General features: G+C 39.6%; 4 protein-coding genes across 15 annotated transcripts; 1 reads left to right on the plus strand and 3 right to left on the minus strand.

The window, feature by feature from the left end:
* Window positions 1–5240: 5240 nt before the first annotated feature.
* On the minus strand, window positions 5241–12490 carry agxta (alanine--glyoxylate and serine--pyruvate aminotransferase a). 4 transcript variants are annotated; one of them, XM_079459906.1, is made up of 11 exons: window positions 11376–12490; window positions 7582–7774; window positions 7415–7479; window positions 7232–7332; window positions 6917–6987; window positions 6753–6837; window positions 6558–6638; window positions 6355–6424; window positions 6029–6124; window positions 5803–5931; window positions 5241–5729 (listed from the first exon to the last, which is right to left on the minus strand). In XM_079459906.1, the coding sequence occupies exons 1-11, from the start codon at window positions 11532–11534 to the stop codon at window positions 5622–5624; spliced, it is 1158 nt and encodes a 385-aa protein (XP_079316032.1). In that variant the 5' UTR covers window positions 11535–12490; the 3' UTR covers window positions 5241–5621. The 4 variants fall into 4 exon arrangements, with proteins under 4 accessions (XP_079316032.1, XP_079316031.1, XP_079316030.1 ...); XM_079459905.1 differs by having other exon boundaries at window positions 6558–6656; window positions 11376–11618; XM_079459904.1 differs by having other exon boundaries at window positions 6753–6808; window positions 6906–6987; window positions 11376–11553.
* Window positions 12491–12919: 429 nt separating this feature from the next.
* LOC306896125 (allantoinase, mitochondrial) lies at window positions 12920–20542 on the minus strand. Of its 2 annotated transcripts, none has more exons than XM_079459820.1 (11): window positions 20321–20542; window positions 19598–19749; window positions 19355–19469; window positions 16924–17070; window positions 16607–16652; window positions 16427–16520; window positions 15939–16125; window positions 15690–15828; window positions 13766–13938; window positions 13648–13680; window positions 12920–13544 (listed from the first exon to the last, which is right to left on the minus strand). In XM_079459820.1, exons 1-11 carry the CDS (start codon window positions 20465–20467, stop codon window positions 13398–13400), a joined length of 1380 nt encoding a protein of 459 aa, XP_079315946.1. In that variant the 5' UTR covers window positions 20468–20542; the 3' UTR covers window positions 12920–13397. The 2 variants fall into 2 exon arrangements, with proteins under 2 accessions (XP_079315946.1, XP_079315947.1); XM_079459821.1 differs by having other exon boundaries at window positions 12926–13544; window positions 19355–19463.
* An 11798-nt stretch (window positions 20543–32340) lies between these two features.
* On the plus strand, window positions 32341–34776 carry dtymk (deoxythymidylate kinase (thymidylate kinase)). Its single transcript, XM_079459600.1, has 5 exons — window positions 32341–32639; window positions 33176–33284; window positions 33949–34039; window positions 34205–34402; window positions 34485–34776. Exons 1-5 carry the CDS (start codon window positions 32510–32512, stop codon window positions 34593–34595), a joined length of 639 nt encoding a protein of 212 aa, XP_079315726.1. The 5' UTR covers window positions 32341–32509; the 3' UTR covers window positions 34596–34776.
* On the minus strand, window positions 34623–60348 carry atg4b (autophagy related 4B, cysteine peptidase). Of its 8 annotated transcripts, XR_013786857.1 has the most exons (15): window positions 60257–60318; window positions 60100–60164; window positions 59138–59239; window positions 58982–59053; window positions 57933–58031; window positions 57755–57856; window positions 57571–57643; window positions 55081–55160; window positions 54704–54897; window positions 53606–53684; window positions 52440–52582; window positions 52151–52296; window positions 47668–47724; window positions 47495–47585; window positions 34895–35282 (listed from the first exon to the last, which is right to left on the minus strand). XR_013786857.1 is itself a non-coding variant. In XM_079459595.1 (14 exons), exons 2-14 carry the CDS (start codon window positions 60152–60154, stop codon window positions 35209–35211), a joined length of 1224 nt encoding a protein of 407 aa, XP_079315721.1. In that variant the 5' UTR covers window positions 60155–60164; window positions 60257–60318; the 3' UTR covers window positions 34641–35208. The 8 variants fall into 8 exon arrangements, 6 of the variants coding, with proteins under 6 accessions (XP_079315723.1, XP_079315720.1, XP_079315724.1 ...); XM_079459595.1 differs by lacking the exon at window positions 52440–52582 and having other exon boundaries at window positions 34641–35282; XR_013786858.1 differs by having other exon boundaries at window positions 60100–60300.
* Window positions 60349–71744: the final 11396 nt, after the last annotated feature.

Below are 71744 nucleotides of genomic sequence, written 5' to 3' on the forward strand. Positions count from 1 at the left end.
GTGAGTTGTTGCGGAGCTCGCTGAGTCAGGGCGGAGCCATAAGGGAGCCATCGGCCACATCCCCAGTGGTTTGCACAAGGTGGGTCCCCAGGACGACCCGGAGGCTTTCCTCAAGCTGTTCGAGAGATCCGCAGAGATTTCGGGCAGGCCACTTGACGTTTGGTCGGTGAGGCTTATCCCTCTATTGACGGGGGAGGCTCAGCTGGCCGCCCAGCAGTTGCTTGTTGTCTACGCGGACCTCAAGAAGGCCATTCTCCAGCGAGTCGGCCTGAGCCCCGAACAACATTGGCAGCGGTTCCGCTCACTGGAGCTTGGGGAGGGCGGCCAACCCTTTGTAATGGCTCAGCAGCTCCGGGATGCCTGCCGCAAGTGGCTGATGACTGACGGAGGCGACGCCGAGAACATCATTGACAAGGTGACACTGGAGCAGTTCGTGGCTCGACTCCCGCCGAAGACTGCCCAGTGGGTCCAGTGCCATCGGCCGGCATCGCTGACGGAGGCCGTCCAGTTGGCGGAGGACCAGATGGTGGCGTGCCCCGGTTTGGCTTACCCCGACCATCTCTCTCTCTCTCTCCCTCTATGTCTTCTCCCTCTTTCCCCAAACCTGTTCCCTTTCCCAGAACCCAGTCGGGCCTCGTTCCTAAGGCAGCTCCCCGGACTCGAGAGGCAGCCGGACCTGCAAGGACCTTCTTCCGGGGTCCCGGTCGTTACCAAGGGGCTATCTCTCCTCACCAATCTGTTGGCCTACTTCCTGCCACTAGGGCGGCGGAAAAGTCTGGGCCGACCTGTTGGCGGTGTGGGGAACCGGGACACACTATCGACCGCTGTCCGGTGATGGAGGTCGGTACGGTGATCCGGATCCCTGACACACCCAAGGTTGCCCCCGATCCGGCCGGCCTGTACCAAATACCAGTGAGTATAAAGGGGGGTACCTATCAGGCCTTGGTGGATTCAGGGTGTAACCAAACCTCAATTCATCAAGGTCTGATTCAATCCGTGGCAGGGGATACGAGCCGCATGTTTCGGGTACGGTGCGTGCACGGGGACGTGGTGAACTACCCCTTAGTGACGTTGCCAATACAATTTCGAGGACAAAAACATAGCGTGGAGGTGGCAGTTAACCCGCACCTCAGACATCCGCTAATTCTGGGGACGAATTGGCCAATGTTTTCTGTATTATTAGGGCAATTATGTGCGGATGGTTCTTTGGGGAATCGAGCGCAACGGAAGGGGGCCGCTGTGCAGGTGGGAGAAGCGGAGCCGGAACCACGGGGGTCTGACTCAGGAAACGAAGTGCCGTAGAGAGACAACAGCTCTCTCGGTGCGATGATTTTCCCCTGGAACAGTCTAACGATGAGTCACTCAAAAATGCGTTTGATCAGGTCCGTACCATCGACGGACAGCTTCTCCATCCGGCACAGCCGCTCGTCTATCCATTTTTTGCTATTTTAAAAGACCGGTTGCATCGAGTGACCCAAGACACTCAGTCAAAAAAGGATACAACCCAGTTAGTTGTACCAAGGAGCCGCTTTTCCAGACGGCTCACTGTAACCCAATGGCCGGACACTAGGGGCAAACGGCAACACTAAACCGTCTAACGGCCCGTTTTTTTTGGCCGGGCATTCATGAGAATGTGCGCAGGTGGTGCGCGTCTTGTCCTTAATGTCAATTGGTAAACCCACCGGCCACTCCAAAAGCACCGTTGTGCCCTCTTCCTCTTGTTCGGTCCCCTTCGAGAGAATTGGTATGGACCTGATCGGGCCGTTAGAACGGTCAGCACGAGGGCATCGCTTCGCATTGGTCAAAGTGGATTATGCGACACGATATCCAGAGGCAGTGGCTCTCCGCAGTATTTCCGCGAAAAGCGTAGCGGACGCCCTGTTTCGAATCATCTCCCGCGTGGGAATCCCGAAGGAGGTTCTCACGGATCAAGGCACGGCGTTCATGTGACGGACCCTCCGCGAACTATATGGGTTGTTGGGCATTAAATCGATTCTTACCAGTGTCTATCACCCACAAACAGACGGGCTGGTCGAACGATTTAATCCCACATTGAAGGCAATGATCCGTAAGTGTGTACAGGAAGACGCCAAAAATTGGGATCGGTGGCTGGAACCCCTGTTATTTGCTGTGCGTGAGGTCCCCCAAGCCTCAACAGGGTTTTCCCCCTTTGAGCTGCTCTATGGAAGTCAGCCCCGTGGAGTGTTAGACGTCCTAAGGGAAGCTTGGGAGGACGGACCGTCAGATAGCAGGAATCAAATTCAGTAGGTCCTGGACCTGAGAGCAAAACTCCATACACTGGGGCGGCTCTCAATGGAGAATTTGCTGCAGGCCTAGGACAGACAAAGCCGACAATATAACAGGGGTGCCAGATTGCGCAAATTTGCACCGGGAGATAAAGTTCTTGTATTACTCCCCACCTCGAGCTCCAAGTTACTCGCCAAGTGTCAAGGGCCCTTTGAGGTCATACAGCGAATAAGCGATCTCAATTATGAGGTGGTGCGATCAGACAGGAGCGGGGCTCATCAAATTTATCACCTCAACCTCCTCAAAAATTGGAGTGAGGCCAACCCGGTGATGCTGGCGACGGTAGTGAGTAGAGAGGAGGATCTCGGGCCAGAAGTGAGCAACAAAACCCAATCTCTTGCTCTGGCAGGTTGCAAGCGGAGTTCGCAGATGTGTTCTTGCCCCTGCCCGGCCGCACTAATCTCGTCGAGCACCATATTCAGACTAAGCCAGACGTGGTAGTTCGCAGCCGGCCGTATAGGTTACCTGAGCACAAAAAAAGGTGGTTCAGGAAGAATTAAAAGCGATGCTAGAGTTGGGGGTAATAGAAGAGTCCAGTAGTGATTAGGCGAGCCTGATAGTTTTAGTTCCTAAGACTGACGGCTCTGTTCGATTCTGCGTGGACTACAGAAAGGTGAATGCTGTGTCGAAATTCAATGCATATCCGATGCCACGGTTTGGCGAGTTGCTGGATCGGCTAGGCGCAGCTCGTTTTTATTCGACACTGGATTTAACGAAAGGATATTGGCAGATCCCCTTATCTCCATTATCCAAAGAAAAAAACGCTTTCACCACGGCGTTCGGGTTACACCAATTTGTCACACTTCCGTTCGGCTTATTCAGAGCTCCGGCCACCTTTCAGCGCCTCATGGACCGCCTGCTCCGACAGCACGCTGCATATGCCGCGGCTTACCTAGATGACATCATCATTTACAGCAATGACTGGGAGCGACACATGCAGCACTTAAGGGCGGTTCTGAGTTCGCTGAGAGGTGCCGTGCTGACAGCTAACCTGAAGAAATGTGCAATTGGGCGTGTGGAGGTAAGGTATCTGGGCTTCCACTTGGGTCACGGTCAGGTGCGTCCCCAAATTGATAAGACGGCAGCGGTTGCGACCTCACCGAGACCCAAGACCAAAAAGGAGGTGAGCCAGTTCCTGGGGCTGGCGGGATAGAAGGTTTGTACCAAATTATTCGGACCTCACCAGCCCGCTGACTGACCTCACTAAAAAGGAGGCACCGGATACCGTCCAGTGGTTTTGTCCCAGGAGACGGAGGGTGAGGAACGACCGGTGCTGTACATCAGTCGCAAGCTCTCTAGGAGAGAGACGAGGTACAGAGACTGGCTGGGAGACATCTGTGCGCTGCTTGTGTGGAACGGAACAAATCCACAAAGTCTACGAGCGAACTGGATATCAAGTTGATTCAGAGTTATACGTTGTTGAGAAGCACAGTGGCGCTATATTTTACTTTAATAAATATCATTTCTGGTCTCCCAGCCACGCCGACCCCGCCTCTTTCCCTCCACACTTATACGAACTGTATTACACCCTCCATAGCAGTCCTGTAGTAAATCTGAGTCTCCCACAGCAGCAGATACTACTCCAGAGAGTAAAGTGTCACCCATAATTGAGGCAACTCTCTGCTCAAAGGTTGTAAGTTTATCGACCCCTTTACAACTGCCTGTTCTGTCCACACTTTGTCGGTGCGCAGCAGTTCTCCGTTTAACGTCCACCTTTATTCAGACCATTTCTTTTTAAGGTCATTTACAGTGCGACTTTCAGATCCCACCGCATTGACGGCTTCAGCCAAACTCTCCCACTCATATTTTTTCCTTTTGTTATTAATTCCGGAGGACAAAGTTCCAAATAAAATATTTCTTCTAGTTTCTACCTCCGATAGTAGCACCTCCAATTCACTTTCCGTAAAGATTCGTTTCTTGCCGCTTGCTTTAGCCATTTTCTTACTGTTATCTTTTGCCAAAGTGGACTCATTGCCATATTTAAATTGATTTAATTAGGGGAGGAGACTAGGTGGGGCGTTGTGCTCGTGCATGTGCGCTCAATTTTACGTTAATTGGGATGTACAAAGAGAATATGCGTGGGATTTTGTGCGTACGCACATTTACAGCTTTGTCCGTAGGCAATGTTTTAGTATGAATTCAACGCATGTCTTTGTACATGAGGTCCCTGGTGAGGATGAATGATCCAACCACACAAAGAAAGAAATTAGATCCAAAATGGACAGGACCTTATGAGGTAATTTCTGTGGATATGCACGGTATCCGTTACAGAGTAGTGAACCAGAGTAGAGTGATGCAGGGCTCAAAGTGGTGCATTATGATCAGTTGAAACCCTTTAGGTCAAGTTGGAATGCACCGGTCCGCTCCTCTACAGCTGCCGGTCAGGATGTTGCGGAAGATGGTCAAAGAGCACACCCAACATACACTGCTTTATCAGGTGCTCTTCCCTTGATTTCAAAAGGGCTTGAGTCTGGTGAGAACAGAGACCAGGTCATACCTTCTGTTCCTCATATCATTACTGTGTTTTGCATTGTATTAATGTTTTGGAATTGACAATGAGTTGTTTTTTTCTCAATATGATTTATGTTTTTATGTACAGGAAATGAGGACATTTCTTTTTCTGAGGGGTGAAAAATATGGGATTTATTTGTGAAGATTTATTGTGGGTTTTGAGGTGATGAGTGGAACTGGTGTGGCGCATGTGCAAGTAGTGTCGTGGGGGGGAGTTCACGTGGATGTCGCCACGAGGAGATGAGCTCGGCTAATAAAGTAATCAAAAGTTATATTTCGGATGTTGACTGCCTGCATTTTTTTGTTTGAACCCTTCCGAGGATTGTGCCTGTTCCTGTTATCCATTCCCCTCTTACAGTAGTAAACGTGTAATAAAATTATACACGTTCATTTATATTAAACCTTACAAAAGTACTCAAAACAAATACTCAGTGGAACTCTCTGTTCTTTATTTAAGTTTTACTTTCAGGTGTTAATTAATACATTAACTAACAAACATGTACTAACCTGGGCAGTATTAACACATGAATCCTCATGACTCCAGTATTAGCTAAGGTTAGCCCTTTATTCATTCTTGATTAGTACATTTCTTCATTCCTCATTAGTTCATGTGGCAGTTAGTATCAATTCAGATATTATTACACTATTCATGTACCCTTATTGTAAAGTGTTAGTCTCACATGGATAACGTGTCCTAGGAAAGTCGGTCATAAGACTATTTAATTACATATTTCGACAAATTTCATGTTAAACAGCACTGAAGTTGAGAAAATGGTTTAGAAATGTGTTGGCCAGTCATTCTGTCATACTCTGCTCTTGTGGCAGTGTTTAAGGGCATCAGCCAAAGCCTCTAACACCTTGTCCACATTGGCCTTGCTGCTGTTACATCCCATCAGTCCCACACGCAAAACCTGTGAAACAACATGAGAAATTAAAGAATTACCAACCCCTTCATTCCATGCTCTTCAGGCATTTGTTTCTTACCACGCCGGCAGATACCCCCAGACCCCCAGAGATTTCAATGTTATAGGTCTTCATAATGTACCCTGTGATTTCACGCCAGTCATATCCTGGTGGAGCTACTATTGTGGTCACTGTAGGAAGTCTTAGTTTCTAATGGACATAATAGATTTTCAGGGCAGGCAATAATAGTGACAGTCATGCAATATGCTATTTTCAGGGATGTTTGTGATCTTTCTCTTGTCCTAACCTTGTCCTGCACAAACAGTTTCAGGCCCATCTCCTCTAGCCCTTTGTGGAAGTATTCTGCAACTTCTTTGTGTTGTTTCCATAAGTTATCAAGACCCTATGAAACAGAAGATACAACAAAATAAAAGCGGCATCTATTTCTGCTTTTATTTGAGGTCATTTGTTCTTCAGGAAATTAGGCATTTATGGTACGATTATGGTTGAAGCCCAACTGACATTTGCCTAGGAATGAAAAACATAAAATGTTTAATATGTAATGTATAATATGTAAATAAATTTTATACATATGTAATATGTATTTAATATGGAATATGTAAATGCTCTTACATTTTCTGCGAGAATTGCCAGACTCTCCCGTAGACTATAAAAAGCAGAGACAGGCCCGGTGTGATGATAGCTGCGGAAACAATTGTGTGTTATTATTTACCTTAATATTAATTTTAAATTAATTATTCATATTAATATTAAGCCTTTAATATTTGATTTTCTTTTCACATCTGCAGTTGGTAAATGTGATAAAAGGTCCTTACGCACGTACAGTCTTGTCATCACAACCCCAATAATTTGCCAGCCAGCTCATGTCCAGAAAGTACGAGATGGGTTTTGTTTTCCTGTTAAATATTTTCTGGCTGTTTTGCAAAATAGTCAATCTATACAACATGGATACCACATGGCTAGATATAGAAAATCTAGCATTATTGATGTTTGTAGCTGTTTTGTCTTACCAGGCTCTCTCGCTAAAAGAGATTGGCGCCGTTCCTGGGGGGGCGTTTAAGACCTTCTGAGAGCCGGTATACATAATGTCAATTCCTTAAAATATATTTGTACATTTTAAATCACAGATTACCTGCCATTGAAAGTGATCAAAGAGCACATACCATGCTGTTACCTTGTTTATCCATGTAGATTGGAGCACCTCCCAATGCAGCTACAGAGTCAACCAGAAACAAACAGTTGTACCTGAGTGACAGATCATAATAAAAAAAACATACAATTTGTTAACATTGTACATGTTTTATACTTAATAAATTATAAGAATGGTCAAAATGCTTTATGGATGTTAAGGATGTTAGGTGGTAACACCAGTAAAACACTAGACAATAGAATCTGAGTGAGTTCAAAGTACACTCAAAATATTGTTTCATAATCTGGTATTCATTGAAATCAATGCTCTGGGCAATCTGGACGAAAAGCGATTTCTCACTTGTGGCAAAGGTCACCTATGCCATCTATTGGGTGGACCACTCCTGTGGATGATTCCCCATGGGTGAGAAAAAACACCATTGGTCTATATTTGTCTAACGCCTGTAAAAACAGCACATAATCCTTTTACCAATTGTATGTGTAAATGGGTATGCATTGTCTAATGCTGTCGTGATAAAAGTACCTGCTCAATTTCCTCATTTTTAAAGTAGCCACCAGCAGAGGTTACAATTGTGCTCACCTTGGCACCTGTTGAGGAGTATATGAGATGTGAATTGATATTCAGAATGATCTTTGTACATGTAACTATAGTTTCAGGCTTTTTTCTTGTTATAAAAGCCGAACCAGTACCTATCCTCTCAGCTATTTCTGCAGCCCTTTCCCCCCATATGCCATTGACTGCAATGAGCACACTGTCTCCAGGCTCCAGTGAGTTAAAGATGGCACACTCCATAGCAGCATGACCTGGTCCACTCACAGCCAGAGTCACTCTGTTTCGTGTCTGAAATGCATACTGAATGCCACTCTTGATATGATTCATTATCTGAAAAAACAGAAGAAAACTTAATTGATCAATTCATTAGTAGTTTACTCTGAACAGTACAGTCATTTGGTCAAAATAAACACAGACAGAGCAGGGGTGTTCATTTTCAGGTTTTTTAGGAGTCAACCCTGATTCGGGACTCCCACTCTTAGAGTCGATGGAATCAACACTTCTACTCCATTTACTGTCATTCAAAAAAGGCTCTGGAATACGAATAAAAAATAAATGAATGTAACTTAGCATGTTTGGGAACTTTGGGCTGGCAACCAATCTCCAAAGTCACTAACAGAAACACATGCATTTGTGCAACGAACACTATCACATAGAATTTTTTGTGAGGTCAGACCAGTTACTCCTTTCTGGTCGAAAACCGATGTGGTTTTCCAAGCGCATGTAGCCCAAGGACATGACGGCCCAGGTCTAACCGTAGCTATAGACTTATGGTAAAGCTAAGACATTTCGTTTCCTTCAATATTTCTATAATTACACCCCGTTACATTGTATTGAATTGAGGCTCCGTAAATGTGCGCTAAACAAGGCTAAAACATTAGGCTAAAACAAGGCGTAGTTTAACAATTAAAAAAAAGTGTTATTTTATTAATGAAACTCAATGCCTTTCTGTGTTGGGCATTTAACAATAAAATTTCCATTTGTGTCTATTAATGCGCACAGAATTACATTTATGCTTTCATTCAAAGCAACTTATAAAATTCTTAACAGTTGTTTAGAGAATAAAAACTTAAAGAGGGACAGACGAAATATAAGGGAGTTTTTAATAAGAATTTGAGAATTTGGTGTGATCCAATTGAAGGTGAAGAATGAACGGAAATCTTGCATGCCCTTTTGTTAGAGTACCAGTAAGCGTCGCTCATGCTCTGAATACAGTGCAGTGTTTTGGATCAGATGTGTAAATGTGTACAGTCAGAGAGAGTGTTGGTATGTCTTTTACCTTAAATGTGATTGGTTTTTAAATGTGATTATTGCTTTGCACCAACCACAAAGACAATTTAACCAATTTGAGTTGATCACATTAAAAAATACGGAGTCGACGAGAGTCGTTTCCTGTCTTTAGGGACATTGCGAGTCGAGGAATCGACTCTTCTGGAGTCAACTCCCCATCCCTAAAACAGAGTGACCAGGACGCTGATGTGAACCATAGGAATCTTGTATCATGATGAAGGTTTTTTTTATGATAGTAACCAGGGCTTGTAATCTTTACGCTTCTTAGAATTCTCTTAGAAAGCTCCTTATTTAGTATATACAGTAAAAAAAGTGATTAAAGCTCAAGATCCTTATAATTACTTTTATTTCAATTCCCCCAAATAGAATGTAAGAATATTCTCTAATACATTCACTTTGAATGATAGAATTCCTAAAAGCAGTTTATATTCAACACACATATGACAATAAAGACTTTTTAGGAGAATACATTATGATATAGACATTGGAATGAAAGATAAACACGTTTCCGCCATTTCTTAATTACCCATTTTAAACCAGTGCTGACATTTGTTATTATTTGCATTAGTAGAATAGTTTCCCTGTAAATACAATGTTATTTTTCAGTATAAAACTTGAGAAAGTATGTGTGTATTCAGGGCCGCTGCTAGCCATTTTGGTGCCCTAAGCATAATTCCATTGATGCGCGTGGTGGGAGCGGCGGCGCTGTGTGTATTAAATCACACATACCATTGAGAACCATACAGAATAACAAAAACACGCAACAGTACTGATGATCCATAGAGCAAAACTCGAATGTGCGCAGCATGTACGGACTGCGTCACTTTTTTTCTAGAAGTTTGTTAAATGTATAAATTTGATTATGAAAAATTATGAGTACAGTAGATGTTGTTTCATTAATAAATGCATTTCGCAAATTCATACTTTTAAAAAGTGCCACCCGCAATTACGTCTGTGCACAGGGAGGTACCGAAGTTATGCGTGTATAATGTGTATAATGATACAGTTTCATTGGCCAACCCCTCTGTCCAGCACATGTCACTGTCTCCTCAGCGCCATCACAGGCCCCTAATGGCAACTCCTAAGCACTTGAGAGACCCCCGAGCTGTATTAAATAATTGGGAGAGTAAGAGTGATTCTTAGCTTTACGTGATTTGATAACTTGCTTTTAAACTTAAGTTTGGAAGTAAGAGTACATTTCATGAATTCTCAGCACTTAAGACTCTCTAAAGCCACAATTATTAAAGATGCTTTAGAAAAAAGCTCACTATTATGATTGCCTCATACTTATTATTATGTTGGCTTGACAAATATTTCAAGTAAATGTAATTCGTTGAGTAAAATGTACTTTAACCAAATATTTCAATTTTGGGAGACTTTTACTTTAACTCCACTACATTTCAAAGTCAAATGTCTTACTTTTTACTCTACTACATTTTCAAAATCAGTCGTTCCTTTTTATTTATGAGTCAGTAAAAACGTAACTGGTCACCAATCAATGTTATCATACGATTCAACATCACATCAGATTCAGTGCAACTGTCTGCAACAGCATAACATTTTGACTGCCAATGTCTTATATAATATATAAGTTAAATCATGTCACAACACCCATGGCCTTACGCGATTTTTCTGAAATTGTTGAAAAGAAGAACGAGTCTTTCATTTTTGAGTGCCTTCTCTAACTGAAAAGAATGACAGAGGAGGAATACACCTGTCTCATTTATCAGGAATGAAGATGGGCTAGATACTTACATAACCAACAGTCTGCTTTCAAGAATTAAAGAGAAATGTCTAATTACTAAATTATTAAATAAAAACTTGGATTACTGTTACAAATAAATGTTAAACCGAAACTGCTCTCAAGTCCTGTTATTTAACTTTGTTCTACATCAGTGTCTGTCTGACTAATTAATGTCATTTTATTAATAGATTGGTGTGCCGAGAGTGACATTAGAGTCTTCACATAGACTGAGTTAAGCAAGAGTCCTGTGACAAAAATGATAATAGGACATTATTGCCATAAAAACAAATCATAGTACTTGGATACTTGAGTACATTTGAAGGCATATACTTTTGTACTTTTACTCAAGTGAAAGTTTAAAGGCAGCACTTCTACTTTTACTTGAGTAATATTTTACCTTGGGTATCTCTGCTTTTACTCAAGTACATGCTTTGTGTACTTCGTCCACCACTGCTTGAGTTGCTATATCTTTTCTAATTGATCTAGGTTCTAGTTTTCGAAAACCGGACTCTCAAACCACCTAAATTCCCATAGACATTGCGACAAACTTTGACGGCTCATAACTCAGAGTGAGGATTTTGTAGACACTTGAGAGTTACCATGTTTGAGGCTCTTTAGGCTCTGTAAGAACTTACCTCACGATGGGGTGTAAGTTGCACCCCAACATCCCCCATTGACATATAGTGGAAGAGGAAATATGCCCATATAAGGCATCATTACCCATATAAGGCTTTACTCACATTTTCTTCAGAAGATGTACCTATCTAGTTTTACTTAATGATTGCATTTATTCCAACCAAAACATTCTAATACATTCACTGTAAACCCATTTATCTAACTATTAAAACCGTTATTTACTACATTGTTTCAGCTATTCTTAAAGTATCAACTACATACCTCAATGGTTTCTGGATGAAGATGGCCTAACATTGGCTGCGCTCCAGCTGCTGAGATCCGCGCAGGTACATTGGATGGTCCTGGTCCGAGCATGAGTCGTTGGGTGATAGGGCAGGGCTGTAACAGACATGCTGGCGGAGGAACGGATAGAGAGCACATAATGCTGCCAGTACACTGAGAGACTGAAGCAATGGTTAACTCATATAAACTGTGGGGAAACCTTTCACCTGTTGGTCAATGATCAAACTCTGAATCTTGATACAACTAGCTTAAGCTGTGTGTCTAGAGAATTACTGTTTATTGAATAAGTTTAATAAGTTGTATCTTCAAAGAATTTAGTTTTTGCACGGAAATAGTATTATTTCAAGTCTCCTATAAATGTAGGTAATGATAGCTCAATATATTTTTTTATATTTATAAAATGTTGTTGAAGTCCATCTGCATTCGATAAATGTATCACTTAAAACACATCTTTGAGCATTAAAATAGCATGTGACCCTTGATGACAAAACCAGTTTAGCAAAAACCAGTCAGCAGTTAAAAATCTAGGCATTGTATTAACCTTATTTTCAAATGTATTTTCTTACCTCGAAACTTCTATGCTTTACGTTTTGTTAGCCGAACGGTTGAAACCAATGACACTACACCAGCAATGTATTACACAGTTGGAAGATGAAATGAAGAATTGGCCTGATATATCATTATTTGTTCAATTATTTCCTATTTTCTTTTAGAGTTGGCTGGTGTTTGTACATTAAATAGACATCTGCTTTTGTTTTAAAAGCAGAAGAGAATTCCTGTTGAGAGAATATTCACTCTGCCTAGGTTCTTTCAACAAACAACGGAAGAATCGACAAGGCTGATTGCTCTTGTATCACAGGACATTGCTATCAAAACTCAATATTCATTCTGTGTAGAATGAACTGTCAGCCTCCACCTGAGCTTCAGCAGTCATTGCAACTTGTAAAAAACAATTAAAAACATACCTGTTCCACATGTATCTGACTACCAATAGCTGTCTATGTTTTTGTGTCTATTAAAAAAATGTCTCATGTAGTTTCCTCCTAGTAGCATAAATAAACCATCTTTTTTTTGAGAAAAAGCTTTCTCAAACTTTGTTTAAAAAATTGTTTAAGTCATTCTTGAGGTCACATTTTTGGTACGTCATATAACTGAAGAAACGCCCAGCTGCATCCTGAATTTTATATTGTAGTTGCAAAAATACCGACTCTTTCTAACTGATTTAAGTAAAATTTTTTATTTTAGTCATTTCATTACCCGTGATAGTTATGCAATCTATTTAATAAGTAAGGCAAATTAAGTTTCTTCTTTTTCTGGTCAGTACTTCTTACACTCTTAAAATAAGGTGTAAACGAGTTGTCAAAATAATCTGATATAGTCACAAAAACGGAATTGGGCATCAAGAACTGCAGTGTAAACAGGGGCCTAAAACTCACGGACCAGAACTGACCGTTTCTTAATGATGAATTTGCACAGGGTTACATGGACATATAAACATTAAAAACTTGATTTTCACAACAGGGGGACTTTAATACCTCTTACATTTATTAATTAATAGACATTTAATATCACATATACATTTTATTAACATTAAGCAATAGTGATATAACCAAGTTTTATTGATACTTTCTGAGAGTACATATGATTAGAGATGTATAATTGTCATCCAATACACTGTACTGTATGTTAACATTATTAATTATTGTTTTATATTATTATTATTTATTATTGCATTACATAATGCTTAGCAGATCTGGAATGTAATAAAGACAATATAAATGGCCCTAAACCTTTTCACACATTTTTATAAATGCAATCAAAGAAATACTGGCCATTGGCTCTTCATTAACAATGAAAACATGTTTTATTGCTACAATTATCAGATAAGTTTTTGCACATGAATTGCTTAATTAATTTATTGATAAGGGATATAATGCTAAAATTGCACATTACAGGCATATCAGTACTAAACTGATATTAGTAGTAATATGCTTTATTTGCTCACAGAAAGGCGTGCGACTTGTGTTGGATAAGCAGATGCTTCCCCAAAGGCTGGGAACTAAAAGAGCCATGACTGTAAACCACCCTCCCCCGCACTATAGTGCTCTTCACCTCCCCATGAAGAGTAAGACCAATGTATGGAGTCAGCTAGAAAAATGGAAACGTAAAAAATCACTTTTATTTTTACTCACCAACACTAACACCAATGAGTACATACTAAGCCAAATAACTTTTGTTTTGTTTGACTTACTTGGTTTTTGTGATAAATTTGTTCTTCTTTAACCTGGGATATTAAGTGAAACATGTTTACTTGCATGTATAGCGTGTAAAAAACTGTTGATGTATTAGGTGGATAAAATCCATCTTACTGTAAACTCTTTTTCTGGATCCCAAATTACAAAATCTGCATCATGACCCGGAATTAGACTCCCTTTTTGGTTGTCAAGGGAACAGAGCTTTGCTGGCTCTTTACACAGGAGTCTTACTGCGTCAGAAAGTGAAAAACCTCTTTTTGCAGCTGATGTCCAGAACAAAGATAAACCTGTTGAAAAACAGTGGGATAACTCGAAATTGTTGTAATGGTGAACCTTTGATTGCAAAATGTACTGATAACACTTGGGAATAGTTTAACAAGTTGTCCAGACCGGCAGGAAGCAAAACAGGACCACACACCATTTCCTCAATCAGCACCTGGCTGTGCGCAAACTACCTGAGCGCTAACACATGACATTTCAAGTATAACTAAACTTAATTATCAGGATTAACAGTGTTGGGCAATCTACTTGGAAAAATGTAGTGAGCTAAACTAAATGTTACTCTACATTAAATGAAGCTTCATTACACTAAAGCTACCACCCTGGGAAATGAAGCTAAGTTACAGCAATATGGAAAATGTAGCTTACTACATCTAATTTTCACTTTCCAAATGCTATCTCAGTATTCAATAAAGCTCTCAGTCAAATAGATTTGAGGGTGTTGAGCAACTGTCGCATAAATTACGTAGGCCTATGCACGGTATCACAGGGAAATAGACAAGCAGATTGTTTACAATGTGGCGTCACTTGTATTGGGCATAAAATGGTTAGAAAGTCGCTGGTATGCAATACACCACCAAATACTACAAGAAGATCACGATCGGGACATGTGCAGAGGCTGCACAGTATGGGCAATTGTAATGCCTAGCCAGCAGAGGGAGTCATCACACGAGTACTGATCTGAACAATCACAAATAAAAACACAAGATAGCGCTTTGATGACCGCAGATTTCAATACTTTCATCCAATTGTTTTATTCCATATGTTCAAGTTTCAATCAGTATATTCATTCAATATTCCATATATTCAACCAATACTCTAATTTCCTGAACGGCATGCAATATTACCGGAATATACGAGAATATGTATATACGAGAATATGTATACTGTGATTGGTTGTAATCCTCACTGATATAGCAAATTAAAATGTAATGCTGTAATGGACATTCGTTAGTTTTTTAGATTGCGACTGTCGTGGTTAGTTTGAAAATCTTGAATACCTTTTATCGTGCATTTGGATGCTAAAATCAGATGTCAATCACCATCTGTAGCAAATAAACTTTTGGGGTGGCACCCATTGTGGTAAATTGGATCCGTGTATGGTGTCACTTGCCGATCCAGGATCAGTGATCCTTAGCAGTATGTCTGATTTGCGTTTGAGGTTTAGAAATACTTGGGAAAATGTAGCTTTTGTGGACGCTCCACATCAAAAAAGAGCTTCGTTACTGAAAAGATATTTGATTAAGAAAACAGCGACACTATCACCACGCTACTTAGAAATGTAGTGCTACTGCCCAACACTGATGATTAATGTAATTAATTAATGTAGTTTGTTGTAGGAACTCGAAATGGCCTTAAACATTTTCGTAAACTAAACAAATAATATAAATGTTTGTGCTTGGCATGCCATTGATTTCCTTTCAGTGTGAAAATAGTGGCACTGAAGGGAAGGGGGTTCAAGCTGACCAATCACAGTGTTAGCCCTATGACCATGTGTATCTTTTGTTATGACCTAGTCCAATTCATGCAGAAATCAAATATGCACATCAACTGTATTGCTACGATATGTTAGATCACAGTCGGGACTCTGACTTGATCCCTGGGGAGCATGTTTCTTTAGAGTAAATCATTATTCCGATTGGTAAACAGTTAGTAGATCACAGTGTATCTCCTACAGGACTTTGGTCACCATAAGACACAAATACATTCTTACAATCAATGAGAGTACAAATATATTGATATTCCAAAGACAGCCTACCAAATTGCAGAGAAGAGATGCCTCCCCATGCCTGTGTGAAATCCCCACTGTCCAAACACTTTAGGTCAGGCGTGCAGGGTGAGTGATCGGACACAACCATGTCTATGTCACCAGATTTTAAGGCAGACCATAAGAGCTCCTGGCAGAACCATTAAAAAAATTATTTACAGGGTATACGTAACTATTCTAAATTTTGCTGTCAATCTGGCTGAAATTGTTTCGTTGGCTAAAAGGCATTTTTGCTGATACCTGGTTGCTTGCATTCCGTATTGGGGGGCAGCACTTGAAATGAGTGGCCCCTGCTGGGATGTTCTCAGCAGACAGGTTGAGGTAGTGATGTGTGGTCTCCACAGTTAGGGGAGCTCCTGCCTGTCTAGCTGCCCTAATGAGCTCCAGAGGTTGTGCTGATGACAGATGCACAATGTGGCATCGTACTCTAATGGAGAATTAAAAACAGTGTTTCAGTTGGCGTAACCTTTGGAATCTTATGATTGGCCACAACACCACAGAAGCCTTATTATAAATAAGTAGATGCCCCATTTGGTTATGTCAGATGTCATCAAGTCTTAGGATGTTGTTCTTAGAATACTGTCATTTGGAGCATTTTATCAATACTCATAATTTTGTTCTATGATGTTTATGACAATCCAGATATACAAATTAGAAGGGGCTATTACTCCTTGTTTCACGATTATTTTGGCCGTGAGGTCATTTTAGCAACAGTTTTAGTAACATACTGATAATGAAGGCAGAGTTCAGTGACTGTGTGGATGGCCTCAAGTTCCATAATGTCAGGTCTGGACCTCAGAAAGGTGGAGTATTTACATGGATCTGATTTATAGATGAATAGATATAATTGTTAATGATTAAAGTAGTGTGAAAGACATTTAATTGGCTTTAAATGAACATGATCAGACCTCCTTTATCAGGGACTAGATGTTGGACGTCTCGCTCTGCATGAAACTAAGATGAGAATAATTTTTGTAGATATAATACATACACTATTGAGGCAACAGCATCATTCAATTATTTCCCATTAGCGACTGACACACTTAATCTACTACATTCACATACTGTAATTCCGAACAATATATTTAGAGCACTTTCTTTGATCATATTTTGCATTAAAGCCTATATACCTTTGTTTATACAGTGCCTGGACACAGATTTACTACCCATCTTTTTGTAGCGATAGTTATTGAAATGACTGCAGGTAAAGCATGTAATTGCTCACCAGGAGAACGCTGTCTGTGCCCTGGAGCTGCTTCATAGCTGCATGCAGATCAGCATCACTTACATGAGGAAATTCTTCTACTCCACTGTGAATCAGGAAGCACTTAAACCCAGCCACGCCAGCCTGAACCATAGGCCTCAGCTCCAGCTTAGAAGTAGAAACAGGGAGATGGGTAAGCAATATTTATAGCTTATTAATATTCTGTAGAGTATTTGTACATTTAAACATTTTAAATGTGTTAATGTGTTCTATATGCAAATATATTATATATTTGATATAATATAGAAATAAAAGAGCACAAACTAATTTGAAGTAAAATAACACTGTGAGGGACACTGGGGAGCACAGTAACCTCGAGAGAGGAGCCTGTGCTATGGAGGCCCCATCCTATCGACAGAGAGGGGAGAACTCATGGGAGAATGGTGTATGAACCCAAAAGGGGTGTACGGATTGGTGGAGTGTAGCGTGGGGAGGTCACAGGTTCTCCAGCGGGAACCAAGAGTGAGGAATACGTCAGACGGGACGACCCAATGGGGGAGTCACTACATGTAGAGTATCAGCTCAAGTGACAGGGGTTCACCTCAAGGGGGAAACTCGCCTCTACCGAGCGTTGGTATAAGAACCACTCCGCCCAGCTCGTAATCAGAAGGGATGCATAGTGATGGATGGAATGCCTGTACTTCACCCAGTGGGGAAAGTAAGGAGGCAAAAGAGCACACTGACTCGCCTGGAGAAGGCTCACTGACTCACCGCGATGCGCCTCGACCATCCCCAGCGGGACTCCAGCCTGAGACACGTCTGTCCAAGGGGTCATATGCATCAACCCAAGCAGAACACTGCCGCCGAGGCCCATTAGGGGCCAGGACATTGGGCGCGACTCCAGTCAACAACACACTCTCCACTCAACAGTGCGTCATGCAGTGAAGACTCAGCCAGATGAAGTCCCCCCTGGGTTGTCAATGGCCTCCTCAATGCTCCTACCACGGGGGTGTCACCAAACAGTCCACCCTGCGCGAGGGGTGCATCAAGAAAGCATACTTTTTCTGCGTCACGCACCTGCGCTAGTCTGAGCCATAGGTGTCTCTCTTGGACCACTGGAGTGGACATCAGCCAACCCAGCACATGTCATCACCTATTTGGCCGAAGCGCAAAGTCAGTGGTGGCGCGCAGCTGAATCATGTCTTTACTCGAGCAGGGGCAGCTTAAACCACAGCAGTGCAAACGAGTGTCACAAAACCTACACGCTTTGGAAGGGTTGATCGGTTCCTCCGGGTGGCGGCTATCTGCGGGCACAGGTGCACACTGCATGCTCGACCTAAGGTAAATCAAAATATCCCTAGCTGCCAATGAAGGAAAGTCAAGGCAATGGCACTCGTCTGACGTGAACGCACCGAAAACACTCACCAGCCGAGACCACGTTTGGAGAGTGTATTGGGCTATGAACGGTCCGCGGCTTTGGCAGTGGATTAACGTCCATAGAGTCCCCACATCAACACCACTGCTCGCCGCTGCAGACGGCTTGGAAGCTGCCACTGCAGACAGCCCAGCAACCGTCACTGCAACCGGCTCGAAAGCCATCGATGCAGATGTCTCGGAAGCTGCCGCGGAGCGGGAAGTAGGCGATGTTGTGGCTGCATCCCGGAGGACACAGCCAGCAGTGACCGCAACAGCTCGTAAGAGTCAATCTTTTATTTTACTTGTTCTTTTAGACACCTATGTCTTCCACCAAAACGCCTGAGGGGAATCGTATACAGGAGGCGGTTCCGCTGATCCAGTGGCTAAGAACAGAGCGATAAATTGCTTAGCACAAAGATGATGCTTTGCAGGTTCCGAAGAATAAAAGGTGAATGAATGGGCAACATTTGCCAATTTCATTGGCCTTTTAAAAAGTACATCAGAGTTGATCAAGATCAAACCCCATCTGTCGGTTATACACAACGTCGAGGGACCGACAGAAAGGGAACCTCGGTTCCCTGATGGAGGGAACGAGAAGTAGTGTCAAGACTGACAGAAAGGGGTTTGATTTGAGAACCTATAATCTCTGATTATACTTTTGAAAAGGCCAATGAACTTGGCGAATGGGACCGGACACCTGTCCCCGCCCCGTACGTACGTGTATAAAAGGGAAGATGGCCATTCAGGCCATAAGGTTTAATCTTTTAAAACATAAAGCTTAAAACCTTCTGACTTAAATTTACTTCAAAGTTTCAAGTCTGGCTTTTAAGTCAGCATAAAGCTTAATCACTAACTTTTACCTCATCTAGTTTTAACTTGCTAGCTTGTGTAGTTTACTTGTTATTTTGTTTCCTTGTTATCAGACAATCTGCAGGACTCTATATTTTGCGGACAACTTCCAGAGGTTAAGTTTAGGCCCAAAAAGTGTGCATGCGAAGTAATATCTAGTGAAGCCGTCTACAGTTTGTTGTATTACCTGGTTGCCAGGGATGACCCCTCCCCAGAATGCTGTGTCTACAAAACATTTCCCAGTAGCAGCATAAAGCTTTTCTTGAAAATTTTCAACAGTTGTAGTTGGTGGAATGCTGTTTCTTAGTACAGTGGAATATAATAAATATGTCAGTTTTATATGATTCCAACCTAAATGTTTTCATATTAAAGAAAGTTTCTTAATATCACAGACAAGATATCAGCTATAACATATATTAAGTTTTCTTACAGAGGCATATCTACAATAGTGGTCACCCCCCCGGCAGCTGCTGCTTGTGTGGCGGTCCAGTAGCCTTCCCAGCTGGTGCGACCAGGCTCATTAACATGAACATGACAGTCCACTAAACCTGGCATAACCACACTGTTCCCCATATCCAGAACCTGTTATACAGATACATTTCTGTAAGTGCATGAATAACTTTTGGAATATAATTTGAAAAAAAATCAGTAAAGGATAAATCTGAAAGGATAACATGACTCAAATTATTGCATATCCCAAGGTATAACCAAAAAACAACTTTATCTCTGCTCAAAAATCGTTAGTATCATATTTACAATAATTTGTAATAAGGACTAGATTAACACCTGACTGTAGCTTTTTGATAGAATTTATTAAGAAGATTCCGAATTTTGCTTAAATAGAGGGAAGATCCGAGCTACTGTAGTTGTCACACTTTTAGTCGTTTTCCATAAACATATATCTAAGTGAATTGTCTGTTGAACATTTCCAACGTTATTGTCCCAAAAGGCAATACAGTCTTTAAATATAAATAATGGCGGGCATGTTATCAAGCCATATAAGGTAAATTGTGACAATAAAAAGTTTTAACATTACATTTTTTTATAGTCTAGTTGTATTAATCAAAAGAATATTGACTATGCATTCTCCCCACAGTCTGCAGTGCCTGTTGTCTCGAGCAGGAGAAGTCTCATTATCACAGTTTTCTCTCACCTCTCCAGCTGTGTGCATTGAAGCTGCTGAATCAGGAAGTATGCTATGAATCTTTCCTTCTTTAATAATGATAAATGCTGGTTGAATTTCCTTTCCATACAAAACCCTCTGGCTCCGCAGAGCACTGACAACTGATCCAGGCTCCATTTCTGCACCTGCAGTATCTTATGCTGTCTATACCAGCTTGTGTTTATTACTGACTATATTAGCAAATCTAACTCTGGGCTCAAGGTACCTTCCACCACTGACCTTTATGCAACAGTTTCAGAAAGGAGATAAAAGTTTTTTGACCTCTAATTTCTTACACGTTAAACATACTAGACTGAAAATAAAAGAAATATCTGGCCTACAGTACAATCCTATGCCCTCATAGTTACACAATTAAAAACTTGGGTCACTTTTTCTTCCTGGTGAAATGAGCTGCCAGCCTTCAACCAACTAGGTGTGACCAAATAGCCTTATTATTTTTAACTTTTATGCCGTTCACGTCCAGCTTCACTTCTATTTTGTTAACACAAACTGTTTGAGGGAACCATTGCCTTAAACCAGAGATGGGCAATCTTTTTACCTCGAGGCTTACAATAAGTATTTGAATCCTTGTTAAGGATAGTAACAAGGATATTATTTGCACATTAAAATGTAATTTATTTAAACTTTTATCTTTTATTTATTTATTACAAACTGAAATTTGATAACTACTGTAGTGTATGTACATGCAATTCCATCTACCTATTTTATAAACACTTTCATATTGAAAAAAAGGCAACACATTTGTCATAAGACACGTTATTATAATAATTTACAGTATAAATAATTTTTATTCTTGATGTTTTTTCAAATATTCCTCTAATTCAGGGGTTTGCAATTAATCCCAAGGGGCCACATGAGAAATGGGACTGTAGTGGAGGGCTGAACCAAAAGGCTAAACTTAATTCTGCTCAATATTGAATATATACATTTATGACTTTTAAAATGCAGTAAATATCTAATCTAACTTTAGTTATTCTAGGTGTTATCAAAAGTCCTGAGTTTTGAGATCTTAGAGAGCGTGATAGGTTGTAGTGTGATAGAGGCTCTGTTATGTAGGTGGGGCTAAATCGTTTAAGGCTTGCCTTTATACGTGATTAAAAATAACTTTTAACTTAATGGGTAGCCAGGGAAGGGTTGATAACATTGGGTTATGTGACCGTATTTTCTGGACCTGGTTAGAACTCTGGCAGCTGCATTCTGGACTAACTGTAGTTTGTTTATTGATGTTGCAGGACAACCACTAAGTAGTGCATTACAGTAGTGAAGTCTTGAGGTCACAAATGCATGAATAAGCTTCTCTGCGTCAGCAACACAGAATATTTTAGTAATTTGCCAATATTTCTTAGGTGGAGGAAAGCTGTTTTTGTGACATATGAGATGTGATTTCGAAATGACAGGTTGCTGTCTAATATAACGTCTAGATCTTTTATTTGCATTTGTTGGAGTAACAGATCATCATTCAATTTGCAGGTTATAATCCGAAATATTTGGTTGTACGATGTTAAGAATGTATTGCCTCACGAAGTTGATTGCAGAGGTGTGGGGAAATGTGAGTGTTTTTGCTGACAAATATGCGCATTCCATAGAATAGGTTCAAAGGGATAACGTGCAATATTCAAATTTGTTGCACGCCCATCGTGAGAATCATGCCTGTCTGTCAGCAACAAGGGGACTTAAAGTGTTTTCACACACGAATAGTTTAATGATGCATGTTGACATAACGTGTGAGCCTGTTGTGATAACGCCCAAGGGTAATTTTCGTCCATGCAAACAGTAAAACCCCCTCAAACCAGAAGCCCTCAATGGCATAAGGCCAATATTTAACGAGTATCTCAAAAAAAGGCATAGTTGTGCCATGCCCAAATTTACCAGTGCACACGCCTTTGTTTCCAGTTAAAAAGATAAGAGAAAAGAACACAAAGGAGATGTCTCCATAGTCCAACTGGCAAAACTATTTGTTCATTTATTTGTTCACTGACCACGGTAGACAGCTGTCCGCAAAGCGTTTCTGCAATTACAGACATCTCACGTCCAAAAGCAAAGAAGCAATTTATATCATTTTAGGGACCATTTCTCTGCTCAGACAGCAGAGCTCATTGCACTCACACGCGCATGCAAATTAGCAAATGGTAAAAATTTAGACATTCACACAGACAGTAGATATGCATTTGGTGTAACTCATGATTTTGGCACACTGTGGAAACACAGAAACTTTTTAAAAGCTGATGGTAAAAACATTCTTAATCACACACAGGTTGCTGATATGCTCTCTGCTATTCTTCTCCCATCAGTCATTGTTGTTTGACTGTGCTACACACACTTTTGTATCTGAAACAATTTTTGAGGTTAACCGACGAGCTGACCTTGCATCAAAGCAAGCAACATCAGAGCCACTGACAGATTTTCTCCAGTCTCACTATCAAAACTCTTTCTCTTGCAGAGATGCAAACATTTTGCAGAACCAGCTGAGAGGGCACTCGGGAAGAAGTGCTCATGTAAATACACAGACAATGTTTAGGGGGGCCCAAATGGCCTCACCTGTTTGCCAAAACACTGACTTAACAGCTTTCTGGTATTGTGATAGTGATTCTTCTAGTATTTGAAGTGAGACAAGAAGTTTATCCTATTTCCACTTTCGCTCTGGTCCCAAATTTATGAAAAAAATATTTAAAGGTGCCACCAAATCCATAACACCAAGACAAATGGAATTAAAACTGAGAAGTAATTCCTCAATAAGCCGAGCCTGACGAGCAGCAGATGCCTGACTATCAACATTTGACTGAGATGAAAATGAAAACAAAACAGTCTTATGATCAGAGAAGCAATTTTCACATACATCAAGATCACTGAGAGAAAACCCATTGAGTTAATACCAGATCAAGTGTATGGCCATACTGATGAGTGGGTATATTAACCTGAGAGGTTAAATCGAAGGCAATTAAAAGGTTTTTAAATTATTTTATATTTACATTTAGGCATTTGGCAGACGCTTTTATCCAAAGCGACTTACATAGCATTAGGTACCTGCAATCCCCTGGGATCGAACCCACAACCTTGCGTTGTTAACGCAATGCTCTTATCAGTTTGCAAGATCATTTAGAATAAGCTACTGATCTGGCGTTGATCAAGGCCAACCGAACCCGCGGTACGTGATCCGAAGAAGCTGCTTGTTCTGCCCGAGGAAGGGAGTGTAGACGGTTCTTGCACACTCCCCCACGCAAAAACCGAGGAGAGCGAAAGCCAGGGAGCGGCGTCAACGACGAAGGGAAAACCGCAACCATCCATCCACACACTGGCTCCAGCGAGCGCCGGCAGACACGGAAAACTCCAACCAAACCCTCGTCAGGAGACGCCAAATGCACCCCAGGCTCCAGATGTAAGCCTATGAAGTTTTTTAGATGGTTATTAAAGGAGTCAGATCTGGCAAGCTCTTTGCAAAACTATCTTTAGTAGCCAAGGTAATTGTTCTACCCTGTCGGTAATGAGTTAAACTGCTGATTCCGGCAGTGTGCATTGTACATGTTACAAGATAGTGATCGGTGACATCGTCATTTTGAGGTATAATATCTATATAGGTTAGATCGGCTCCGTGAGATATAATCAAGTCTAGGGTATGATTAAATCGATGAGTGGGTCCTTTGATGCAGTGTCGGCTCCAGACAATTATGATTGGGAGCCAATGGGGGTCCTGGTCATTTCAAGGGGGGTCTCATGAAAACCAACAAAAAATAGAGTGGACACGGCTAATAACTTTATATTAATGCTTGTACAAATAAAACAACACAGCAAATTGTTCGGGCGTTTTTTTTACATATACATGGCTGAAATGTGCCTGCCTAATAGTTTTTCTATAGCCTAATGAAATAGTATTAGATTATTATAATTTTTTTCATTAGGCTATTTTTGGTGACCCCTCAGCACTTGGTGCCCTACGCACAGCGCATGATGCGTGGGGGGTTGGGAGCGGCGGCGCTGGCCACACCTATGATAGATAACATATTTACAATCCAAAATAACGGGGTGAGATCCCCCTAGAGACCCCCCTTGGCGCTGCTGGTGCTTTGATGTATTGTGTACTCCAAAAGAGTGTAGTAGTTCTGTAAACGCCACTGCTAATTCATTGTTAGCGCTATACATTTACAAACCTCCTCGCGGGCCGGATGAAATTGCTGTGTCTTGCTGATTTAAGATCTGGTTAGACTTGCCTTCATCAAAATAGACTGTAGTAATAATATTAAAATCTCTAAGTTACATTGAACCGTAACACAGATGGCGGAGGTCATTGGCTGTCTTCAATGGGCCAAGACACACCGCCAAATTCATTTATCTTTCTAGCTGACTGTATGTAAAGAAAATCCATAGAAGGGAAGGAAGGTTTCTAATGAAACTTTAATAAAATAAACAAACAATAAACACGGAAGTAAAAGACCGGCAGCCACCTCACGGTAGACTGCCGGCCATAAAACAAACACAAACTTAACACATGTCCGGACCCGGTCCTCTTTCGTCAACAGTCCTGCCGCTTGTCCTCTTAAGCTCCCAATCTGCTCCGTGAGATATGCGGGACCGGTGCGCGCACAGCTGATTCCAACTATCACTCACGCCACCAGCCCCGCCTTCCTCTCCACATACCCCCATCGCCCCTTACAGGCCGGGGGGCACCAACCCCGGGGGGAATAGGTACAGTCTCGGCGTCGGCAGCACCTGGGGGTATGCACCGACGAGACGAGAGAACGGAGGCGAGAGCACCAGGAGCAACAGGGACGAGAAAAGGAAAGAGCCGGGAACCGGCGAACATTTAACGAAACTTTAATTAAATAAACAAACTATGTCAGTAACTTTATGTAGTCATGTTTATTAAATGCATTAATTCACATTATTACAAAAGGATCAAAACCGTCACATATATTGTAATGTTGTCAAGATCTGGGGTGGTGAGACAAGGACAGAGGACCCAGGCGCCGACAGCAGGAAAGAGGTTAACAAGACTTTGATAATAAAAACAACAAAACCCATGAGGGGCTAAGAAAACAAACAGGGGAATATAATAACAAGACAGGAATAACTACACTCAAACAAGACTAAAATTTATTTTTAACAAGAACTACAAATAACTACACAAGACTAGACTGACAAGGCTCAAGAACTCACCAAACAAATCACAATGAACCAGCACAAGATAGAAGACATGAGGGCATTCAATAAGAGATCAAATCAAGAGGGGAACAGGTGTTGGGTATGAAATTAATGACAAGCAATAACCAGGAGACGAGAGTGCGGGAACAAAGATGAGACCAGAGAGAGCGTATGGCAAGCTAAATCAACAATAATTGCCTCTCTCCACATTAAACATGAGGTTCCGTCATGATCATGACAAATGTAACGCGTTAATAACATATCATAAATATTTTGATATATTATATGACTTCTATAATGCTGCATCGAAACGATTTGCATTGTGATGTGCTTTAGGAACTCTTAGACAGGTGGAGTCCATAGGTTCCCATTATATGAAGCAAAGAGGGCGGCGGATTTACCAAACAATCTTCTTTTTGGTTCTGCACAAGAAAAAATGCCACCTACATGGGTGAGTAAATAAACAGCAAATTTGAGATTTTGGGTGAACTCTCACTTTAACCTACTCTTAAGGCACCAAATATTTAGTAGTAAAAAAAGCACTCTATTGAACAAAATCGGACCATGGCCATTTTTCCAAAAGTACAATAAGAAATAAGAGTGAATAAATGCATAAAACTTGACCTGACGTACTCCTCCAAAATTTTGGTCATCCATCCCTTCTGCATTTTCAGGTAAGAAATTGATTTCCCCTTCCTTGGCTTCTTTATGTCTTTGTTGGGAGGATTGGCAATTGTAGTGTCCCTTCCCCGTTTACCAGCATTGACAGTTACTTCAAGTTGACCCAACTGGTGCATTTCTGTAATTCCCCATCTGGAATTTTAAGCTATTTTTCCAGCAAAGGCCAGCAAAAGGGGTTACCTTTGAGATGTTAACTGATGATTTGAAAAATGCTGATTGCTTTCTGGTGTTTGGTTGCAAGTGTCATTGAAAGTGGGCACCAAGATTATCAGCTGCAACAAATAATGCAGTACCTTGCACAGTTTTGCCATGTTTTTCCAGGTAAACGCCATTTTGCTCCAACATCTGATGTATTGCATAGTAGCAAGCTGAATTGAGTTGAGGGTTGACCTATATTTTGCAGGTATTTCAGCTTTGATGTACCAAGTGGATTGGCAATTTCGAAGTCGTCTATGTAAAGTCCCAGAAAAATTGTGAAATTGTCTCTTGTAAGCAAATAGTTTTCATTAAAGTACTGTCCATCTACATACAGTACTCTGCTAAGAGTGTTGCGGAGGCACTATTTCGCATAATCTCCTGCATGGTGCTCCCCGGGAGATCCCACAGACCAAGGCACGGTGTTCATGTCACGTACGATAAGCAAACTCTATGAATTGTTGGGCATTAAATCAATTCGTACCAGCGTCTTCCACCCCAAACAGACGGACTGGTCAAACGGTTTAATCGCACGTTAAAAACCATGATTCGTAAGTTTGTGTACGAGGATGCCAAAAATTGGGATAAATGGTTGGAGCCTCAACAGGGTTTTCCCCCTTTTCGAGCTTATCTTTGGACACCAGCCCCGAGGGGTTTAAGACGTAGAAATTCAATATGTCCTGGACCTGAGAACAAAACTCCACACACTGGGGCAGCTATCTATGGAGAATTTGTTACAGGCTCAGGACAAGCAAAGCCGGCTGTATAACAGGGGAAATGTGTGTTATGTTTGTTTCACTATTTTCTCTTTTTTTCTATTGTTTTATTGTTTGTACATATTTATCATAAATGGACACGCTTTTATCCAAAGCACATTTAACATTTTGTTAACACACTATACAGTAGGCTACTGCTAGCCTTTACCAGGCCATTTTACTAGGAGGATTAAAGCTCAAGCAAGCAAGGGAGAGAATATTGTAATTGACATTAAAAAACAATATGCCTCCTCGTTTCCTTGTTCCTTTGTCCTCCATCCTATTACCTGGAAACCGATCGAGCTCAGAACGAGTCATGAACGAGGATACACAGGTGTTTCCAGTGCGGAAGTGTTTTATTGACTAAACCTGACATATACGTATAAATTCTCCTCCCCTGCACATCTTTAGATCATTTTCAAACACGCATAAATGTGAAAATGTAGCATTATATTATTGTAAATGTATGTAGACAGTAGTTAATATTCATATAGTTACAATTTATGTATCTCTGGTCTAAAGCCACGCGCCACCCCGGTGCCATTCTTCCCCGAGGTGCATTAAGAGCTCACCAAGTCTTGGAATGCCCCCTTCTCGGCGCGTTCCAGGCTGGAGGGCTCTGTAGCTGTGACTTCCCTGGATGGTGGGGCATCTAAAGGCTACGTTGACGTCCCCCAGGTGGAACGTGCAGTTGTGGGACACCTGTGCCCACAGACAGCTGCCACCTGGAGGGGCCGACCTAGACTTCCGTCCAGGGCATGTAAGCTCTCTTCGACACTCGGGTCAAAGGCGTACAATGCCGCTGGTGAGCCGCTTTCGCTCTCCATGCCATGGCAGTCCTCCAGGCTAAGGTCCTGAAGGAGCTGGACGGCGTGTTGCACACTGCCACTGACCTCGTGGCTACGTGCCCTGGGTAGGTCGATGTCCACTATGGTGGTCCAAGAGAGGCATCTGTGGCTCAATCTTGCGCAGATGAGCGACAACCAGAAGGCCCGGTTCCAGGACCTCACAGAGGACGGCCCACCTGAGGCACAGACCCCTGCGGAAGAGGGCATCTGTACCCCGTCAGCAAGCCGCCAAGAGGTCCTCTAAGCGGCCTTGATGGGACGAACCCGGCGGAAACTACATTATGCCCAGGGGATTCCAGTTCCCCACTGGTAAAAGCTGCAGCCTCTGCACAAGCTCGACAGTGCTTGCATAACAAGGCAAAAAAATATTTAAGATTGTCATTAATAATCTAATAGCCGCTGAGATTTTGTAGAGTCGGCACGTTCTTTGTCCTGCTCTATCCTGCTCTGGTAACCTTAGAACAATGAGACAAGACTGGCTGAGAGTAGAGTACTGTTCTGCACTCTTTGATGCAAAAAATGCATCAGTTGTTATTGGAAGGGTTACTGGTTCCGGTTGATCTAACTAGTGCAGCCTAAACCTTCTCAATATTTATATTAAGAGTATTGGATCATTGAAAGAACGGCCATAAACCCCCCCGCCCATTCCCTTTTGGTCTGGTTTCTAGCTGCCACCATCAAAGGGCAAACCCTTTTGCTTGTCTGTGGGGTATTTACGACTCCTGGGCTTCAAAGCAAGCAAAAGGGGATATGATAAGACTTCCTTTGCATCTGTAGTTCGTCCAGAGGAACTCATCTGACTGTTCCTTGATCTTAATAAGTTTTATGAGAGGACACCAATCAGCTTCCACATGCAAAGCAAACTCTGGAAGACAAAGAATCGTAACTTTCCCTCCAAAGGTGCCATCATTTGATTGGGTCGGTCACAGCTATAGGGCGTGACATCCTCACAACTTAAATAAGAGATCACTTGTTTCTCTTCTCGCTACCTTGTTTTGCTTCTTTCACTTTGGACCTGCCTTGACCAGAAACCAGTTCTGGGCGTGTCTTCGGAGACCCTCTTCACCGGGGGGGGGGGGAAGAAGGAACAATGGACTGCGGCCTACCACGGGGCCACAAGGACAGAACTTTTCCTGCGAGACCGCACTTTGAAACCAATTGCAACCTTTCCATCTCTACAAATGCTACGGGTACAAATCCAGCACAGAGCTCGCAAGTATTCCATCCTACTCATAGAATAGCTGCGTTACGTTTGTGCCTCTTTGTTAAAAACGTTTTATTGGTGTTCAGACGTTGCGGCCATGCTGCTCTCCCAATATATTTCTCACATTTCTCTCTCTCTATATGTTTTCTCTTTCTATGATTTGTGTTTCATGTTGTGTATTGCTTTGTATTTGCGATCGTTATGTGTATCATTTAGAATAGTTTAATAAACAACCATATTATTATGTGTGATGGGTTTCTGTGATCAATGCTCACGATGCAAAGTCCCTTAAACCGTGTTAGATTTATGCTACCTTTGCTCCAGTCTCTGTTTAACGTAGTTACGTAATTTATGGCCATGGGATAACGTAAAGTGTATTAATCATTGATGCATTCGCTGGACGAATGAATACCAATATAGTTATACTGTACATTACTAATCAGAGACTGTAAAATATGTATATTTAATAATGGTTATTATACGTATTTTACTTTGAGCTAAACAAATTTCTTGACTTTAAGTGATGTTTAAATAACTCAGTTCATTAATTTGATCTTGACAGATCTGGTGGAGAATTTTACTTGGTGAGCTAAGCTCATCACTATTTTAACATGCAGCTAAAACCGCTCCATTAGTCTAGATTTAAGCTGACTGTGTGTCTCCCTCCTGGACAGTGCGGTGAAGACTGTCCAAAGTTTAGGTGCTAGATAGGAAAAGGATCTGCCACCTGCACTTGATTTTGAAATTCTAGGTATTACCAACTGACCGGACGCCTGAGAGCGTAATGCATTTGAATAACTCTAATACAATAGAAGTAGTGAGGAGCTAAACCATGTAGGGCTTTAAAGGCAATAAGCAAGATTTTAAAGATTATGCAATGCTTTATAGGTAACCAGTGTAAGGTTGACAGAACCGGGCTAATATGCTCATACTTTTACGTGTAAGAACTCTAGCTGCACGCAGTCCAGGGTGAAATAGTCAGTGACCTCTGGTGGCAGGGAGTTTTTTTACTTTTTAATGTTTGGTGTTAACTTCTTGAGTATCAGGGAAGGTGTGTTAAGTTGTTTGTTTTCTAGATTTTTTTTCTTGATTTTGAACAAACAATGCACTGTCAAAGTAATACAGTTAAAAAATAGGGTTAAAAGAAAGGTTTATATTTTCAAAATTGGTAGTGTGCGATTTTCCAGCCTGAAATTGCAAACCTTCTTCCAGGGTCAGTGATGAAATATGTTATATATCAATAAGACTACAATCATTTTGATGTTCTGGTACAATGGCGTTGGGTAACAAAACGTAAGAATAAAATTAATTAGTAATATGTAATTGATATAGAAGGTTTTATCGGACGTATGCACTTGGGCGAGGTTAAAGACTGCTCTGTGTTTGTTGATCGGTCTGGCTAGTGGCTAATAATATAACTATTTATATTTTATTTCATTCATATTCATATTTTAATGTATAATAATATACAATGCAATTAAACAAATGTAATACAGTTAAGTAATTTAGAAAAAAAATATTGTTGAAAGAGTTGTGTAACTTTGTCACAGTAAAGTTTAGTCAAGTATCAGTTGTTCTATATATAATAAAGAAACAGTCTAGACATAATTTTCTAGATAATTTATGTGTTATTTCTTGCTTGTTATTAGATATGATCTAAATGTACTCTATTCTTTCTGGATGTGTTCGTAGTAATGTTTGTTTATGTTGCTTTAAATTTCTTATGGTGCTGGCTATAAATTAATACACCGATATATCAGTAAATGTATGCTTTTGTTTCTCACCTTTTCATCCCCAGCTTTCTTCAGATGTAAATCCGCAATACATAATCTTCATTGTTCATGGTATTTTTATTTATTCATGAATTATTTTTTTTACAGATAAACTACCTTCAATTCCTTGGAGGATTAAATCCTGATGCTGCTGTTTTAAAGGGATGAAAAACAAACTGACCTTCCAAGACCTCAGAATTTGCCAACTAATAAGCAAGTTTTATCCTAACTGCCATTACTCATTTAAGGGTGATTAAGGAAGGTTTGTTTTACTGTGTTAACATACAAGAGTATTGCTTTTTTTATCAGAGATTGTGTCATTCTGTTTTTTTTAGGGGCAACACAAAACATTTTTGGAGTTAACGACAACTGTTGTAGAGGACATATAATGATTTATAATGAATATAATGAACAGACATTTAAAATGGTAAACCCTTTTATCTTAAACAATGTTTTTTACTAAATACATAAAAATTGTACTAACTTTGTTGAGACTGCAATGAATCACTTTTTCACATAATAGTTATTAACTCCAGCTACAGTGTTAAAGACCATATCCTCTTGTACTTTTTTTGTCTGTTTTCAGATGATGCTGAAGTGAAAATGGGGGACTTGAATTCCTCTGTATTTTGTGTTTTATACATTCCTTCTGTATAGCCTATTTATATTTCTCATTCAATATTTAATAAAGTTATTATATTATTATATAGCCTACAACATCACATTTGACCAATCTTGAATTATTTTAACGTTTTATTCTTATTATTAACACTTTCTATGTGTTTGTATTTAGTTTGTATTATATTTAGTTCCTATTAAAGTATGTATTTAACTTTACTTTTTAAAATATTCAATGTGCAATGTGTACAGTCATCATTAATTGACAATGCTTTGAAGTGACGCCAAAGAGACAGAGGATATGCAATTTAATTTATTTTGATTTCTCAGTTAAGGAAACTAGTATGCAAAAATAAGTCAGAATTTAGTTATTTCTCTAGTTTCTTCGAAAAGCTTTTTTCGAATACACATTGCTTAGTACATTTTCCAACCTTCTTTTTGCCAAGATAACAGCTCTGAGTCTTCACCTATAATGCCTATTGAGTTTAAACCACAGAGTCTCTGATCTCCTGTTTAATTTTTAATTATGAGCAATATGTATTACTAAAAAAATTTTATTCCATGATGCGATTCCCCTCCCCGTTTTAAAATTCCTGTTCTCTAATGAAAGGTTAGATTTTTTATGTTTTTACATAAATTATCTAAAGGCTTAATGATACATATTTATGTTTACAACCTTCTTTAATCATTTGCCTAGGGTATTAATAATTTTGAGCTCAACTGTATATGTCGACTGGAAAATGCCCATTCACTTCTACCCCATAGTTATAGTGAAGGAGTTAACGAAGGAGCGGTTTCAGACACAGCGTGAGTGACGTGTCCACCACTGATTTTAGTGAATCGCGCTTAGTCCCTTCCCGAACGCCGTAGAAGAGGAAGTGTTTTGGGTGGTTGAAGGGAAAAACCGCGTAAATAAACACGATTTGTTTTAATTCGCGCTTCCAAGAAATATGACTTGCAGAAGAGGGGCTTTAATTGTGTTGGAAGGTGTAGACAGAGCTGGGAAAACCACACAATGTTTGAAACTCGTGCAGGCATTACAGCAGAGTGGACGAGAAGCAGAAATGATGCGATTTCCTGGTAAAAATAAATGTTATCTCATTGTTGACCAATGAATTTCAATTCCAATTATTTTCGAGTCTTTAGCGATTTCTGTGGTTTTGGATGGATGGTTTTGAAGTACTCTTATAAGAGTTTCTGGGGGAATGGAACTGGAAGTTTGCATTAATGCTGCAAATTAATGTTTCTAAAAGATGAACTAACGTTAGCCGTGTAGAACAATCTCAATCACAATATAATCACAAAAGTTTGGGGACAGACTTTTATCAAACCATTGAATACAACTTGGAGCAGTACGAACTGTTAATGCAGGTTTCTCTATTCAAAAGTAAGCTAACGTTACAGTCATTAGCTCTGAAGTCATTCCGTATTTCAGGTTTCACATACGTCAAGAACATTAGTGCTATCGGACATACGGTAACGTATAACTTTAAATTCTTGTGTAGGATTGAGCTAATCTCTCGGTCGCTGTGAGTCCACGTGTATTGTCAGGCTGCATATGACATCAAGTTTGGCAGTGTTGGTTGATTTGTAATAACAAAATGTTTTCTATACAGACAGAACCACAGTAATTGGTCAGCTCATCAGTTCATACTTGATGAAGAAAAGTAATCTGGAGGATCATACTGTTCATCTGCTCTTTTCAGCAAACCGCTGGGAAATGGTGTAGGTTATTGTTTCTGAGTATTTTTTATAAGCATGGCGACTTGCTGGTTTTTGATCCGCCGGATCAGAAATTTCCGGTGAACTGACAGTCAGCTATAGCATGTCATTCTAAACTCGCTGCTTAAAAAAGTGTTCAAAGTTATGAATTGAAATGTGCTGTTAAGGAACACTGAGACATGTAGCAGTGCCCAACTGTTCTCCCCTCATGGCGCTGAAATGTAAACATCTTTTCATCTCATTTCAGTTTAAACAACTAAATTAATGCAGAGCATTATTGTTTATCTGACTAGATTCCTAATATTGAAGATATCCCCATGCAGATGAGTGACTGTTCTCTTCCAGATGGCTTATATTAGTAAGGAATTTAAGAACGCCCTGTGTATATGGTCAATTGGACTTGATGTCACTTTATTTCAGTCATGTTTATACTTAAGAATGTATCAGTGAATCTCTTTTCCCAAATCACTTCTGTGTCCATACATAGTAATACAGTTGTATAATATTTATCCTGTTTATTTTCAATATGTAGGTCAATAATAAAGCTTTGTATTAGTAATCATTGACCATGTTGCACAGGTTAACATAGCTTTGCACTGCCTTTAGCCTTTAGAAATTTTGGATTTAAATTGTCTGATAATCTGATAGCTCCCTTTTCTCATTTCAGACCTTTGATGAAACAGAAGTTGGAACAGGGAATTAATCTAGTGGTGGACCGTTATGCATTTTCAGGAGTGGCTTTCACAAGTGCCAAGCCTGTGAGTGTTAGACATTTTATTAAAAACTTTATACACACAGAAGAACCATTTCAGAATTGTATAAATTATGTTGAGATACTTAAAACAAAAAGAACAGTAAATTGATTCAATGGACATACGTCAACAAGAGCAGATGTAGAGCCATCAGTTGTTTTATGTGTTTAGGGCTTCTCTTTGGAGTGGTGCAGGAATCCAGATGTGGGACTACCAAAGCCAGACCTGGTATTGTTTCTTCAGCTAAATCCCGGCGTGGCAGAAAACCGTGGAGAATTTGGAACTGAACGTTATGAAACAAGCTTTTTTCAAAACACAGTTCATCAAAGGTTTGAAGAGCTCAGGGAAGATAAATCAGTCAACTGGAAGGTAAGTTTTTTTATTACCATATAGTTCCGGTAATTTATCATCATTTACACAATATAACTAGTATTCTTTTTTACTTCTATAGGTAATTGATGCAGGAAGGTCCATTGAAGAGGTGCACAAAGATATTAAGCTTTTGAGTGAGAACATCATCAATTTCTCAGAGAATCAGCCGATTGGGATGCTGTGGAGTTAACTTGCTGTTTCAGAGACGTGTTTTGATAAATAAATGAAATTGTTTCTCATAGCCTTTTATTGTTTTTAATGAATTAAATAAATACTCATAAAATAACCTTGCGTACAGAGATTCTGATCATGAAAAAGTCCTGTACAATTACAAGCTGTCCTAGCATGTGTATAAATGCTCAACCTTCCTTAATTTCCATTTACAAGTTGATACAGGGCCAAACTTATGTGACTGTCAATGCTGAATAAAAACTAAGCAGTTATTCCGACCAATTCCCATAAAATGAGTTATGGCAAACCTGTGCTTAGGTTAAGGGAGTGAAAAGGCACCATATCACTTCAAAAGAAATCTATAGAGTTAAGACTTAATATAGATACACATAAATGCAAATACATATAGATGATCCTGTGATCCCTTCACTATGGCTCATTAGTGTTGACACAGAGGAGTCAGTATAGCCATTTAAGAAAGCTGTGTGTTTGACGCAGGTTAGTATGTCACCAAATGCCAAACTGGCCTTGGTCGTTAATGACATTCTGTCCTTTCTCTCACTCTCACTGCCCTCTTTCCTCTGCAGGGCTCTGTCGCAGGATTCTGAATGTCTGGCAAATATATGATTTCTTCACAGAGACAGTATTTCAAATTCTTCATCTTCAGAATCAAAGCAGCGCTCCAAACGGCCTGAATCGGAGAAATCTGTTAAGGAAAACATTTGTGTAAAACAAAAAAATTTCACATTTTTAATTTTTTTATTAATTTAAGGTTTGCAATTTATTTAGCAAACATTCATGATAAAATACAGTTCTGGAAATTGTAGCTGTATAAATTCGGTCAATTTGATATGTTTTGACTAATGACTAAATGGTTAGGTGCTGGCTGGTTTGGTCAAATACCAAATGACATATTTTCTATTAATTTACAACATTTGTTTGATCATGTATTTTTAGGGGCCAAGCACGGAAGGATGCTCATTAATTCTTTACCAATGGGAGTCTATGGCAGACTCCATATATGGCACCCCTAGTGGTGGTTCTCAATAGTCACGTGAACAACCAGCAGTTAAAAATTTGACTTTTCAAACAGCTGTAACTTTTAAACCCCTTGATCTACAGAAAATCTACTTCGTGCATCGTTACACTAATCACACTTTGTGTAACATTAAGACTCCGCCCATTACAGTAGTGGCCATCTTAAAAAATACAGTGTTGCGTTTTTTCGATACTCATTCTACAAAGTTTGATCAACTTTAGGGCCGCAACGACGTCAATGTCATCGATAACGTAGACTACAGAAATATGTCGGCGTGCGTCATATTATTAACGTTTATCTGAAGTTTATCAGCTCAAATGTTACCCGAATCTGCTGCTTCAAACAAATCATCCACCTGCACCTATAATTTGTCTGATCTTGATATCTGCACCCGATCATCAAATTACTCATTCAAATTCTTTGATTTAAGGGTGATGTAAGTGGATCATTCGTTGTTAAATAAGCTCTGTGACGTTAGAGCTCATTTGCGTGCGCTAGGCTGCTTTTAAAAAAACACTTTTATTTACAAAAAAAGTTTGGATTTGCCTACATTTTAAAATAAAATAAACACAGGCTTTATTATTGGTGCCTGTCTACCTGATGAAAATGCATTTAAAACACATTCATATTTTAGAGAATTTAGTTAATATTAGCATAATTAATGACTGATCTTATCCACCCACAATTTATCAGAATGTACTTTTTGTTATTACTTTACCTGCCCGGCCCGCGGATTAAACCGCAATCCGTGCATCACTACCATATGTGAATATTTTGAGCAGAATAAAAATAATGTTAAAGCAATACATGAGTCATACAGCTGCTGTGTGTCACATGAGCAGTGCCGCATCATCATGGAAATGTTAAAGTGATACCTTCTTAACAGTTACCTTGGAAAAGCTAGTCAAACACTGTAACTAGTCAATGGACGGAGTGCAATCACAGCATGGACATACGGATGGAGAGGGACTCAAAATGCAATCAGGAATCAACAGAGGGGGACAGTGTTGGGTAAGTTACTTCAGAAAAGTAATTAATTACATCATCAATGTTGTATTTAAAATACTTTTCTAATCACTCTGTCTGAAAAGTAGTTTAATTACTCGATAAGTAATTTAACTAATTACTTTTTATTAATTTAACATGGAATGTTAATGTTAATTTTTACACAGCTCATTTGAAGGCCTGATTCTGATTAGCCAGTCACGACATTATTTTCAGATACAGATTTTCCTCCCGGAAGGTCAGCATTCGATAAAAATTAGCTAATAAAATATTTCAAATTCACATTTTATGTCAATGTTTTTGTCACGTGGCATGTAGATGTGTACTAAGCGGGATAATGTACAAGCAGCCGGCTGTTATCGTGAAATTAGCCCCTTCAGTGTGATACAAGACCCTCCGCTTCAGGTCCTGATCACACTGTCGGGGCATATTTCTGCCATAACAACTGCCTGTACATTATCCCTTACTCAAACATGGAATAGTTTAGCCTTTAAGCTTTTTAAAACATTTTATCTTTATTAAAACAGACATAATATCTCTGAAAAATATCTGAATAAAAAATGTATAATTATTCAGAGGCATTCTGTTCATTAACTAAAGGTTATCTTAAGTTAAACTTTTTTGTCATTCATGCATGTAACTGAATAATAATATATTTTTTATTAAGAGATTTTGCAGTTACATGTATGAATGACAAAAAAGTTTAACTTAGACACATAAAATTACAAAATTTAAAGTGACGGAACAAAAGATGCATTCTGTCTAAAAGCAAATGCTCACCCAGACCTGCCTGAAACACCTCGTGTAACCACACCCCCACAAATCTACGTCAGTTCATGGTACGATTTGACTAAGACTACCCAAACGTATATGCAAGTAAGGTGGGCATACCTGTCCGTACAATAGCTTTGGAACCTGATGTTTCAAATATAGTAAGGCGTTAAATTTCCATCACACACTTGCAGTATTGGACCAATCACCAATTTTTAACCCTTAATCGTGTGTAAACATTGCTTTACATCTAAAGCCGTGTCATATGACCAGTTTAACACTACGCTTTACATTAATATTATTGTACCAGTGCAAGATGGTCTATGTGAACTTTTGCAGATTTTGACCCTGTGTGTGAAAACCTGAAAACACTTATTCTGTCACGATGGGATGATTTATCTTAAATCGCAAGATCTTTTGAGCTGTATGACATGTCGGCACTAAAGTTGGTAGGTTATTAAATTATTGTTTCAAAACAGCACAATATAGCGTTCATAAGATGTAATATAAAATTGCTTAAAAATTAAACAAAGAATTATATGTCTTGAAGGTCACTATTTCTCCTTGTCCGTGCCGATTCTATTGATGTCTCATTTGTCATTTTACAAAATTCAGTTCATAACCTATTGTAAAGCGGGGTGGGGGGAACCTTGATACTGGAGGGCCACTGTCCTGCAGTGTTTATCTCCAACCTAATCAAACACATCTACACCAGCTCATTAAAGTTTTCAGCATTGCTTGAAACTTCATGACAGGCGTGTGTTTGAGCTGGTTGGACCTAAACTCTGCAGGATCAAGGTTCCCCACCCCTGTTATAAACCGTTTTTCCGCTGCTCCTTAGACAAATTTGGTAAATGTTTTTGCGAGCTCAGCTCGTATGATCTTTGGACAGAGACTCACATAAATGGCTGAATAGTTTTATTTTTGGGCATTTTTTTAAAATACCTCTTCAAAGTTGACTGTGCCTGTGACATTGTCTCTCTCATATTTCATCATATTCTGTTTTTCATGTAGTTTCTGTTTCTGCCATTTTCTCTCTCGTTACTCTGCACCAGCAGAAGTTGCCCCTATTGCTACTTGCAGCTATATTTACTATTAAACTCTCTCACGCACACTATGAAACTCTATATCACACTTATTCTTATTCTCTCGCGCACACACTTCCAAACTCATTCACGCATGCACTATCAAACTCTCTCTTGCGCACGACCAAACTCATTAATGCATGCCCTATAAGGTTAGCTCGATACCAACATTTTGGCTTCAGTATGGTACCAGAATCTAACACTGGTACCATAGGTGATCAATAACTAGCCCCAAAATTAATTATTAGTACAAATATTAAGACGACATTAATGGCTTTACATTGTACTTTACATTGTAAGAATGTGTCATTCTTCAGTGTTGTCACATGAAAAGATATAATAAAATATTTAAAAAACAATGTGAGGGGTGTACTCACTTCTGATATATATATATATATATATATATATATATATATATATATATATATATATATATATATATATATATACATATACATATATATAGTGCCCTCCACTATTATAGGCACCCTTGGTAAATATGAGCAAAGGCGGCTGTAAAAATTAATCTGCAAACCAAAGAATATAGTTCTGATGTGCAAGAAGTTCTGTTGGGCTACACAAAATACTAAATGGCTTTTAAGGAAATTGTTAAATCAATAAATAAGTCTAATTTCCATCATTAGGGCAACGATCAAGGAGTTTTAAACTGCATTGAGACAATATAGAAACACATCCTGTTTCAAGCTCAGTAAGGAGAAGTATTTGAGTGGCCAAAGACTCTTCAAAAAGCACAGATGGAAAATTGCATTAATCATTAATCAATAATTTTGGGGTCAGAAAGCATTTAATAAAAATAAAGGAAAGCTGCACCTCCATCACCACAAGTTGTTTGGGCAAGAAATAAAACTTCTGCTCTCTTGTAAAAACAAACTCCACCATATTAATATGCCATACTGGAAATTCAATCAGGATTGGGTTCTATGGCCATATGGCATTTTGGCAGCAATAACACAAGATAGGTTTGATGCACACAGGGATAAAACATGCCCCATGTCCACAGTTAAACATGTCGCCAGATCTTTATTGTTGTGGACCTACATTTATACCAAAGGTCCTGGACATCTTGTTCAGATACATGGCATCATGTTTTATATCAAATAACAACAAATACAAATATCTAAACCTGACTTGCTCTGCTACAAATATAATGGGTCGCGGTTAGATCTTCCATCAGCACACTGGTTAAAAAAACCCATCTTAATCAACAAAACATTAATGCAAAACCAAGATCATGCCATAGCCATCCAATTTCCCTGATCTGAACACTATAGAAAATGAATGGGATGAACTAAAGATAAGCAAGCACCAACATTTGAAGGATCTTAAGATTTTCTGTATGAAGGAATGGCCATATATTATCAAACCTTGTCAGACATAAAATAAGTTTTTCATGCAAATGGAGGTTGCAAACAGTTTTGATTACCAGGGTGCCAATAATTGTGACCAGGGTGTATTGAGAATACAGATTAGTGATATTCTCCCCACTTCAAATTGGTTTACTTTAAAGCAATGTTGGAATATTGTAGATTTTTTAATAAAAGATCAAAAGGAGAAACAGTGCAGATTTATTATTACAGCCTTCTTTGCTCATATTTTCCAAGGGTGCAAATAATAGTAAACACCGTGTCTTGTGTAAACACTGCACAAGGAGGGCAAGACACAAAAGGACACAATGTGTCAATGGTCATATTTTGGACAACTGTCAAGACAGCAGTCTTCCCCATGAATGTGTAGCCTACAGCACTAGACTGAGAGACCATTTAAAGGCTTTGCAGATGTTTTGATTTAATTAGCTGATTAGAGTGTGGCACCATGTGTCTTCAATATTTAACCTTTTCACAATATTCAAATTTTCAGAGATACTGAATTTGGGATTTTCCTTAGTTGTCAGTTATAATCATCAAAATTAAAAGACATAAACATTTGAAATTTCAGTCTGTGTGTAATGAATGGATTTTATATACAAGTTTCACTTTGTGATTGGAATTAGTGAAATAAATCAACTTTTTGATGATATTCTAATTATATGACCAGCAGCTGTATATATACAGTGGGGCAAAAAAACGTATTTAGTCAGCCACCAATTGTGCAAGTTCTCCCACTTAAGATGAGAGAGGCAGAAAAATAAAAAATTTTAAGAATTTATTAGCAAATTATGGTGGAAAATAAGTATTTGGTCACCTACAAAAAAAGCAAGATTTCTCGCTCTCACAGACCTGTAACTACTTCTTTAAGAGGCTCCTCTGTCCTCCTCTCGTTACCTGTATTAATGGCACCTGTTTGAACTCGTTATCAGTATAAAAGACACCTGTCCACAACCTCAAACAGTCAGACTCCAAACTCCACTATGGCCAAGACCAAAGAGCTGTCAACGGACACCAGAAACTAAATTGTAGACCTGCACCAGGCTGGGAAGACTGAATCTGCAATAGCAGCTTGGTGTGAAGAAATCAACTGTGGGAGCAATTATTAGAAGACATACAAGACCACTGATAATCTCCCTTGATCTGGGGCTCCATGCAAGATCTCATCCCGTGGGGTCAAAATGATCGCAAGAACGGCGAGCAAAAATCCCAGAACCACACGGGGGACCTAGTGAATGACCTGCAGAGAGCTGGGACGAAAGTAACAAAGGCTATCATTAGGGATATTCATATTAATCGTTTAACCGTTGACCGATAGTAAAACCCTATTACCGATTAATATATTTAGTTAGGGCTGGGCAGAATATTCTGTTCCGCGATTTTTCAATTCCGTGTATTCCGCGGATTGTAAATAAGTAGGCGTGTTTAACTCGGCGCTCTGCAAATTGGGTGCTATTCTGAAAAAAATTAATGAATTAATCCACCCGTAACAAATGAACCTATCAAACATCCTTTTGACCTTCTTTCAGTCTGTAGTTTAGTGATCCGCTCTAGTCCGGCCACAGTGCTCGTGCAGGGATCTGCTCCAGCATAGAAAAAAAAGCTCATTCTCAACACGTATTGCAGAAGTCAGGTTGTTTTGTAAAGCTGTTAATAGCTTTAATAAAATTTGACTTCAGGCAAGCCAAGGTGAAACTAGCATTGAAATGCGCGATGCTCGCCGCGTGAGCGCTTTGATGTTATGCGCTAACATCCAGTTTTGGGAGACGCGTGAGGAGTAAACATAGAGAATAAACAAACCTAAAGACAGAGAGCAACACACGAATATTGCTCATCTAATAGAGAGTGAAAACGATAAACATCTACAGTACAGACCCCATGAACACCAGTTTGTAACACAAGTCAAATACTCTCATTGTTTGTGCATATTAAAACTTCTTTATTATACATGCTGTCTATCTTCCTACTGTATACATGATATAGATATGATATAAATAATACATCTGATTGTCAGAACTTAATTTGATATCTTCAGTACATTTTCATAACTTGCCTACATTTTAACTATGGTGAGCATTTAAATAAACTGTAAAAAACAAATTAGTTAAATCAAATCAATCTAAGAAAAATTCGGTGTAAAATATAGCATTATAATGCAAGATTTCATGAATATGTTGTTACCGTAAAATAATTGACTCATTCCGTGAAATAGATTTTTGACCATTCTGCCCACCTCTACTTTCAGTTAAACGGTTTAATATCTTTTAAAAAAAAGATTTTTTAAGAAAAAAATAGACAATGCAGATAATAAATAATAGATTTTCATGTTTTTTGCATTATAAAGAAAAGTGTGCTAATACTTGTTAATTTCTGTCAACACGTGAAAGACGTTGGCGCGTGAAGCCACACGTGCCAACAGACATTTCGCTGAGAAAGCAAAATGAAACGAACAAAAAAAAGGAATGTGTGGGAGCATTTCGACAGAAATGTGTGCATCTTTGGCAATGGCCACTACAGAAGATGAACAAGCGGTATCAGATGATGCGGCTGCGCAAGCGTGGGCATTACAGTTAACATGTGGATATGCTCCTTTTTTTTAAATAAGGACTAAATGTTTTTTGACGGAGGTAGGCCAGCTCTTTTATTTTAACAAACGAAGTTTAGTTTAGCCCTTTAGCAATCCTGTTAAATTTTGCAAAAACGCTTAAAAAAGACATACCCAAAGTAAAGTGCATACTGTTCTTGAAACATTTTGAGTATATGCATGGTTTTGGTATCTTTTGAAAGGTGAGACTCTGAAGTTTGTTTCTAAAAAGTCAGAATCACTGCAAATCTTACTGTTATTGAGTAATAGAATTTTAAAAACACTGAAAGAGGGGAAAAATATTCTGCCTACTTTTTATTTTTAAACAGTTGCCTGCATATGACTATAGTTGGGAGCTATTAGCTGGAAAACACATTGGGATCACAGCATGAAGCCTTACCAAGCTAATTAGATTACAATACCTTAGAAAATGTGTGTTTCTCACATGTTTATCCTAGTTTATGTGTAGGTGGCCTTCTAGAATGACCACTTGGAGACTCCAAATGGCCCTTTGCCATTAACAGCATTTTATGTGTCATTCTTGAATGCTTTAATGTACATTCATAATTCTGGGCTCTAATGAAAGGTTACACTTAGAGCTACTCTATTCCTTAGCAATTATTGACAGTGAATTTGGATGACACATAGTAACTGAAACTATACTTTGTGCAAATAAAGAGACTATAGACTAAGTGCTAGTGTAATAAAATAAGTTTTAATATTAGAACAAACAAACTCTAAATAAATGTATAAAACCCAAACTATTTACAAATGTTATAATTACATTACAGGTTATTGGCAACATGCCACTCGTTATAACAAACCCTTTACCTTTTGCGATATGCTTGTATATCAGGAAGGCATTTACAATGGCAATGTCTAAGAAGTGATTAAAAAAAGGTCTTATACCACTTCTGGGTTTTGTGGATCACTTTTTATTATAATAGCTGATTAGGGCTCTCTTCTTCTGAAATGTCTTCCTCCGACAAATCACTCTCACGCCTGGTACATTGTTCAACAACTTCTTCAAGAGAGAAGTGTGTTTTACTCACTCTTTTCGCCATTTTTTCCAAATGTAAAACTCTTTTACACGCTTTCCTAGCAGCTTTTGCGCACGGTCACGAATCCCTATTAGAATTTACGCACAGCCGCACACGTGTTTGCGCACGGACCTATCTACTTACGGTTGAATGTTTCCCGTGAAGCTGCGTATTAATCTTTTCGGAATTCTATTGGCTATCAGATACGCCCATCATTAGCAAACTTTGACGCGACAGGATCGATCTATTGTCAATCAAGTACAGGACGGTCCCATTCTTGATCCTGGGCGCTCCTTGGCTATTGCTGCCTGTTGTCACCTCTTAGATGCACCTATTCGCTCAAATGAGATGTCAATCAAAAGGGCAGAGTTCAGTGGCCATGTTGACATAAAAAATCTGCAATGTTTACAAGTGAAGAGACGCTACACCACAAAATGCGTCAGAGATTTGATAGCTCTGTCGGCTTCTTGGCATTATACTACCATGTTCCTTGGATGTTTATTGACATATATGTGTTGGATTTACTGGACCCTTTAGAGTATACCTATACCGTTTTTGTAGGAATGTTATGGATCAGTGGACTGCCGGGAGGCTTTATAGGAGAGTTTCTTCAGTTTTGTTGCTGCTTATTTGGTTGTTGGTTGTCTGACAACGACTCTGATTGCATTGGCTGTGTTGATTGTATATTAAAATGGTTTACATCGTTCGAATCACAAGAATCTCAGCTTTTTAAAGATATGTGATATGTTTAGGTTTTGTTTTTCTAAGTTGTTGTATTTCCCGATCTTATCAACCAAAACACGCAGTGTACCACCGACGGCACAGCCGATTGATAACAGGTTAGAAAGAATTCACGTTGTTTCCGTTGTCCTCTGAATTTGTTAACTGTTTAATTTGTGATTTTTTTTTTCAGTTTAGGCTTATTTAGAGTTTTTTTATTTTCGAAATTTTTAAATTATATTCTTCATTTATATTGTGAATAATATTATGTTTTTGGTTATCAAGGTTCTCTTGTGATCGTTGTTGATCCATTTTGTACGCTACTGTTTGCACTTTCATAATAAACCCATACAAATATTTTTTACTGGGTCACAGACAATCGGCAACTGTATTTTTCTTCAACGTCCGATTTATATAAAAATCTCAGTTAACGATTAATGTTCGGTTAACGAGCGTCGGTTGTCCGTTAAGAAAATTATCCGAAAATGAACATCCCTAGCTACCATCAGTAACACACTACACCGCCAGGGACTCAAATCCTGCAGTGCCAGACGTGTCCCCCTGCTTAAGCCAGTACATGTCCGGGCCCGTCTGAAGTTATCTAGAGAGCATTTGGATGATCCAGAAGAGGATTGGGATAATGTCATGTGGTCAGATGAAAGCAAAATATAACTTTCTGGTAAAAACTTAGCATTCTTTCTCCTCCAAACACGACAAGTTGAGTTGCATTCAAAGAACATCATACCTACTATGAAGCATGGGGGTGGAAGAATCATGCTTTGGGGCTGTTTTTCTGCAAAGGTATCAGGATGACTGATCCGTGTAAAGGAAAGAATGAATGGGGCCATGTATCTTGAGATTGAGTAAAAACCTCCTTCCATAAGCAAGGGTCATTGAAGATGAATCGTGGCTGGGTCATTCAGCATGACAATGATCCCAAACACCGCCCAGGCAACGAAGGAGTGGCTTCGTAAGAAGCATTTCAAGGTCCTTGAGTGGCCTAGACAGTCTCCAGATCTCAACCCCGTTGAAAATCTGTGTTTCCCAACGACAGCCCCAAAACATCACTGCTCTAGAGGAGATATGCATGGAGGAATGAGCCAAACTACCACCAACAGTGTGTAAAAACCTTGTAGAGACTTACAGAAGATGTTTGACATCTGTCATTGCCAACAAAGGGTATATAACAAAGTATTGAGATGAACTTCTCAAATCTCAAGGTTGGACTACTGCAATGCTCTCCTTGCTGGTCTTCCTGCAAAGGCTATCAAACCACTTCAGCTGGTTCAAACCGCAGCAGCACCAACTGTCTTCCAACAGCCCAAAAGGGCTCATGTGAGACCCCTTTTTATCTCTCCACTGGCTACCGGTTGAAGCCCGGATTAGATTCAAGTCACTGATGTTTGCATACAGGACTATCACTGGATCTGCGCCAGCATACTTTCACACCCTACTACATTCCAACACCCCAAAGAGAACCCTGCGTTCAGCAAACAAACGGCGCCTTGTAATGCCTTCTCATGACGGCACTAAATCCCTTTCCCACTCATTCTCCTTCACAACTACTTCCTTGTGGAACATTCTTCCTAATGCGGTCCGGTCAACCACAGCTCAAAAAGAATACTTGACAGACAAATGAAAAAAAAAGTACACTAACCCTCTTCTCTCAACTTAGCTTATTGCTCCCCGAACTCTTTATAAATCTCTTTGGATAAAAGCGTCTGCTAAATGACTAAATGTAACTTTTGTTATTAATACTTATTAATTGAATACTTATTTTCCACCATAATTTGCAAATAAATGCTTTAAAAATCAAGTGTGATTTTCTGGATTTCTTTTTTGTTTTTTTTTCTCATAGTTGAAGTGTACCTATGGTGAAAATGACAGGCCTCTATCATCTTTTTAAGTGGGAGAACTTGCACAATTGGTGGCTGACTAAATAGCTTTTTTATAAATATATAAAAATAAATGTATAGCATTATCATTTTTTTGTATGCAAAAATAGACATTTGATATTTTATAGTGTTACATTAACAATACACTCAAGCAAAATGAAAGGGCTTGTGTTCATTTGTTGCCATGATTTTAGTGTGTATTAATGACACATTTCATCATTTTCACAATGTAAATATAACTTTAAAAAAGAAAAACACTTGCTCTTGTTAAGTTTTATTTAAAGTGCTGCAAATCTGTCATAAAATTAACCTATGCAACTCGTATATTAAAAGGGTACAATGTATAATATATTACAATATATACAAACCGAACTGGCAAGGTTGGTATTAAATGTATAAAAATCTTGCGTTGCAGTCCTGTGTTCGAGTGCTGATTCCTTAGTACATGCAGGTAGTCTAATGTTATCGGTATCTAGTTATAATGCAAGGCACTTTCCCAAAGCGAGTTGAGTAAGTTAGTGATTGCACCTATTTCAAAACGCACAACAAAAAGAATAGCATTCTCAGCTGCCATAGTTGCAACTCTTGCGTCATCAGACTACCATTTACATTTTTCCTGCTATGATAGTTAGTCAATGGTGCCCTAGAACTATTTGCTTTCCTAAAATAATCAAACTATCAAATTTTGTGTTCAACAGAACAATAAAATGATACAGTAATTGTTCCTACTATGGTAGTCAATGATGTCCCAGAAATATCAATTGAAAAAAATCTAATATTTGTGTTCATCAGAATAAAGATATTCAAACAAATTTGGAACAACTTGAGGGTGAGTAAATGAAGATTAATTTTTTGGGGTGTGTTGAGAATTCCTTTAAAGTCCAAGTAAAGTGACATTATAATATGTGTTCTGAGTTTGTTACACAACAGAAACGTCATGGTTACGGATGTAATGGCAGAGAGCCTGACGCGACGGGACCGGGGAGAGGCACCCCTAGCACCCCCCTCGGGAATAAGGTGTGTGTATCCTCAACTTGACGACTTTAACGCTGTAAAGTGCACTGCAAATAGAAACCAGCTCTTCAAACAGAGCTTGAACACAAATAAGCACAGGACCATTTAAAAGCAGCTTCGTATCAGCTGAGGTAAGTCGAAATAGTCTTGACTACTGGATCCACTATCCGCCTGCGTGTATTATTTCCCGTGTAAATACTCAGCTGAACAAAATATAAAACACTGGCCTGGTGGTTCTTGGATATTTTACTGCAAAATTATTACAAACTGTACGTTTAACAAAATTTAAATAAAGACTAGAAAAATGCCCATCCCTACCGTATACAATATACATATGAATGTGCGTACAATGGATACCACATATAATATATTATGATTACCTGGAGTGAGATTTAGAACATCAGAAGTGATGAGATGAGATGGCTGACTGTCCACTAATTCAAACATAGGAAGACCTCTACAGTTTGAAACCTGCATAGGCAAAAAAAGAACAGTAAATAGGGGTACAACTAAAAACAAAGGCTAATTAAAAACAAGCAAAAAAAGTAATGACCTTACGAATCTGTGCACACCATTCATCAAAATCATCCTCGGTTTGACAGAAGAAGCCCTAAGGGACAAAGTGTAGTATAAATGATACTGCAAAATTAACTTCACACTTGAAAGTCTTAATGCCCCACTGAAATCAAAATCAAAGTTTTTCTAAAAATGAGTTAGCCTTAAGGAATATAATATAATGCTCCTGATATGTTCCTAAGCGTTGACAAAGTTTGCATTTGGAAGATATAACCATAGCGCCCTTGTAGATAACAGTCAGCTTTTGGGGTGCAAAGTTTAGAGATACGTGAACTGAACTGGTTGTCAGTCAGCCTCAGCCTGCATTGCTTGTATGGAAATATTTTAAGGTGTCCTTAACTGGCCGTTGTTATTATTGTATACTGTTATCTGAGGTCTACGTATGAAGTTTGCGTGTTATTTACATTCGAAAACATCACAATCACTAAGTAATAGACAATTTTCTACCCGGGTTTTGAGGCCAGCATGACAAACGCTCTGTAAACTTAGTTGGAGCCTTCTGTGAATTTGGTTAGACAGGTAACGTTAGGTTATCCATTATCATATAGTGACAAATATGTTTTACTAACATAAGATTGCTGCGCCATTCATGTCGGATCCAATATTAACTGCATAGCACTGCTTTTTAATTTTAGTCTCTCCACAAATCCAGAGCTGGAACATCTTTAAAAATCAAATCCAAAGGACTGTGTTCTTCCACAACCAGGCACTGCACAATATTTAGCTATCTTTTTAACGGCATGTTTATTGCTTGCTCGCTCTATCTGGTTCCACACCCCTTGTGTTGTCATGTGCGAACCAATGGGCGGGGCAAGAGAAGTAGTCTTTGATATTCTTCTGTGGAGGCTGTGTTCAACCAAAAAATACGTCCATTCCAGGACCTGGCATTCACTGGGCCTGGTGCCAATAACGGTTGTCAACAACGGTGTTTTCAGTTCTGATACTTAAAGGATGTTCGCTTTAATACGACAACCTCTTATATACACAAAAGCTTGGGTTAAAATGTATGTCTTAATTAATTTCCCCTTTAATTGCATTAGTCTTTGAAGCATTTTCAAAGTGCTAATCAAAAATAAATCTGTTGCATTACCAGTGCTTGCATTTTCAATATGGTTGTATAGGTGTATAGATGTGAATATTTCAAATTGAAACATTTCACACACAATTATACTGTTTAAAAGTTCAATAGTCAAAATTCACAAAACAAAACCAGACAATTTTCATAAATTTGGTTTAAAAATTCACTTCCACAAATTCAGTGGATCAAATTTGGCTTGAAATTCAAAGTTTCACATTCGTTAATCCCAGGAGAATCCATAGAGCGCTGAATCCACTGATTACTGCTTCAACAGCATGTAGTCCAACTCGGTCAGGAATTAAGGTTATTTTTCATTCAGCATCATGTTCACATCAATCGTATGCATAATCAGCATTTACAGGACATTTATTGTGATCCCAACTAGCAGCTTACTGACAGCTGTAAGATGGTTTTCTAAAAGCAAAGATAAACACTTTTGTTGTATTCTGAATGCGTTTCCCAATAACGTGCCTCACATGAACATTGCTAGTATGACTACACGCCAAAGTTGCTCACTCACTCGCTCGCTTGCTCACTTAACCTAATTGTGTCTTGTAAAATTTGCTGTAACAAATATTTGTTGTTTACCTATTGCACTATTGCTTTTGTATGACATATCGCTTATTGCTCCCTGAATCCTTTGTAAGTCGCTTTGGATAAAAGCGTCTGCTAAATGACTAAATGTAAATGTACCTAACCATAAGATCTATTTACGGGTCTTTTCGGGTCAATTTGGTAAAAGCACATTCATTTTAAATTAGGCTACAAGAAACCCGATGCCATATCAGACTCGACCCGTAAATTGTATTTATTAGTAAGGGGGGAAAATAAACAACATTTCTCAAGAGTAATTTTTGAAGGGGACACAAATAATATAGGCAAAATTGTACTTATACAGATATTTGAACACAGAGGAAAGCCTTGCTACTATCATTATTGTAGCATGGAGACTGTCATTATGCGTCATTATGGTTCTTTTCAAATTTTCTCTCTGGTTCAATGAAAAACGCTAAATATAGTGCTAAAGTCACTAAATTGTCACCGGTGTGTGTGCGACTGTGTAACATGGGACCTGAATGCCAAGGAGGTTTAAAGATAAGGAACGTACCAAGCACAAGGTTCTCTCACCTCTGAAAACCGGTTGATTTTTCTGTAATTTATTTACATAACATGTCCAGAGTTTGGCGGACTGTGCGTCAGTAATTATGGTCTGTTAGGAAACATGGTGCTCTGTGTGTACTTTAGTTAAATGGCTTAAAGCCGATTTAGTATAATCATTTATAATCTATATGCTCACATCATAAGTCAAATTGTTACATTTAAAACCCGCCAGCTGCTGTCGTCTTCAAAAATGGCGTTTCCATCGGAAACAATGGAAAGAACACGCTGTATGCAGCCTGAAACGCCTCTGTGGAAACAGCCCCATATAGAGCTTTCTGCTGCTCACAAACAGACTATACATTTTTTTTTTTGTATCTCAAAACGGTTTATTACCATTATTTGCCGCTCTGATTCCACTCGCAACGCGCAAAACAATGCAGGCTGACTGAAAGGCACCTGAAAGCCACCTAAGGGCCCTTACACAGAGAGCAGCCTAGGGGCCCTTGACCACCTTAATCCGCCCCTGGGTGTCTATGTTGTTGCAGTATTTCCATTTTTTTATATTTATTCATTCATATACTAGTCTGTATTTATTTTGTTTGCATTCTGATGAAAAGCTGTAGGCCTATTTCCATTGATATCCATTGATATTTCTCTTTTAAGTGGTGTAATTATTTGTTTGTCGAAGATACATTTATATACTACATTTACAAAATATAAAAAAAAAACGTTTTTAAGAAATGACAATTATTTATATTGTAGATTATTTATTTTACATTCTGATAAAAATATAGTAATGGCTTGTTCTTAAATCTGTTTGCACTAGGTACTATTTCAGTTTGCGGTTTATTTTTATTTGTCTATTCATCTTAAAATGTATATTTATTGCTATTTTTCCTTTTTAGTTTTATACCAAAATAAAATGTTTTATTTGAATTTTGAAAGTTTATTGTGTTGGTGTTACGTAACTAATTTAATGCTTTAAATCGTATCATATCATTGTACATGTCATTCAAAAGTCTTCATGCAAACAGCTTCACTATTTTATTTTAAAAACTTAATGCAGAGTATGGTTCAGTGATTCAATGTTACATTTAAAAATGTTCTCATCTCAAAACTCAAACCATTATTTGATGACTTAAGATTTTATGTTTGTATTTGCCGGGCTATTTATTCACAGAAATTACCTTTTGCATGAATATGATACATGAACACTTTATGTTCATACGTACTTAACCCACACCATCTTAACCTAGGGGGTAATAGTACATATCATATGCACGTAAAAGTAATGAATTCGTACTGTATAAATAGCACACAAAATACAAACATAAACTCGTACTATTGAGAGGCAGCACTAGGAGACCAGGTAGGATATTTCAATAATTAAATTAATCTTATATATGTGTGACTAGTCCATTGATTCCAGGCCACCTGGAATTGTCCCCCTTCTCCATGTACGTCCAGGGATGATTGGTGAGCTAAGCACCAGTAAAAACATCAATAAATGTTTTCTTGGTAATGCATTAGAAGAGATCTATGAGAAAAAATAAATGAACTTTATTGAGCAAAGGAGTGGACTTTGCGGCCAGCATAAAAAACGTATCTGCATTTCTTGCTTTGGTCTTCGTCAGAACCGATTGAACAACTGCTGGTAAAACGATCAGGCAGCAGGTAGCAGGTTCATGTCATGTTTTGTTATGTTACCCCCACGTGGGTCTTTGTTTTATTATTAAAATATCTGTTAACCCCTTACCCTCTGTCTGCGACTGGGTCCTCTGTCTGTGTCTCACCCATCGCGATCATGACAATAAGGTAATTGAATAAGGGAGAGGGATCATTTTTGTATTTTAATTTACTTGTCAATATAATAAAATGTAACTTAAAATACATTTTATCAAAACAAGCAAGACAAAATAAAAAAAGCACATTTTGACCATTCAGTTGTTGCGTTATAAATTTAGGTGCGTTTTTAAACAACGCGAGCTGTGCAGACACGATTCTTCTTTATACAAAACAGGCTTTGCAGACGTGTCTTTTTTTTATACAGTTATAATGTCAGGCAAACTCTGCACCCTCTTTATACAACGCAAGCTTCACAGTTATAAAGTCAGGCCAGCCTGTACAGTGTGAGTTTATATGCCCCTTAGCCTTGTTCATATTTGTTTACTACTTGATTTTGAGCACAGTGCAGCAAGTCACATGACGAAAGTGAAACATTTGTTGAAATCACGATGCCGTTTCTTCTATTTATTTACCCTCTGCATTAGGCTCTACTTACAGCAGCAATGGAGGGGTCAAGCTCACATATATGCATTCGGCAGGGAGGGTGCTGGCAGTGGTAGGACTCATCCAGGAACTGACCATGTTCATCTGGTTCCACAGCAGGCTGAGAGGTGTGAGGGTCTAGGTAAATGAGCTCTTCACCTGCAACATAGTATAAGACATGCATGAGCAAGTTTTGAGCTGAATAACAACATTACTGTCTTTTAAAAAGCTGTGACCATTTGAGTGCAATACTTAAAGGGATACTTCAGTCAAGAAACAACATTTCCCTATGTTTTACTCACCCTCAAGGCATCCTAACTGAATATGACTTTCTCTTGAAGTTTTGAGTTATCATACAATGTATAGTTTTCTTCCAAGCAGTAGAATGGGAGTGAATGGGGGCAAATTACGGTAACGAAAGCTCCCGCACAGAAGAGACGGTATCCTATTGGAACAAAATGAAAAAGGCTGCATTAGTTACTGGAACTTACGACACCTCCGCTTAATTTGCCGAAAAAACAAGCCTCTGGTTCCCACGCAGCAGAGGGATAACGGAACAGATCTTTGTTAAGACCCCAGAGTCGTGTCGAGCAGTTCTTTGATTGATGGATGCACTCTTTGGAGGTCCAAACAATTGCCCCACATTCTACCGCTTGGTTGAAAAACTATTCTTTGTATTATAACTCGGACTGCATTATTCTTCAAGAAGAAAGTCATATTCAGTTAGGATGCCTTGACGGTGAGTAAAACATGGGAAAATGTTGTTTCTTGTCTGAAGTATCCCTTTAACTATAACTACAAAACATAGTTACAACCAAAGCTATAAACAATGTGAATCCCTTAATGGAGCTTAAAATAATGACTGAACTTAAAGGTAAAGCTGCCTTGAAACTGTATTATCTGTATCGTTTATCTGTAAGTGTTCTACATAAATACAGCTTTCTATTAGGGATGTAATGATTCACCGTAAGCCGGTTGAAAATCGTAATCGCAATTATAACGTGACGATTCAAGTGTGTTGAGATGTCAAATGAATCACGATACATGTTATGAACAGCAGGGGCCGCTGTATTTACTGTAAGCTTGGAAAATTTTGATGTTGCAATGTGGTAAAAAATTTACGTGGAAGTTATTTATATTACATTTCAAAAAATATTTAATTATCAATTATCAATAATTTAATATTATATTAAATGATTTATACTAAAGAGACTTTTGTATAATATATTTTTATTTGATTTGGAATTTGTTTTAAAATTGCAATTTAGTTTTGTAGTTTGACAAAATAAATACTAAGAAATTAAATTATAGAAATTAATATAAGGGGCACTTCTAATTTGCCTCAACTAATAAAAATTGTATCGTATCGTGAGATCAGTATCGTGAATTGTACTGCATCGTGAGCTGAATGAATTGTTACATCCCTACTTTCTGTAAAGACAAGGATAGGTTGATTAACTTTGCTCACCTACAAAGCCAATGAAGTAGTGTGCACTGTTTGGTTTCCCACCTATTACCCCCAAAGACTGAGACATCATGAAGCATTGCTGTTGATAGGAAAAGGTCAAACACTTGACATCATTAAAGGGATAGGTCACTACTAAAATTTAACAAGTCTTTCATTAACCATGTCTACTGTATATATATTAGGGCTGTGAACGTTAACGCATGCAAATTCAATAAAAAAATCAGATTAACGCATTAAAAAATTTTACGCAATTAACACAGCATCCGTTTATTTTGTCATCCTTTGTCTAGCGTTACATTATATATTCAAGCTCATCTTCATGTAAAGGCCTTTTAATCAGCCCAGCTCAATTTAAAACAGTTGCTTTGTAGAAACAGTTCATTGTAGATATAGCGCGGTCGCGTCTAGTGTATACAGTCACAGCCTAAAGGATGCGCCGTGTAAGAATCTTTAAGACAGCGCACCAGTATTAACTTCTCTTTCGTGCTTGAATGAACAAAAACACAAAAGATTATTATTATTAACCCTAAAGTTTTATATACTATTTCCTTAAGCACAAATTTCAACATGTTAAATAAAATCCTAAATGAATGCAAAGAGTTGTGAGTTGGGATAGGGCGTCAGATCTGCATAGAGCGGCAGCTCTTAAAGGAGCTGCGTTCTTAAACCTGCAGCTGTGACTCAAAGAACAAAAGAAATCAATGTGTTTTGTAGCTTTAATTCTGCATCCAATTTAGAATTTAACATTAAAGACTGAATAGTGTTTGAGAACATAATTCGATTTCTTTATATTTTCTACCTGTTAAACATGATAGTTCTCAATTATACTGTACTTCAATGTTGACCGGCAATAATTAATGTAAAATAAAGAAAAAATAATCTAAATTTAATGGAGACATCAGTTGCAGTACTAATATCAGAATGTTGGGTTTCATTCATAAAATGATGTTTTTAATGAAATCTGTTGTTTCTACATTGGAGATTAAATGTGAAATTATTATAATCTTAACATACATTTAAAACATTAATATTATGTGCGATTAATCAGATTTTTTTTCAATCGATTGACAGCACTACTATATTTACAATAGATTATACCTTTAGTGGTTCAAAATAAGCTTCATTGATATCACTTAGGCCCAGTCTTAAAGGAATCAGCAGAACTAATGGTTTCCAAAGAGCTGTATCATCCAGAGCACATGCCCCCTGTAGATCTCCATTCATCTCTTGAGGTTCATGAGAAGCTGCACATGCTCCCCTCTCAAAGTCCAGCCATGGCATACACAACCTTTCTACAGACAGCAATTAAGAAATTATGAACAAAATATTAACTGTTAGTCATTTACTGGCACAGCAAGATCTCGATATCTGACTTCAAAAAACATGCATAAAAGGTGTATATACATGGAAACATATATTCAGTAACTAAACTTAAAACCTGTATAGTCTTAGGAGACATTAAAAAGACAACTTACTGATTTCCTCTATAACCACAGTATTGTCCATAGCTACATGAACTGCCAGTCGGCTCCAGGAGTCAAATACTGCCAGTTTCCTAGATGAAAACAGTTATATTTATTTTACTTATTTGCAGAAAGCACAACAGTTTAAAAGTCAGTTTCACACTGCACGCTTAAGCAGTGCATAGGCAGAACGGGAGCAGTGCATAGGGAGAGCATTGGCAGCACTTGCCCATTGTTCTTTCACACCAGCAGTGTATGCAACACGTACCGCACTGCCTGGGTACCACAGTACAACAATGCAATTATTGCATTACGTTATTTTAAAGTGATTGTTTAGATTAGATTCAACTTTATTGTCATTACACATATACAAGTACAGTTTAACGAAATGTAGTTTAGGTCTAGCCAGAAGTGCAATTAGCAAGTGCAGGATATACAGTTACAATAAATACAGGATACAATATTGAGAAAATACAATACAGTGGGCATGGACTACAAAAATATTTTGCAGTAGGTATGTTCTATGAAAATATGACAGTAGGTATATACTATGAACAATACATACAGATGGCTATATACTATGAACATTAATGTACAGGTGGATATGAACAGATAATAATTTAGGCTGAAATAGTGCAAGTGACTTAAGTGTGCATAAATTATTGACATTGGCTATTAAAGTTGCAATGCAATAGGTGAGTTAATGCAGTTGTTGAAGTTACAGTGCAGTGGATGAGTTAATGCAGTTATTAAAGTTACAGTGCAGTAGATTAGTTAATGAAGTTACAGTACAATAGATGAGAAGATGCAGTTAATAGAGTTACAGCCAAATATAGTTCAGCCAAAAATGAATATTCCGTTATCTTTTACTCACCCTCATGTAAATTCATACCCGTATGATTACTTCGTTTTGATTAACACAAAGAAATATAATTGGAAGGTGCCCCATTAAGGTTTGTTTTCTTAAAATCTTCGAAATATCTAATTTAGTGTTCAACAGAACACTTTTCTACTATTGTAGCGGATTATGTCTCAGAACTGAAAATTGCGAACATTCTTCCAAAAATCTTTTGTTGTGTTAGACAGAACAAAGACATTTATACAGGTTTGAAACAACCTGAGGGTGAGTGAAGTCCCATTCACATTGCCCCCGAATATTCAGTGCAAATGCTTGTCGTGATAACGTTCTAGAACAAAAAGAATAGATTCTTATGAAGCCTTTCATATTGACCACGAATATCGTTGCGAAAAAGCAAAGGTTTTTTTTCCTTCTAGTGCAATAAATCTTTCCCCATTTGCAAAACGATGAAACTGACCGTCCAATAAGAATCAGGCATTTTACATCACGCGCCTATAGCCCTTAAAGGCAGCGCGGTGGCGCTAAAGGCTCAGAAAGCTGTTGTGAGAGAATGGATGTCTAGTTGGCACTGTTGTTGTTGTCAAAACAGACAGAACCTTTTGAAAAAAAAATCATAGCAACTGCAAAAACCGGGACAAAAAATAAATTCTGTGGCATAATTTGAGGTTGCATTATAAACAGTACATCTATATATATTTTATTGGTCAATAACTAAAGTTAATCTCAATACTTTGTTATATAGCCTTTGTTGGCAATGACAGAGGTCAAACATTTTCTGTAAGTCTCCACATTTTCTTTCGAATTCTCTCTCTCATAGTTGAAGTGTACCTATGATGAAAATTACAGGCCTCTCTCATCTTTTCAAGTGGGAGAACTTGCACAATTGGTGGCTGACTAAATACTTTTTTGCCCCACAGTAAGCTGCATGCAAATGCCATTTTGGTAACTAACTAACTTCTGTAGCTCAGTGGTAAAAGCATTGCGTTAACAACGCAAGGTTGTGGGTTCAATCCCAGAAGATTGCAGATACATATGTAAAATGTATAGGATAATGCTATGTAAGTCGCTTTGGATAAAACCGTCTGCCAAATGCCTAAATGTAAATGTCTTCTCGAGAATAGGGTAAACCCAATAATATCTTTATCTCTTCCTTTGCTCATTCACTCAAAAAACAATAAACTCAACTTTGCTGCTGCAGAAATCTATTGTTCTTGTTCTGCTGTTGTAAGTATGTAAAGCAAACAGTACTAGTAGCCTGTATTGCTTTACAGTGCTTTAAGCTTTTCTTCTCAGCAGCCGAAGCCTGAATACGTGAATAGCGGCGTGATGTGTTTAGGTGTGAAATGCTTCAGTGCCATTTACCATGCGGGCATCAAATCGAAGAGAGCGAATATTCGTTTCGTCGTTGATATGAAAGTTGGTTCATACTACTAACTTGTTTCTGGCCCTTCAGTGAGCTAAAAAATTGCTTTTTTGTAATGAACTGTGTTCCCTCTAAACCCACCACGCGAGCTCACACTGTGTATGCGTGCGGTATGAATGCTTTCAACTGTTAATATAGGAGGCAAAAATTAAGCATTGCTTATGCCTGTGGTGTGAATCAGGCATTATACTTAAATGACAAAAGTCTTCTGGAAACTTACTTGAGTACCTGTGCAACTGTATTAGGACCATACCATTGGCCAATAGACTTGCCCTCACCTACACCCATCTGAGCTAAAGAAAACAAGAAAAGAGTAACCCATTTAATGCATCCAAAGTAATTTATTCTTCAATCACTCCGCCATTGCTATACTTTTGAAATATTTGTATTGACTTGAGTAGTACCTATTTGGTGGATGGAATAATAGCTGTCCTTCTTGTCGATAAAAGCATTGAGAATACTGATATATTCCGGCCTCTGCCGCTGACCTGGACTCCATCTCCAGTCTAATAAAACAATTAATATATCAGACAACAGTAGAAGTACATAACAATGCCAATAAATCCACCTATTTCCATGTACCTCTGCCTAAGTGCCTGCAAATTAAGGCCTCCCCAAGAATCATCTGTCCACATCGAAGCATGCAGCCCCAGCCAGTATCTGAAGTAGGCCCAGTGCCACCTGTAACATGACATCTTTTAACAAACCCATATGCAAAAATTATATTTTGCGACTACCCTTAGATTATGACTGATGACTAAGGGTCTTTGAACACTCAGTCGGAAATCTTTGCATCTTAATCCAACCTGTTCCACAATCATCTGTCACACTCTCTCTTTATATTCTGTCTTTGTACTCTGCACTTTGTTTGTCATACAGTGCTTTGTGCTGTGACACAAAGTGGATCTACTCAGACACCATCCTGGATCTAAATTGTCAAAACGCCTCTCAAAATGCTTGATACTGAAGTGAAAAATACAGAGAATTGAACACGGTCCACGTTTTTTAAGACGGACGAATATTGTGTTGATGGGATTGTAAAGGGACGTTCACATTATAATGATAACTATATTTGCATTTACACCAGCGCACGATAACAATAACATTGTTTATTTTAAGCCTGCACACTGCAGTGTTCTCCATCACTAAAATTAATGTAGATGACCTGCTGATGCTTTCGTTTTCATTGCTGCATGTCTTTTCTTCAAAATAGGCTATGACTGCAAAGGCTGGATGCTCTCTCTGACGGCTGAAAGTGCGCTCATATCCGGCACGTAAAGCATATATGTTGCCAGCTTGCTGACTCATAAGCGTTACATAGATATAATATCCAGTCTTTAATTCTGACATAACAGCCGCATTGTGATCACCAATAGTCAAACATTATTTGCCAGAAACCGTCTGACAGTATGTTTTATCATTCATAGGCTGGAAAAAACTGTTCTGGAAGTGATCCCAACGATATTGTTCTCTGTATCTTTATTGTTATAGTTACGGTGTGAACCCCGCTATTTTCCTGAATTAATTGTTATAGTTATCTTTATAATGTGAACAGCCCTTAAATGAGATACTTTTTTAGCGTACGAAAATGTCTGACTCAGTGTGCAAACATCTTAAGGCTTAACTCTCACCGATCGGCTGGAAGTTTTTTCTGTAGGTTAACCACAAACGTGAGGTGACATCAGCCAGAATTTCATCCTTCTCTGGGATACACAGAAATTCAATTTAGAACCTAAATCTAAACACAACACAACTGATTTTCAAATAAATGTTTCCCACTTAGTTACCTGTTAGTGCGCTGAACTGCTTTCCTAAAATCCAGACAGGCTCTATGGTCTCTGGGAAATCTTCTATCTCACCAAAGCGCAAAGAGTCATATGTGAGAGTAGCTGTTGGAGGGACAGGAGACATAACTGCACAAGAGTCATTCTATATTTAGGGGTACATTTCAGGTCAGGAAAAAAGTCTGAAAATTAGTATTCTTTTTTACAAATAAACTATGTGGTTGAAAAATATATGTCTTCTAATGTCCCTCAAAAAAGGAAATTACATCAAGTAAGTAAAACCTTACATTGACCAAAGCAGACAGCACAAAAAAAAGCAAATTCTCGTATAGACTATGCCATTTTAGCAAGATAAAAGATGGATATTTGTTGTATTTTTGTAGTAAATGAATTTGAAATGTCCTCTGATATAAAAGTTATCATTGCCTGAAGTGTAAAGTTAATGAAAAATAAGTCAAATTGATGATAGAATACATGGACATGTACCACTAATTATAGAATGACTCACAGACACTAAAGAAACTTTCACAACAAGAAACAAATGTTCAACTAAATATATAAATACATCCTTAAAAACACTTGCTGATCTGAAAGTATCACGTTAGATATGGCACAGAGTAGTCTCTGACCAGTAACATATTGGAAAAGATTATTAGTGGAATGAAGAACATACTCTTTAAAAATTATAAGAACGACCTGCATCAGGCTTCGTCAACATTAACAACGAACGGGCTACCAGTTTTTAATCCTAGCGACAGCATTTCTGTACATTCTGTACCAAAATACGCTGCTCTAAAAAGCGTTAATGTAGCTGAATAAAACGGCCAAAATCGAAAACATTTTTAGGTTGACCTTTTCATTTTGGCGAAGTAAGATTTAGGAATTAAAACTGTGTCCATCTCTCATCTAACAGCAGACTGCTCTACTTTACTGTCCAGTTGCCAGAAGTTGGGATATTTGTGTACCATATTTAATGATAAAATCCCAAATTGTAGAGGCCGCTTCTCCAGTAACGGGCATGTAGTTGGATCTCGAAAGAAGAATATAGCTTTTAAGCAATTTCATGACATCTGAACAAATGTTCGATCTTATAAAGGACTTGTTTTCTCGCGGTTTTCTTACCTGCATCCATCCCGACAGTGATTCAGCCCGTCTTGTTTGTTGAACGTTCCTTAAACGGTACTGACCAATAGAGAATGACTTCCGCCTTATTCAGCCTGCGTCATACCTGTGATGACAAATCAAATCATCCGAGTGGTTGGGTAGCTATTTTAACCAATGAAACGTCCCAAGGGCGAGACATATATTTCCTCTCTGGGGAGCTGTTGTAAACAATCTTTTTAGTTATAAGGTTATGATTGTCTTTTTAAGAGTCTGTCCGCTTCTTTCCGAAATTAAAAGATGCATATTTCGAATATTTTAATACGCAATATGCACAGAGCGCAGTCTACGTATTTCCGGGGGCAGTGGCTAAAGGGGAAAGGTCCTAAAGCACAAAAAATATATGATATCCTAAAATACTTCACAACTGAGGTTAATAGCTGAACAATGACTGAAATCTCACCTTATGTCATGTTGTTAATTTATTTATTTTTTTTACATTTTTTTATTTATTTATAAATCATCTTTATTTTTGTTACTAAGACTACATATATATTTCCTGTTTGTATTAAGAGCTGCTCCCTCAGGCCATATTTTTTCTGTATCCTATTCTGAAGAAACGAATGCTATGCAGCCATGTTTTTTTTGTAAATCTTGATAGTCTGAATAAGAAAAAATACATAAAAATAGAACGACACGTTTCCTAGAACCGGTTTGCAATGGTGTGCCACGGTATGCCACAGGGTTTGAGATAAGTTTTTTCTTGTTTGGTCGGTGTGTCAAGAATGTCGCCCAATCAGCAGCAAAATGTGTATAACCCAAGCGGTATTAAAGATACAGCTCTCCCAATGGGTCCAAGTAAAGTCGTTTAATTGTGTCCGCTGCAGCTCGGTATACGCAACAATTGAAGATATTAGAAGAGATGTATTTTTCAGTATTCAAAACGTATTATACCGATTTCATCAGGCTCCGAAAATTCTTAAAAAAGAACACAAAGAATAGCATTCTCAGCTGCCACACAACCACACCACCGTTTCCGTTTAAAACGTTTTGCAACGTTTTGTTGGGGCTGAATGCAGGGAAGGCTTGTTCGAGATTACCAAATACGCAGTATTTTTTTATTATGCTTCAGAAATACAAATACAATATGGCATTTAAAAATGAAATAAGAAGTTCTAAGGAAAACAGAGCACGAAAAACGAATTAAGAACAAAACAAACTATAGAGTGAAAATAAAAAATAATAGAACAAGGATAAGAAAACCATAACCTCCTAAACATCAGGGACCTCTATAGCTCAAATTCTTCAAACAATCTACATAATTTTCTTCCAACTTTCAATTTAATTTTACTTAAAGATTTATTGTAATTACAAAATTATTTTTGAAATCCAATGTGTTACTCTTTCATAATAATTCAAAAACGTATAGAGAAAGTCAACAGATCAATTTAATTTTTAAGCCACTCATACTAATATATAGTGTAGGCTACTTCCTTGGCTTTGGGAGGTATAGGAAAGGAAATATGGTTCTTAATTTATTAATAGAGCTCTTTGAAAAAAAAGCTGAATCAATTATTTCAATGACACTGAGCTGGAAATTTATCATGAGTTAGTAAAGTTCGTATTAGTTTGGAAAACTACTCTTAATAAAATCCTTCCCATGTATTTGTAAAGATTGTTATTGAATAGCTAAGGATACACGGGGCAACGTATTTTTAACCAACATAACAAAAGCCTTAGGGGCTACTATTTAACACCGTATGACATTTCCTATTATCACATTGCAAATAATATTTTTCACAAAACATTGATTCAAAAAGTGGCCATTTTCATCTAGAAGTTGAACAACAGACCAGTTAATCGATCAGCGCCAAGCTAAGCATGCAAACACACCTATAAAACACTGAGAGCGATAATAGTATTGACGTTCATTAGTCCTTTACTAGCTTGTGCAAGTTGCAATGAAGATGATATAGCCGATATCTTTAATAGCGTTTTACACTGCACGTATACAGCAGGATTCCAGGGAGACACTATAGAGATTTAGAACAATTGCCAGAACAATTGACAGTATTTTGTCCGTGGTTCGTTATGGTCAAAATGTCGAAACCAGAGAACTTGTTGTTGTTCTCGAGACGTTGTACCGTACGCTGCACCAAATAATCACTCAGTTTGATGGTGGGAGAGCTGCTGTACAACTACCAGTCCCACCACCGACATCTAGAACAGGCCATAGAGGCCGTCCACGTTATGACATCTCGTATGAGTAAATGTGCCAGTTAAACCCAAGCTGGAAACAATGGCACATTTCCCCCAATCCCTGGGATCCATTGCTACTTGCACAAGCAAGTAAAGGACTAATGAACATCAATGCTATTATCGCTCTTAGTGTTTTATGGGTGTGTTTGCACGCATCGAGTGTATATGTACACTCACCTAAAGGATTATTAGGAACACCTGTTCAATTTCTCATTAATGCAATTATCTAATCATCCAATGACATGGCAGTTGCTCCAATGCATTTAGAGGTGTGGTCTTGGTCAAGACAATCTCCTAAACCCCAAACTGAATGTAAAGAAAGGTGATTTAAGCAATTTTGAGTGTGGCATGGTTGTTGGTGCTAGACGGGCCAGTCTGAGTGTTTCACAACATGCACAACATGCACAACATGCACAACATGCACAACATGCACAACCATTTCTAGGGTTTACAAAGAATGGTGTGAAAAGGGAAAAACATCCAGTATGCGGCCTTTCTGTGGGCGAAAATGCCTTGTTGATGCTAGAGGTCAGAGGAGAATGGGCCAACTGATTCAAGCTGATAGAAGAGCAACTTTGACGGAAATATCCACTTGTTACAACCGAGGTATGCAGCAAAGCATTTGTATAGCCACAACACGCACAACCTTGAGGCGGATGGGCTACAACGGCAGAAGACCCCACCGGGTACCACTCATCTCCACTACAAATAGGAAAAAGAGACAACAATTTGCATGAGCTCACCAAAATTGGACAGTTGAAGACTGGAAAAATGTTGCCTGGTCTGATGAGTCTCGAGTCAGAATTTGGCGTAAACAGAATGAGAACATGGATCCATCATGCCTTGTTACCACTGTGCAGGCTGGTGGTGGTGGTGTAATGGTGTGGGGGAGGTTTTCTTTTATAGACGTGTGTGTGTGCAGAGTTTATATGTATGTGCGAGTGTTTTATAGATGAGCGTTTGTACGCATCGAGTTTATATTTATGCGTGAAAAAGTGTACATGCATGGATTACTAACATAATATGTATTGGATTTCACATTAGTGCGCACATGTTTTGCATGTGTTTTCTTGAACATCCAATGCTATACATGTATATGTGATTAATGTATATGTGTGTATGCACGCTTTTATATATGTATTCATAAGCGCAGTTTCATTTAAACCCTATACGGCGCCTCATATCCTCGCTCCAGCCACTCACTCGCTCTGTTTGGTTTCATTACAGTGTGCTCCTTAGCACTGGGAGCTCTCTCTGCTGTCCATAAGGTGCCTCTGCGCCCCAGCCATTTCAAACCCATCCTCCAGTATTTGGGCCACACCTTCTAATTTGCATACACTCCTCATGCCTCAAATGCCCAATCCTCAAACCTTAAATTCCCAATCCTAAATCCCCAAATCCTAAATGGCTAAATGATTAAATGCCCAATCCTATATACAAAATGCCCTATCTTAAATAGCAAATGCCCAATCCTATGTACTAAATTCATTTTCGACTTGGACTTTTAGTTTCAAATTTAGACTTTTAGTTTTGGTTTAAGAATTTTAGTTTTAGAGTTTTAGTTTACAATCTGTCAAAATAATCCCTCCATAGACTTCAACAGGGACAACTCGCTGCAACCTGCGGTGGAAGTCCAACCCAGCCCACATCCAAGTGTGATGTCATAAACCACACTCTTGTCCAAAAACGTCACATTCTCATTAACATTGAAACAGTAAGACGCCAACACAGTAGGTGGCAATAATACACATTATTGATAATAAAACTTTCATAAAACAAAAAAGAAAGTAAAAACTTTTTCGCTATGTCGGTAAGGATAACAAATCTTGTAATTTTAGAAGTATTTATATTAAATGGATTTATGCTTGCATATGCCTTTTATGTCAAGTATACATCTATTAAATACAATTACTTAAAATGCACTCATCATCAACTAAGGCCAGATCAAAACGTTCACACTCAACCACGTACATATCACGCTTAATTCCAGTGATCACTTGCAATACCTGCACATATTCTTGATTGGAAATCACAAAATTTCAATATTTACTAATTTTCCTTTATTAATGTAAAATGTCATGTCAACGTTTTTCAGCATCCTACGGATTTTAGATCAAATCCAGATGAAGAACAGTTCTGCAGGGATGGACGAATGTCCCTACTGCAGTTATACGTGCGATAGAAATATTTATTTTACTTTTCACATGGATAACCACATGCATCGTGCAGTGGGGCATGGAGGTATGGTGGGACATTTCTCAACATAATAATGGATTTATGTGGTTTTAAATCATAAATGTGGTTGTTTTTAGCATTGAAGATATTTACTTGAATCTCAAAATACAGACAATATCAAGCCACTAAAGTGATGAGAGTTGTTGTTTTGTTTATTTATTATTTATTTTAAAACTTGTATTGTTAATAACTTTGTTGCTACACTCTTACAGGTTATTTAATCTCAAAATGCAACAAACTGTGCAGGACCACAGCACATTTTCACTGTCTGTACTGCAGCCAGACTGTGGCTTGCATGTGCATACCACGTCAGGTTGCCAGGATCAGTACATTTCCCACATTTCAAAATGCTCCAGGACATAAACACTTGAGGTGGCTCCTTCAGAAGATGCTCCCCAATCTCCTGCTTCTATGGCTGCATGTTAAACACCCCCTCCAACATCTACCAACATTTCCTCTGATCCTGGCTCCTTTAAAACACCTGCTAAAATTTGTCAAAAGAGAGAGACAGTCATGTGTCCTCATTGTGGTGTGATGCTTAACAGGAGAAACGTTAAGCTGCATATTCAAAGAAGACATTCACAGATAACAACCAACATTACCACGTCAAATCACCTTAACTCACAGTGTCTGGACTATAAAAATGGTGTCTATGCGGTAGGCAAATATTTTTTTTCCAATACACATCATCAAAAGGATATGGGGCGCAGATCAAAGACCGACTTGTGAACTGGACATCTGCAGAATAAACACTGAATTTGCAGAGAGATCAAACATCCGTTCCTATGAGTGCCATCACCTTCAGTCAATTGCATACTGCCCACCAGCCGAAAGGGGCATTCCCTTACTTACAGAGCAGGTTTTACAGGCCATGGTCAATGATAGGTGGTTTGGAGAGGACAAGGAGAAATGTTTGGCACAACAGAAAAAGGCAATTAATGCTGGAGTCCCTCTCTCCTGCCTAGTGACCGTCTGTGGGCCCAGCCACAAAAAATACATCTCTGTGTTTGAGCCCACCATTTCCTATTACAGCAGGCTTGGACGGGTCATGGTGACATATGATGCCAAAACCATTTCTTGGCATTGTCTTTGTGCCAAACCAAGGCAGTCATGCCTTCACAAAAATGCAGCAAAGTGGCACCTGTTTGAGGTAGAAAGGGCATCCTTCCGAAAAACTCGAAGTACTGAAGAGGACAGTATTACACAACACTTTCTCACTGATGTTGAAGGTTTAGAGAAAGAGGAAGGAGTCATGTATCCACCCGAAGGCCAGAATCTGTCCTGCATGTTCAGGTATATTTTTGAGAAAAAAAACTGCCTGCAGACTTCCCTTAAGATGTTTTTAACATGAGTCATTTTCCGCTGAGCTTCACACCATCCGAAGCCTTTTGCACACAATGTTCAGAGGTAACGCCATTAAGTGAACCTTTGATGATCACATCAAAAGCCAAAATCCTTACCATGACCAATGTAATTGAAGGTTTTTTTTTAACATGGCTTTTTGCTTGTAGGCTTATTAACATTTCTGTGCACAAATTTGAGTATAGGATATGTACTGTATAGCACTTAACTGTTGCATGCTTTTGACAGGAATTTGTATGTACTGCAAACAGTGCTATGTGGTATGGTGTATCGGTATCAGGAGTGGGGGGATGGTATTCATAATTTTGACGACCACATACTTCTATCAATACACTTGTGCTATTTTCTGTGCAACAGTCTTCAGGTCAGAACCATGGATCTGGCAACCCACACAAATATAAGAAAACCTGAAACCTTCCATCCTCATGGGGGCGGGCTGCTGGAGCCTTCAGATGTTCAGAAAACATTCAAATTGCAACTTCTGGAGAGACCAAAGTGAACTTACCGTGGCTGCTCACAAAGAAGTCTGTGCCAGATGAAAATGGACACCCTATCACAGGATCATCTGATCATTATGCTTTGTATGACCGTTTTGATGAGGCCAATACTAAAGACTCCAGGGATGTTTTGCGCAAAGTGGAACTTGTCCCTGAGTTGTGTGGTTGGCTAAATAGCCAATGTGCTGAACAGCTATTCTCCGGAATGAGAAAAAATTACCATTTTCTCAACATGATGACTCCCTCCTCGCACATCTTTTTAATGAGAAACATCTTGCATCATTATAACAACAACCGAAACTCTAAAACTATAGAGACCATGAAGAAGAAACTGGGCATGGGTGTGGATATAGCCTTAAATTCTCATGGCAAGACAGTGTTGGGTATGTATACATATCTTTGTGGAGATCACACATGTATCTATTACAACTGATGCATCTAAATTCAGCTGGATTTTATTTCTGACAGCATCAACTAAAGAACCACCCATAAGGCTATGTGAAGTTGATGCACCAGGTGAAAGTCCTTGTGAGGTTGTTGTACAACCTGAATGACCTGCAGCCGATGCAGCAGCCCGTGGTATGACTGCAGTATGCTTTTTTTATGTAGGGCTTCTTTAACTTCCATCCATCCATCCATTTTCTTTCGCTTATCCGGGGCCGGGTCGCGGGGGCAGCAGTCTAAGCAGAGATGCCCAGACATCCCTCACCCTAGACACTTCCTCCAGCTCTTCCGGGGGGACACCGAGGCGTTCCCAGGCCAGCCCTGGAGACATAGTCCCACCAGCGTGTCCTAGGTCTTCCCCGGGGTCTCCTCGCGGTCGGACTGGCCCGGAACACCTTCTGGGGAAGGCGTCCAGTAGGCATCCGTAACAGATGCCCAAGCCACCTCAGCTGACCCCTCTCGATGTGGAGGAGCAGCGGCTCTACTCCAAGCTCCTCCCGGGTGACTGAGCTTCTCACCCTATCTCTAAGGGATCGCCCAGCCACCCTGCGGAGGAAGCTCATTTCAGCCGCCTGTATCCGGGATCGTGTCCTTTCGGTCATGACCCAAAGCTCATGACCATAGGTGAGAGTAGGAACGTAGATTGACCGGTAAATTGAGAGCTTCGCCTTGCGGGTCAGCTCTTTCTTCACAACGACGGACCGGTACATCGACCGCATTACTGCAGGAGCTGCACCGATCCGTCTGTCAATCTCCCGTTCCATCCTTCCCTCACTCGTGAACAAGACCCAGAGATACTTAAACTCCTCCACTTGAGGAAGGAACTCTCCACCAACCTGAAGTGGGCAAGCCACCCTTTTCTGACCGAGGACCATGGCCTCGGATTTGGAGGTACTGATTTTCATTCCAGCCGCTTCACACTCTGCTGTAAACCGTCCCAGTGCATGCTGAAGGTCCTGGTTTGAAGGGGCCAACACGACAACATCATCCGCAAATAGCAGAGACGAAATCGTGGTCCCCAAACCTGACACCCTCCGGCCCCTGGCTGCGCCTAGAAAATCTGTCCATAAAAATTACAAACAGAACCGGCGACAAAGGGCAGCCCTGCTGGAGTCTGACATGCACTGGGAACAAGTCCGACTTACTGCCGGCAATGTGAACCAAGCTCCTGCTTCGGTCGTACAGGGACCTGACAGCCCTTAGCAAAGGACCACCGACCCCATACTCCTGAAGCACCCTCCACAGGATGCCGCGAGGGACACAGTCGAATGCCTTCTCCAAATCCACAAAACACATGTGGATTGGTTGGGCAAACTCCCATGAGGGTGTAGAGCTGGTCCAGGCCTGAGTTTTTGCCTCTACAACCACCCGGGCAGTAGTCCGCTTGGCCTGCCGGTACCCGTCAGCTGCCTCAGGAGTCCCAAAAGCCAACCAGGCCCGATAGAACTCCTTCTTCAGCTTGACAGTTTCCCTTTCTTCCGGTGTCCACCACCGGGTTCGGGGATTCTCGCCTCGACAGGCACCGGAGACCTTACGGCCACAGCTCAGAGTGGCCGCTTCGACAATGGAGGTGGAGAACATGGTCCACTCGGACTCAATGTCTCCAGCCTCCCTCGGGATCTGGTTGAAGCTCTGCCGGAGGTGGGAGTTAAAGATCTCTCTGACAGGAGACTCGGCCAGGCGTTCCCAGCAGACCCTTACAGTACGTTTGGGTCTGCCGAGTCTGTCCAGCTTCCTCTCTTGCCATCGGATCCAACTCACCACCAGGTGGTGATCAGTTGACAGCTCCGCCCCTCTCTTAACCTGAGTGTCCAAAAAACATACGGTCCCAGGTCAGATGAAACGACCACAAAGTCGATCATCGACCTGCGGCCTAGGGTGTCCTGGTGCCACGTGTACTGATGGACACCCTTATGCTTAAACATGGTGTTCGTTATAGACAAACTGTGACTAGCACAGAAGTCCAATAACTGAACACCGCTCGGGTTCAAATCAGCGGGGCCTTCCTCCCAATTACACCCCTCCAGGTGTCACTGTCGTTGCCCACATGGGCGTTGAAGTCCCCCAGTAGGACGACGGAGTCCCCAGTCGGAGCACTTTCCAGCACCCCCCCAGAAACTCCAAGAAGGTTGGGTACTCTGCACTGCCGTTCGGCCCGTAGGCACAAACAACAGTGAGAGACCTAACCCCGACCCGTAGACGCAGGGAAACGACCCTCTCGTTCACTCCAACACATGGCGGGAGAGCTGGGGGGCTATAAGCAAACCCACACCAGCCCGCCGCCTCTCACCATGGGCAACTCCAGAGTGATGAAGTGTCCATTCTCTCTCCATTCTCACTCTGAGTGTGGTTCCAGAGCCCAAGCCATGCGTAGAGGTGATCCCGACTATCTCTAGTCGGAACCTCTCAACCTCACGCACCATCTCAGGCTCCTTCCCCGCCAGCGGGGTGAAGTTCCACGTCCCTAGAACTAGCTACCGTGTCCAGGGATCGGGCTGTCGAGGCACTCTCCTCCGACTGCCGCCCGATCCACTATGCACCGACTCCCTATGGTCCCTCATGCACGTGGTGAGCATCCGGAGCCCGGCCGGACCCCGTGGGGTCGCGCATACGAGCACCGGGCCTGGCTCCAGGGTGGTGCCCCGGTTGCGCCATACCGGTCGATGTCACGGTCCTTGATATATTGAGCATCATAACGGATTTTTAAACCACTCTTAGTCTGACCCGTCGCCTAGGACCTGTTCGCCTTGGAAAACCCTACCAGGGGCATATAGCCCCAGAAAACATAGCTCCTAGGGTCACTCGGGTATTCAAACCCCTCCACCACGTTAAGGTGGCGGTTCAAGGAAGGGTCTTTGATGTAATGTCCTTAAATCAATTCAAAATGAGGCTCAGTAGTGTGTGTGGCCTCCACGTGCCTAATTGACCTTCCTACAACACCTGGGCATGGTCCTGATGAGGTGGCGGATGGTCTCCTGAGGGATCTCCTCCCAGACCTGGACTAAAGCATCCGCCAACTCCTGGATAGTCTGTGGTGCAACATGGTGGAGCAAGACATGATGTCCCAGATGTGCTCAATTGGATTCAGGTGTGGGGAACGGGCGGGCCAGTCCATAGCATCAATGCCTTCATTTCGCAGGAACTGCTGACACACTCCAGCCACATATGGTCTCACAAGAGGTCTGAGGATCTCGTCTCGGTACCTCATGGCAGTCAGGTACCTCTGGCAAGCACAGGCCCTCCAAAGAAATGCCACCCCACACCATTACTGACCCACTGCCAAACTGGTCATGCTGGAGGATGTTGCAGGCAGCAGAACGTTCTCCACAGTGTCTCCAGATTCTGTCATGTCTGACACATGTGCTCAGTGTGAACCTGCTTTCATCTGTAAAGAGCACAGGGTGTGATTGGCAAATTTTGGTGTTCTCTGGTAAATGCCAAACGTCCTGCCCGGACTGCAAGCACAACCCCCACCTGTGGATGTAGGGCAGTCATACCACCCTCATGGAGTCTGTTTCTGACCGTTTGAGCAGACACATGCACACTTATCAAATCTTTCTCTTTGGTAATTTAAGGTTAAACAACATGGTCAGAAATTGTATATAGGCCAACCAATCCCATTGTTTGTATCGTGCTTATTACATATAGCGTATTGTTTACGTGGATGATGTTAGTCTGGTGGTTATCATGATGGATTTCTCGTCGCTGATTGAATCATTTGTCGGAAATATACAAATGAAACCTCCATAAAACTCAAATTTTTACATTTAACTATAAACCTAGCAAACAGATACAAAAACATTTAAAATTTAAGTGGAATAATAACAATTAAATATTTAGGGGTCAATATTCCTAGAGAACTGACAAGTATATAATCATAATTATGTCCCCATAATGTACAAAATAAAACACGATATGGACCACGATATGGATATCAGGTGCAAAAACATAGAGAACACATTAGTTGCACTTCTTGTAAATGTATGTGAAGGGAAGCTCACCAAAAGGCATGTCTCCACAGTATATTCTCTTTTACAATCTGGGAAAAAGCTCTCCACTATGTATATTAAACAAAGATGGGAAAATGAGATTGGAACGAATATAACTGAAGACGATTTGCTAAATAGGTGCAAAACCATTGCTACCACTTCCAGCTCTGACTTATGGAGAGAATTTACTTGGAAAAATACATTAAGATACTTCATTACCCCAAAGATCAAAGAACAACAATCTAAAAATTCTGAACATGGTAAATGGTGGAGGAACTGTGGACAAGAATCAGCAGGACATTTCCACATCTTTTGGGGTTGTTCTAAGATCGCATCCTACTGGACAGACATTGTAAAATATATTAAAACGATACTGGGAATACAACTAGAGGAGACTTTCTCTGTGTTCTACCTTGGAAATATACCAAAAGGGACAAGAAAGGATGACAGATAGGCCTACCTGCTACAAATTCTACAAGCATCTAGTAAGAAAGCCATTACACGTAAATGGCTAAGCATGGATCCTCCAACTTCATCACAATGGATAGAAATTACAAATGAAATATACAACATGGAGAAACTGACCTTTCTCTTAAGACATGCTTCGGAAAGATGGGAAAGTTATTGGAAGAAATGGAAAGCTTTCTTGGATAAATAGATGTCATTTATGTTAAAAATGTATATATAATTATTTCACTTAATTAAAGTTTGGGAAACATGTTT

This window comes from Barbatula barbatula, assembly GCF_947034865.1.
Source record: "Barbatula barbatula genome assembly, chromosome: 7".
NCBI lineage: Eukaryota > Metazoa > Chordata > Actinopteri > Cypriniformes > Nemacheilidae > Barbatula > Barbatula barbatula.

Excerpts from the sequence above, each read along its gene's own strand:
- atg4b (XM_079459594.1), bottom strand. The coding sequence starts at position 60,262 with ATGCAGGTAAGAAAACCGCGAGAAAACAAGTCCTTTATAAGATCGAAC. Across the intron at positions 53,685-54,703 it reads CTTATTTTGAACCACTAAAG|CAATGCTTCATGATGTCTCA; the intron begins GTATAATCTATT and ends TCCTATCAACAG. Across the intron at positions 47,725-52,150 it reads TTGACCCCTCCATTGCTGCT|GGCTTCTTCTGTCAAACCGA; the intron begins GTAAGTAGAGCC and ends TTTGTCCCTTAG.
- agxta (XM_079459905.1), bottom strand. The coding sequence starts at position 11,534 with ATGTGCTCTCTATCCGTTCCTCCGCCAGCATGTCTGTTACAGCCCTGC. Across the intron at positions 7,775-11,375 it reads TTCATCCAGAAACCATTGAG|ATAATGAATCATATCAAGAG; the intron begins GTATGTAGTTGA and ends CTGTTTTTTCAG. Across the intron at positions 6,425-6,557 it reads GATGACAAGACTGTACGTGC|CTATCATCACACCGGGCCTG; the intron begins GTAAGGACCTTT and ends TTGTTTCCGCAG.
- LOC306896125 (XM_079459820.1), bottom strand. The coding sequence starts at position 20,467 with ATGGAGCCTGGATCAGTTGTCAGTGCTCTGCGGAGCCAGAGGGTTTTG. Across the intron at positions 16,126-16,426 it reads GAACTCTGCCTTCATTATCA|AGTACGATGCCACATTGTGC; the intron begins GTATGTTACTAA and ends ATTCTCCATTAG. Across the intron at positions 13,939-15,689 it reads CATCTCTTCTCTGCAATTTG|GTTTATCTTTGTTCTGGACA; the intron begins GTAGGCTGTCTT and ends GTTTTTCAACAG.
- dtymk (XM_079459600.1), top strand. The coding sequence starts at position 32,510 with ATGACTTGCAGAAGAGGGGCTTTAATTGTGTTGGAAGGTGTAGACAGA. Across the intron at positions 32,640-33,175 it reads AGAAATGATGCGATTTCCTG|ACAGAACCACAGTAATTGGT; the intron begins GTAAAAATAAAT and ends TTTTCTATACAG. Across the intron at positions 34,040-34,204 it reads CTTTCACAAGTGCCAAGCCT|GGCTTCTCTTTGGAGTGGTG; the intron begins GTGAGTGTTAGA and ends TTATGTGTTTAG.